General features: G+C 41.2%; 1 protein-coding gene across 2 annotated transcripts; it reads left to right on the forward strand.

Moving 5' to 3' along the window:
- The first annotated feature begins 13,211 nt into the window (after positions 1–13,211).
- On the forward strand, positions 13,212–51,645 carry PTGFR (prostaglandin F receptor). 2 transcript variants are annotated; one of them, XM_053242578.1, is made up of 4 exons: positions 13,544–13,578; positions 15,760–15,852; positions 19,162–20,006; positions 48,589–51,645. In XM_053242578.1, the coding sequence occupies exons 3-4, from the start codon at positions 19,221–19,223 to the stop codon at positions 48,889–48,891; spliced, it is 1,089 nt and encodes a 362-aa protein (XP_053098553.1). In that variant the 5' UTR covers positions 13,544–13,578; positions 15,760–15,852; positions 19,162–19,220; the 3' UTR covers positions 48,892–51,645. The 2 variants fall into 2 exon arrangements, with proteins under 2 accessions (XP_053098552.1, XP_053098553.1); XM_053242577.1 differs by lacking the exons at positions 13,544–13,578; positions 15,760–15,852 and adding an exon at positions 13,212–13,477.
- Positions 51,646–72,089: the final 20,444 nt, after the last annotated feature.

Here is a 72,089-nt window from a genome sequence, read left to right on the forward strand (position 1 = left end):
CCACTTTTCTTTTGCCCCTTTGAGCTGTGTCTCATTTAGTAGCCATAAATTTTCTTCCACTGAAGAATTATAATAACTGGCTAAAAGAGTATTCCTTTGCTTTTCTAGGGTGTGCTCTGCCTGATGCTGCCGCTTCTAGAGTTCGAATTGAACCAGCCCTTACAGGATTCCCCTTTACAAGTATGCTAAACTGGGTCAAACTGGGCTGAACTAGTTCGACTCAGTGTGAGTACACAAACTGAACTGGTTTGTGGACTGGCGGTTCGGTTTGGATTCAGTTTGAATTTGAACTAAACTGCCCAAAGCGGTTCCATGCACACCCCTAGCCACTGCCACTGTTCCAGCCCACTCGATCAACTGCTGCCAGAGCTGCTCAAATAGCAGCAACTAGTGTACCTGCTCTTGTTCCATTACTGCCATATGCATTTCATCTGTCTTGAGCAGCCAAGTGCATTGAGCCACTCCTGTTCACCATGGGACAAGCCAAGAGTTCTTCATGGTTCCTGCTGTTGCTGTAGGATAGTCCTACTTGGTGGCCACCAAAAATGTCCTTGTGGGCCAGATATGTCTTCTGGTGCTTATATTGTGCAGGCCTGCTTTAAGAGAAATATTTTAAGTAATTTTTCTTTTGGATGTAATCTCTAAATAAATAAATGTTCAGTAGTATCTGAATAAACAAAAAGTTCAGTAGTGACAGAGTAGGACTGTTTTGTTTTTTTAAAGAAGTAGAAACACCACACCTCACTTTATTGTATTAAAACAAAATTACTGTGCCATTAAACAAAAAACCAAGATGTTAAATTATGGACATAAAAGAAATAAATTGTACTGGTACTGGTAGATAACTTTTCACTAGCAATTCCTGGATTTTTTGTTAAAATGTAGGCCTCTCCTTTTTTGTTTCTTTAAAGGTACTGAGAAGTGTCCAATGATAAGGCCTACTTTTCATCACATAATAATTAAAAAAAAATTTTTTTTGCAGAAGAGAGTATGTTTCCAGTATGATATTAATTTATGTACTATTTGTTGTTTTTATCTAACAAATAAGTTTATTACTTTTTCAAACTATCACTGTAATATGGTATCTATCTATCTATCTATCTATCTATCTATCTATCTATCTATCTAGATTAGTCCTTACCAGCAATCTATTATTCAGGTTAGGCTACACATGCATAATACAATATGATTTAAATTTATAGTTTTAGTACTGTCAGGTTTTTTTCTTACTGACATGGGGAATTTTGCTTATAACTAACATGCGCGCCCACACATACACTACAAAATTACTTCTTTCTGTTGTTTCATGAAACACTGACAATTGCCAGATTATTTACTGAATCTGCTAACTAGATTTATTCACATAATGAGCTTATTTCAGCAATTATGTCATACATTGTAAATGTAATAAGTTATGGTGGCTTGAAGGAAATTAATTTTTTATTGAATTTGATAAGAGCAAGATGTTAGTGAAAAATAATTGATTAGATATTCTTGCTGGTTAAGTGCAAGCGAGTGAAGCTTAAATAGATAAAGATAAAGGACTACACACACAAACATACACTTAATTTACCAGGGTCTCCACATTTCTATTTCTGTGGCTCTTTACCAGCAAGATTCAACTGATCCAGCAACTCATAGAAACCAAAGTAAGGATCCCTCTAAATTCTACTTCTTCTCCTCAAAAGAACTCTTAACTATTGAATAAAATCATTTATTCAATAGTTGATGGATTTTAGGTGCCACAAAATAACACTGAAATTTGAGCGGGATAGAATTGCACCCATACCAGCAAGACCTCGCACCAGCAAGTCCTCTCTTGCTATGCAAAACCTTCAAACATGAGAAATGCCTCCATGTGTTGCAAGTTTCAGGGTGCCAATTCTCCTAAGACCATGAAGGGTGGGTTCCAAAGTACGGTCTTCATTGCAGGCCTTTTCCAATGATAAAGCACTACTTTCTCATGCTCCCTTTAGACCTGTTAGTGGTGGCAGGGCTAAAAAGAGCATAGGGGAGTTCCACACTGTTGCTGCTGGGCAGTCCTTCTACAAGGATATGGATTGTCCCAGAATCGACCATGGCAGAATAGAAAAAAACCCCATGATAGAGGTGGTCTATAATTTCCTAATGGAAATTATTTGGTGGGTTTACAGGTCATATCATCTACTTGGCAGTGCTAGTCATGATCTTTTTATAACATGCACAAGGAAGCATGGTGGAAATAGAACATTTTTCTTTATCAGCATAGTATGCATACTAAGAGCCTTTTTGCCTTAATCAGTACAGGCAGATAGTGTCAGAAACAGGGTCGTAACTAGGGGAAATGGCGCTTAGGGCAAGCACTGAAATTGCACAACCGCCCCCCGTCCAAAGTATACAAATTTGATAAATAAATAAATATTGACATTCTCTTATGCACCCCATGATAATTTCAGCCATCATGATAATGCTGGAACAAGAAAGCAATTCTGAATATACAGTAACAAAGAGAACTGCTACCTTTCCACTCCTCAAAACCCTAGAATTATACATGAACATCAAATAAGATGTCTCATCAATCACAATCAGTAGCCCATGATCTATTGAACACTTTAGATCATAGCTTGCACTTACTTTATCAAACTTTTAGTTCAGAATGTTTTTAAGGTTTATGAATAGTTATTTTAAGTTGTTTTACATGATATAATCTTTTAATTGTTGCTTGTATTTTCAGCCTATAGATTTTAGCCCAGAGATTTTAATATGGGGCAGTATATGTAAATGTGAAAAAAACAAAACACAAAGCAAGTCTCTTAAATAGAAAGGAAGTTGAATCAAACCAGTGATTGGAGTCTGATTAAGCCAGCTTGGGAGTGGAAAAACATCCCAAGTATTCGAGCTAATCTCCGAGATCTGACACATACTAGAGACTATGGGCAGTAGGGCAAAAAGAGTGCCATAACTACCTTTCTGAGATCACACTCCAGGGAAGTTTGTCCAATAAGTTTCACAGTGAGGAAAGTTGCTCTAGCTGGCTCTCTGTTGTGCGCAGCTGTAAAAGGTACAGGAGCCCTGCCAGAAAGCAGGCACCCACCCACGTGCTCTGGAGAGCTACCACGAATGCTTCTCCCCACAGCTGCCAGGCGGAGTGTCTTAACACAAACACACACCTCAATACAGGAGGGACTAAAGAGAATGGAGAGCACCGCCATCACCATTGGCAGCCTTTTTTGAGCGGCAAGCACAAGCCAAGAGCGCAGCCCCTCTCAGAGCAGAGGCGCTCTTCCCCCAAGGAGTTTGGCTGGGGACCCCGCAGGCAGCTCCTACCTTCACAGCGACCGTCAGTTGCAGAGTTGTTCTTTGTTGTTGTTAGAAAATAAATCCCCCCCGCCCTCAAAAAACAAAATAATAAAACCAAACCAAAATGCTGGCACACCTACTTGCAAAAGCAGGCAGGCAATTTCAAAGCAATGCATTGCATGCAAATCGGAGCAAAGGACTGTAAAACGGAACAGACCCTCTTCAACCTGCATTTTGACAATTTAAAGAAGTTTATAAGGGAGGTAGCTACCACCCCTTCCCATTCTTGGTCGGAAGAATGCTGCTCCATATATATATATATATATATATATATATATAGAGAGAGAGAGAGAGAGAGAGAGAGAGAGAGAGAGAGAGAGAGAGAGAGAGCGCCATGGCCCAGGGAACATAGGAAACATAGGAAACTTCCATATACTGAGTCAGACCATTGGTCTATCTAGCTCATTATTGTCTTCACAGACTGGCAGCAGCTTCTCCAAGGTTGCAGGCAGGAATCTCTCTCAGCCCTATCTTGGAGAAGCCAGGGAGGGAACTTGGAACCTTCTGCTCTTCCCAGAGCGGCTTCATCCCCTGAGGGGAATATCTTGCAGTGCTCACACATCAAGTCTCCCATTCATATGCAACCAGGGCAGATCCTGCTTAGCTATGGAGACAAGTCATGCTCAGCCAGAAGACCAGTTCTCCTCTCCATTGGGCAAAGGGCTGATCTTTGGTGAATTGTTGAAGTTTACGTGTCTTTTAAGATTTCTCCCATAGGGAATAATGGAGGTTTCAGCAGCCCCATAATTCCACTTGGGGGGCACTGGGGTTTCCCAGAGTGAGGGGTTGTGTAGTGCACATAGGGTGCCAACCACCTCCATACCCACAAGCCCTTGGGGTACTGGGTTTTGTGTTTCTGAGGTGTTCATTGTAGATTCTCTGGTAGCATATGAGATTTTCAGTGAAAAACAAGAATCCACTCTCATATGCTACCAGAGAATCTACACTCAGAACAACAGAACCCAGCACCCCAAGGGTTAGCAACCCTTCCCCTGGCCAATGTGGGGTCAGTAAAGAGTGGCAAGAAGCAAAAGAGCCAATAGGGAACAAGGAGGGAATTGTCATCAGGTCAGCCCATGATTTAGGTCACTGATCAGAAGGCTGGAAGGGTGGGAAATTCAGAGATGCCAAACACAAAATGGAGACTGACTCAGAGATCACCAAAAAATGCAGGTCCGAAACAACAAAATGTTTTGTAGCCGAAACAGGGACGTTTTGTTTTGTATACAAAACTTTTGGATCTGGAAAATGGGTGTTTTGTTTTGTCTACAAAACACCTGAAACAGGCTGTTTTGGGTACAAAACATTTTGTATCTGAAACGTTTCGCACATCCCTATGTTCAGCATTGGGATAGCAACCATAATCAATGCTGCTGAGCCAGTACTTAGCTCTTGTGCTGGTGGACATGACTATCTTTGCAGAGTTCTTATGATGGCTAGTGTTTTGTGATACAGCTGGTAAGGGACTGTAATAAAGTTATTTGTTTTGATTTGATTTGGTGGGCATGGCATTGAGAGATGAGGGGATCTGGCAATAGCCCTGGTATGGATTTCTAAGAACCAAGTTTACAATGGGTCTGTTGAAGTAGATCAATAGATTTCTGCACAGCTGTGTTAAATACTGTTTGAGGGGCAATAATGTCTTAATCTCAATAATTTATATAAATTTTAACTTTCATAAGATGGAATTATAAATACGAAACTTTGCTGAAAAAGGAAGTGATTTAGGAATTGCAATGTGCATGAATTATTGGGAATCGTCAGACCAGCTAGAGGTGTGAAGCCAATATTTGATTAAGATACAATATTTGCCAACCAACTGACAATAAAAAGTAGAAGTAAACATTCAGCAGGACAGCTGTCATTTCATTACACACCACCAACTTCCTGCATTAGGGCCAAACTAGTTATGACAGTGAGAGACCCATGTGCAGAATTGGATCTGCCACCAAATTCCACTAAAGTGGACTCAGGCCACAATTAATTACCACTGGGGGAAAATGATGTTCAAAACGGAGTTTGATGCAAGAAAAAATGATCAGAAGGTAGGTTCAGCTCTCATTTTCTATCTGTCCATGCTGCCCTTTAAAACTTATTCTGATTGAAATAGATTGGGTTATGTGACAGCCTCTCTAGCTTTTAATTACAACCAGTACATTTTTAGAACCAATCTCTATTTGTCCTATAGGCCAAAAAAGAGCAAGGTGTGCATAAATCGTCTGGGCGTATTTATGTGTGATCCTGGCTTTGCTCTGTCCCTGTCAAATACAGCAATAGCCTTGCATGTCACAGATATAGAGAGTAATTAACACAACACCCTGGAGTTGTTCATAGAATATTGATTTGTAACTGTCAAAATTATAGCCAATTGCCCAGTCTTTCCAGATACAACAGAGTCAATCCACTAGGCACTAATGAAAGCAGTAGGGATGTGCGAAACGTTTCGGATACAAAACGTTTTGTACCCAAAAAAGCCTGTTTCGGGTGTTTTGTAGACAAAACAAACCATTTTCCAGATCCAAAAGTTTTGTATACAAAACAAAACGTCCCTGTTTCGGCTACAAAACATTTTGTTGTTTCGGACCTCCATTTTGTGGTGATCTCTGAGTCAGTCTCCATTTTGTGTTTGACATCTCTTTGAATTTCCCACCCTTCCAGCCTTCTGATCAGTGACCTAAATCATGGGCTGACCTGCTGACAATTCCCTCCTTGTTCCCCATTGGCTCTTTTGCTTCTTGCCACTCTTTACTGACCCCACATTGGCCAGGGGAAGGGTTGCTAACCCATGGGGTGCTGGGTTCTGCTGTTTCTGTGGTGTTCTGAGTGTAGATTCTCTGGTAGCATATGAGAGTGGATTCTTGTTTTTCACTCAAAATCTCACATGCTACCAGAGAATCTACAATGAACACCTCAGAAACAACAAAACCCAGTATCCCACAGGCTTGTGGGTGTGGGGGTGGTTGGCACCTTATGTGCACTACACAACCCCTCACTCCAAGTGGAATTATGGGGCTGCTGAAACCTCCATTATTCCCCATGGGAGAAATCTTAAAGACGTAAACTTCAACAAATCACAAAAGATCAGCCCTTTGCCCAATTCCTTTGAAATAATTCTGGAAGTTTCCTTGCCCCCATTGGGCACTACCACCCACCACACTCTGCTCTGGGTCATCCCTTTCCCCTTGATTTGAAGTGATACATTTGCTGGAATCCCCATTACTCCCTATGGGAAAATTCTTAAAGATGTGTAAACTTTAAAAAAATTCACAAAAAAACCCAGCCCTTTGCCTAATTCCTTTGAAATTTGGGTGGTAGCTTCCACCCATTGGAGACTACCACCACCACCCACTCCTTTTGCCCTGGGACCCTTTCTAAAAATCCAAATCAATTCAGATTCAGATTCAGAAAATTTGGCTACAAAACAAAACAGGGCTGATTCGGATTAAAAAAATTTGGGTGCAAAACAAAACGGGGATGTTTCGATTCGGATACAAATCGAAACAAGAAAATTCCAAAATGCACACCCCTAGAAAGCAGTCAGCTTCAGGATGAAGCTATCAAAAAAACCTGAGGTTGCTCAGTAGTCACCCAACAATACCATAAATGGCTACCTACTTTACTGTATTAACTATACAATGTATGGTGAGTATTTACTAAACAATGTATGGTAAGTTCAAAACAATTTGCATGCTGAAAAAGGGTATTGTTTAGACAAACTTACGCACTTTTAAAGCTCCATTTATTCCAACGTGGGAGATTTAAGCATAAGCCTAACTCTTCCACTGAACTGAATGGGACTCAATATGCTTAACTTTGGCTGGATTGTGTCCTGTGTATTTTTAATCAAAGCTTTGAAAACACTCTCTCATGCTTTCTTCCATTTGTTTTCTTTGTAAGTTTGACAACATTTTTGTCTTAAGTGTGTGTGTTTGTGTGTGTATGTGTGTGTTGGTGCTTAATAGATTTGTTGAATTCAGTCCTAAATAAGTAAAGCAAGCTTTAGAAATAATCAATTTTTCAATCTAACCCAGATCTCCATGTTACATTTTTTTTAAAAAAGCATTTGTATTCCTTGTACTTGACAAATGGTGGATATCATTGCTGTGTACGGTGACTATCAGTAGTACAAAGCATAATAAAATCATGGAAGTGGAATGCAAAGAATCAATTTATCTGCTAGAAAATGGGTTCCCAAGCTTGGGTCCCCGGATGTTGTTGGATTATTACTCCTATAATTCCCAGCCGTAATGTTCCTATCCTACATCCTTGTGCTGGGGAATGGGTCCTTGTCCCATCCCCTCAGCACAGTCCCAGGGAGCGCCCCGATTGGCTGAGGCTTGTCGGAGGGCAGGGACCACATGCTGCTCAGGCGGCTCCCTCGCCTCCTCTTTCTTTCTATTTTGGCTGGTTTCCCTTCCTCCCTTCCCTAGGCACAGAATGGGTGTTGGTTGGTTGTCCTTTTGGAGGCCAAGTAGGGATTTTTGGCCCTCAGCTTATTGGTTGTGTTGGGATCTTTTTGCCTATTCCATCCTGCATTTCCTAGTTTTAGTTAGTTAGGTCACAGCTGGGCAGGTACAATGCAGGCTGGATGGAGGTGTGTAAGGATTTGAGATCGGTGAGCACCCTTGGTCAGTTAAAAGGGTGGATTGGTCAATTGGTCCTTAGAGGCTTTGCAGCTCAGGGACTTTGAGTTGCCAGGAAACCTGCTTCAGGGCTTCATGCACCTTAAAGGTTGAGTGGCTTGGGGTGTCTGTGTGATGCCCTAGAAGTTAACTTGACTCTTTGGGGTTGATAATGAAAGGGATGAAGCTTCTATCCTGAGTCAGTGTATGTCTCCCATTTTGGGCACAGGCAAGGAGAGCAATGTTCTAACCCGGCCTCAGTTAGGCCGGCACTGTGGGAGGGTGGTATCTGCTTTGCACAGTTCACTGATTGTATCACATTAATAAAGTGGTGGTCCTTTTTATCCAAGCCAATTGCAGCTGTGTCTTCCTTGAGACTGGGGTGTGGGGACAATGGGAATTAGGCGATTGTGTCTGGGGATTATGGGAGTTTGATACCTTTTAATGGATGCAGTGCCTGCATGCATTAAAAGAACTATGATTCCCACTATTCACTGAACTGGTTGGGGTCCTAACAACTTTAAGTTGAAAAAAAAAGTGCCTTTTAAAAAAGAAGCAAGGAGAAAGTGGCCTGGCGCCCGGCTCTGAGTTCTAGAAGAGGACATCATGCTGCTGTCCTCATGTGCAGTTAAGGGCTGGGAGAGAGGGAGTGTCAGGGGAAGGTAGAGGAAATATGGGGGAAGGCAGGATGGGGATGGGGAGAAGGCAGTAGGGGGGAGAGGGGAAGGGTAGAACAAAATGCCAGAAAAATGTTAGGTCTAATAAATCAGACTCATTGGTTGGGTGTAGGGGCATTTGGCCCTCCCAGCATTTTTTTAATCAGGTCAGATTGGATTTGACATTTTTCGCCTTGTACAGCCCTATTATAAAGCATAATGTGTATACTTTCCATATCAGTTTGTGGCAAAAGCAAGACACTTCTATGGCAATTTAAAAATTAACACATTGTACCATTAATATTTGTTATTCATTTTGTATATTCTTAAATAATTTTTTTTTAAAAAAAACCCTCATAAAATATGCTAAATTGCCATAATTTGTTCTGAACTCTTGGTGGTAGAGATTATTCATCTATGTAAATTGTGACTCAGCTTGTGGGATCTCTCTATCTGGCTCCCTAACCAGGCTGTACCAAGACAGCCAGAGGCAGTCATATGTGAGCTTCAGCTCATGAAGTAAAGGTATTGAACATAAGATTTTATAATTAGGTGTCCCAAAATGGGGTGAAGGACTTACAAAGGGAGAGGAAGGATTATGAGAGAGCTATTTGGATATATGTGATGAATTTAGGACTGATAATAAATATATGCCCAGCCATATTGGGCCAAGAATGTGCCACAAAAGTCACATGTAGCTTAGACTGTTGATATGATATGACTGTCCTAAGAAAAATAATAACATTAATGTGTGTGTATAAAAGGATGGGTAGTGTCTGTAAAGGTGGAGAACAAACAAAAAATGTGGAATGATTCTCGCAAAGCAGCACACCCAGCGTTATAACCCAAATTTCTCTTTAAACAGGAGAACTTTTCAAATAGTCTTTCCACATTGTTTTTTTGCTTGCAATACATAACAGGTTCAAACAAAAAAAAATTAGATAGTTGCATTGAATTAAAGGGTAATGCTAATTTACTGCTGAACTAAAATGCAGGCAGCTGTTCAAACACCTACCCTGTGTCTAATAGTATGTAAAAATAAATTTTCCTCTCCAAATAATTAATTACATAAAATTGCAGATGAAATTAAGCCATCTGTATCTTCATTCTCCTATTGCTTTAGCATTCTTAGTGTATAGTTTGAAGACTTCTACTCCCCCCCTTGCCTGCCTTGAGATTAGTTAATAGTAATGATTTATTTATTCTTCCCGGTGTTTCTGATTCTTTAGGGGTGGAAAGTGCACCTTATTTTTGCTGTTTTGTTTTTTATAAATCAGAACTGTTTTGCATTAGTTGCATTAATTCCAAGTTTCTTGAAACTGTGTGTGTCTGCGTATGTGTGTGTCTTCTGAGTACTGTTAGAAAGTCTGATGCAAAAGGTCTAATTGCATTATAACATAGTTGTATGAATTATTTAGAGGTTAAAGCCACACAGCATTTGGGCTGAAGCCCAACATTTTACAATAATCTGCAGAATAAACAAAATCTAGTAGACAGAAGCTTGATAGTGATTTTGTTTCATGAGGTTGTCTTTACATAGTATTTAGCCTCATTTTCAGTTACAGCCCTGTCCTTCATTTTAAAAATGGATTTTTAAATGAGCCAATGATGTGTTTAAGCATATAGCTCCTTCCTTATTAAGCAAATATTTTTCATTAGGTAGCATCAAAGCTTAATTCTCTATTATGCCAGTTAACCTACACTGAGAAGATCTGCAGTTCTGAACAAAAGTACATATATTGCTTGTACTAAACATATTAGACCACCTGCTTACCATAAATACTGAGCTGACAGGAAGAAGAAAAGTGGCCATCTCATGCAGAATTGTGTTGTCAGCTGAACAGGGGGAAAAAATAGTTCTACACCGGTCTTCTACCTTTTATAACAATCTAGTGCATGGTAATCAGCAGGTGAAGCTTTTTGCAGCACAGTGGTAAATGATGAACCAAATCAGATAATACCATCTGAGGAGCGTGGTGGGTGCATTCGGAGAGTTCCATGCTGCCGGGTGCTCCTTTCCCCCAGCTATATGGAAACCTGGGCTGCCAGTCCTCCTGCCTCACTTTTAGCCTGGGACCTGGGTACAAAACCTGGACTACTTGGTGGAGGAGTACTGGGATTGTGACCGAACCCAGTGGCTCTCACGACCAACCCTACCCTGGCTAGTGCTGCCCTACTCAGGAAGGGCTGGTCATGAGAATGACCTCATTGCTCCCCACCCCCCGGAAGTCTTTCACACTCGGCTTTTAGTTTGCATCTCCTCCGGAATAGAGTTGTGCATTCACATATCAGCCTAATTTACCCCAAAGTCCCTGTGAGCTATTGGGGAGCACTTAACACACAATTTGTTTTTTTCATCATGTGTTAGATCATAGCCTGATTTATATCCGGGGTAAAAAATTCCACTTTTTGCATTGGTTTTTTGTGGCAACTTCAAACTCTCAGTAAAGCCTCGCAGAAAACCTGCAGTAAAGTCTGCTGTCTAGGAATGTTCCTGCTCTCTCTCTCTCTCTCTCTCTCTCTCTCTCTCTCTCTCTCTCTCTCTCTCTCTCTCTTACACACACACACACCTGTTTAGCATGTGCAAAAGGCTTTGCTTTAAACTTTTTTAAAAAAGAAAATAGTATGGTCCATAGTCCACTGACTCCAATCACAATTGTCCTACTGAAACTAGTAGCCATAGTCAACTAAATCAATTGTGGGCGGTGCTATCTATAACATCTGAAGCCTGCTCCTGCTTTAGCTCAAATGGTTATTGCTGCTTTGTTTAAAGTGAAAAGTTAATGCATCGATTGCAATTTATCAATACTGAAACCACTTTGGGAGTTTTGGTCAAAAAGTGGGATAGGACGAAATCTTCTGAATACATATGAATAATAACCATAGCTAAAGCAAGATGATATATTTTACTGATTGATTGATTAAGTGCTGTCAAGTTGGCGTCAGCTCTTAGTGACCACATAGATAACTTCTCTCCAGGACGATCAGCTTGGCCTTTAAAGTCTCTCAGTGGTTCATTCATTGCTGTTGTAATTGAGTCCATTCACCTTGCTGCTGGTTGTCCTCTTCTTCTCTTTCCTTCAACTTTCCCCAGCATTATGAACTTCTCAAGGAAGCTGGATCTTCGCATAATGTGTCTGAAGTATGATAGTTTGAGCCTGTTCATTTGTGCCTCGAGTGAAAATTCTAGATTGATTTGTTCTATGATCCATTTGTTTGTTTTCCTTGTTGTCCATGGTATCCTCAAAAATCAAAAATCCTCCAGCACCAAAGTTCAAAAGGCTCAATGCTTTTTCTATCTTGCTTCTTCAAAATCCAGCTTTTGCATCCATAGAGTGTCAAGGGGAAAACCATTGTCTGAATGATTTGTAGGTATAGACACGTCACAGCATCTAAATATCCTTTATTTTACTGGATCCACTTAAATCAAATAGAAGCCAGGCATTTACAGAAGACCCAACTGAATGGAGAGGCGTTCTTACCCTTATTATTATTATTATTATTATTATTATTATTATTTCAATTTCTATACCGCTGTTCCAAAAATGGCTCAGGGCGGTTTACACAGAGAAATAACAAATAAATAAGATGGCTCCCTGTCCCCAAAGGGCTCACATTCTAAAAATAAACATAAGATAGACACCAGCAACAGTCATTGGAAGTACTGTGCTGGGGGTGGATAGGGCCAGTTACTCTCCCCCTGCTAAATAAAGAGAATCACCACATTAAGAGGTGCCTCTTTGCCCAGTTAGCAGGGGCTAACAAACTTTGGAGCCAAAGTTCAATACCTCCACAGCCCCCGGGGCCCCCCAAATCCTCTTTAGTCTGTCCTGGGTGGTGTGGGGAGGGGGGGCCCTTCAAAGGTCTTGAGGTCTGGGCTCCAAAATTGCCTAGGTCCACCTCTGACTGAATGCAACTCCCTGCCTTCTTAAAGGACTCCTACTGTTCTTGCTAACCACATCCTCTGGAATAGTTCGGCTGAGTTCAGTGAGACTCTTCTAGGATAACTGGGACTGGACAGAGATTCCCAGCCTGTGTCTCTTTCCTTCACTGGAACCACACTGAAGGGAAAAACAAATTTCTCATTAGTAAAAAAGAGTACTGTGGGTTCAGACCTGACGTAACACAGTCTTGTTTTGTACAGCGTTTTGAAGATGTCAGGGGCTAAGTATTTTTATATGGAAACCTCAGAGCTAATGCCAGGCCAAGAGAACAATGATTTTCTTAGCTGGGCTGTAGATTTTAAAACTGTTCCACCGGAAGCACATCTGTGCTATATAACCCAATTGAGACTGAAAACGCTCTCTTGTTAAATCTGTAGAGGAACAGAGTGGATTTGTTTGTTTTCACTTCAGTGGTGGAGAAATGTCTCCCTCTCCCCGCAGCAGGTGTGCTTTTTGGCCTCTGGCTGAGCCTGCGGAGGGAGGATGCTGCCTGGAAAAGCAACAGCAAAGACATCTCCTCCTCCTTCTCCTCCTCCTCACAGGAAGGTTCTTGTTGGGGCTGTCCGAAGGCTTAGGGTCCCCCCTAAGCCTTCGGACAGCCCCAACAAGAACCTTCCCGTGAGGAGGAGGAGGAGGAGGAGAAGGAGATGTCTTTGCTGTTGCTTTTCCAGGCAGCGCGGGCAGGCGACAAGCGTGACGTTCGCCCCTGCTGAAAGGGGCGGGGCTGTGGGCGAGCCTTGGGGTCGACAGCAGCAGCGACAATCTCCTCCTCCTCCTCCTCCTGACCAGTGCGATAGGCGGGAGCCGCCGCGCAAAGCAGCGAGCGGGATCGCCCGTCTGCACTGCACAGCTGGCGCCTGCCATGGACGGCGAGCGGGACAGGCGAGCCGCCGCTGCCTGGACTGGAGGAAAGGAGGTAAATGAGCTTCCCGCGCTTTGCAGCCGAGTTTGAGGCAAACTTCTCAGAAGCTTCTCTTCGGGAGGGAAGGGCAGGGAGGCAGCCGCCGCTGAGCCTCGGTGCGTGAGCCGCTGAGGGCTGCGTGTGAAAAGTCTCGCTTGCTTAGGCTCCACGCGTTAGTGACCGCGTCTTCTGGTGATCGCGGGATAACCTCGATCCCGGGCAATGATGCTTAACTTAGTGTGCTGGGGAGTAAGAACTGCCAGGTCAAATGCTCTAACTTGGGGCATCCTGAACATGTTTAGTCCCACGTTGGTGTTGTTTCCCCTGTCATCGATCTCCCTCCTCATCACCTCCCATTTCCACCCCGCCTCCCCAGTTATCTTCTTCCAATAATTCCAGCTTCCTTTTTCCAGATTTTACTGCCTTTGTTTTCTCTTCTTGAATTGTACCCTTTCCCTTATCACCTATTTTTCCATTGTACATCTTATCTGATATCTCTGTTCTGATGTTTCCCCTTTCACAATTTTGAAGTTTCAGCTTCTTTGCCATGACGAATCGTATTTTCCCATCACTTAGCCTTCTTCAGTCCTTCAGTCTCAGAAGACAATAACTTCTGAATATTGTCTCCCTTCTTCCCCAGCTATAACCACAGGACTGCAACACACTTCAACGCAGTCTCCAGTGGATCTCCATATTCTTTATTTGTTAACCTCATCCCTATATCTTTCCAAGTATCTTTCCTACTCTCCAAACCATGCCATACTACTTCCCTACGAACAATTGATTGCAATATCTGTCCACTCATCACCCCAACCCAATGTTTAGGTATCCTGACACATTCTATCTTAATTTCCCCTTGCCCTTGATTTTTCCTTTGTCCTCTCTGCAGTTAAATTATTCCTGCGATCACTGTCTCCATCTGCACCTGTTCAGTTCCTTGAGTTTCTAACAGAATCTGTTTCCTCATGGTGTATTGTAGTTTCTATTAGCTACTGACATAATTATTTTAAAGAGATCAGAAAAAAGGACTTGTCCTAGATCATAATATCAAAATACATCAGATTTCTGTTTCTGATCTCACAGCGTTGGCTAAGACGGAAACATATCTTCTAAAAACCTATTTGGCTGTTGAAATACCAGCTTGGTGCTGGATCTAACAACTTTCATAGTACATGCTGTTCTGTGCAATTCAGTGAATTTCACAGAACATAATTTCTGCCTTAGTTGCTGAAAATAAGGAAATCTGTTAGATAGGATAGTGTTGCCTCTAAAAATAATGGGTGCCTTGCAACACATTTGCGTATGTGCATGTGTGTATATACAGTAGGATGCAAAACAAAAATATTGTTTGCAAATTATACTAGGAACAGCTTTTGAATTCATACCTGCAAACTGAATGAAAAAGCAGTGCTGTTCACAATTTATGCTTTATTTACACTAATTTATGTTTAGTGATACTTTCCAGAAAAGAGCAACCTGGTTTTATTTGTGCTACTTACTTTTTTAATGTAGCTATTTTGCACAGAAAGTGACTAATTGCTTCCTTTCTCCTAAATTAGATGTTTTCTTTCCCACTCCACAATAATGTGTTAGCAGCAAAAAATTCTATCTTGTTAATCACGTGTAGATTGTCTTTTTCTAGGCTGAGAACTGCGTCATTCCTATTTTCAGTACATGCTTGATGCTAAACAACTGTTAACTATGCTTCTGTCAAAATTTTTCCTAGTATTGAATTGACAACTTGCATCTGAATCATTTAATCGTATTGAAGCAGTACTCTGAACTGGTTTAATTGTATGCCAGTTTACGAGACATGAATTGCAGCCATTATTGTCAGAAGTTCTTAATTTAGTTTTCATATATCCAAGCGTCCAGTTGTTGCCACATTGGCCGGCAGAACTTCTGCCAAGATTTTATCTTGAGCATCACTAGCTTAAAGAAAATTGGAAAATACAACTGTATTTTGCAAGAGTGCAGTGAGAAGTCAGGAAGGGATGAGTGTGCATATGATCAACCAGATCAACATCAGAGATTTTTCTTGGTCACTGAATCCCATTTGGAGCAATGATGAAAACTCATTCAGCAATGTTGTGCATCTTCTGCTGGTTCATTGTTTTCTCCTACTAAAGAAAAATGCATTGAACCTGGAAATGGGAAAAAAATGACTATTTATTTATTTAAATAACTTTATTCCATTCTATTAGTATAATATTACTATTATGTTACATGAGCATTATTTTATGTTGCTAGAAGTGTAAAGTATGATGTTGTCAATTTCTCCTATGTTCCTGCAAAAGGTATATGTTGTAGCATTTCTAAGGCCCCTGACGAAGGGAAGTGGAAGACTCTGCAATACTCTTGTCACCTGGAATTTATGTGATAGAACATAGGTGTGTAATATACTCCTATGTATAATTCATAATTATTATTTTTTTTTGGTGATGGGAAAGAGTTTTTATAAATGTTGAGGTGTCTGAACAATGAATTTCCAGCTATCTTCAGCAAAAATGTTGTTGGTCCCCATATTATGTGAATTGTAAGTCTCGTAAGGTTTTATCATTACTTTTGTGCCTTCTCAATAACCTCGGTCTGTATTAATAAAATCCCATTTGCCCTTAACAACAGTTACTTGATAGGCCTACAATAACACTAGAACTGCATAAAACTTTTCATAACAAACAAATATTGGTAAATAATACATTACAATACTAACTGTAAGTAAATATTTCACATCCCAGGGAATTAAACAAATAGCAAGAACTCCCAAGTAACAACAAAATAGATCTTCCAAGTATCAACAAATTAGATAATACACACAACTGAAGTAAATGATATCCTAAGTTATTCATGAACTGTTCTATGAATACAACATTCTGCTGATTTATCAGTTTTCCATTATTTCTCTATGAATGCCTTTCATTGTGATATCTATTTTCAGTATGTCCTAAATATCTGTCACCTCTGGAAAAGCAGTATGCACACATTTAGCAAAACCTTTGCTATGATTGTTTTTCTCCACCAGAAAGAGATTTTTAATAATTCTTATCCAGCTGATATCCATTCTTGTTGAACACATGAACTATAAATCCTACTCAATACAACCAGCACTGGATTTCATGGACATTACGGATCAAGTACAGATGCTTCCCAACTTACAAACACCCAACATACAATCCACATTTACAAACAAAGCTCCAACATATATTAAATTAATGAAGTCCCCATCCTACGAACGCAAACCTGCACATACAAACAAGTCATTCCTCATAGGAACTATATGTGTTCCAACTTATGAACATTCAATTTACAAATGAACTTTTAGAACACAACCTGTTTGTAAGTTGGGGACTACCTGTAATCCACTTTTTTGAGGGTGGGTTCATGTGGTGAAAAGCCTAAATCTAGAGACAGTCCTATAAATCTCAAAGACTCTTCTACTTGTGGATTACACCATGAGTAAACTACAAAATCGCCTCCTGGTGGACAAAAGTAGTTGTTTGTGAAAATCTGTTGCAAAATATTAACTTACTGTGCTGAATGCAGTATTGGGCTAATTACACAAAATGCATGATTTTAAATTTTCATTCATTTTTTGCTTAATATTTTCAAATCATTGTGATTTACTTCACTGAAAATATTTTTGTTTGCTCTTTGCCATAATGAATATCTAAGCACGGTAACAATGTTTGCAAATATGATATTATTATTAATCACTCTCCACTTTCCTGACTGATAATAAATGTAGGAGCAATATTATATTTATTTATTGAATTTATATACCGCCTAATATCAAAATCTCTAGGCAATGTACAGAATTAAAACATAATATAAAACAAAATTCACAAAAAGATAAAAATCATAATAGATAAAAACACATTAAAATTTAAAAGTTATAGACATTACTTTTCTTTGGATAATAGAGATCAAGCAAGCACTGAAGAGATATGGGTCCAATTTAGATGTAAAAAGGAAATCATGTTTTCCCACTATGACAATGAGCTTCTGTGAGCTGCAGGCTTGCACACTCGTTCTCTCCACGTTCATGTGTGAAAGGAGGAGAGGCTAAGCTATTACTTTTGCTTTGATGTAAGCTACCGTTCTATGTTACCTCTGAACTTTGAGAACTGTTTTTTACTTCTGACCAAAGCTAGGGAACAAGCCAGGATCTGGAACTATGATTTGATTCTGTCTTGTTTTTGCTAACTCTGGTTTGAAATAAACTACAGTTCTCTGAGTTTGGATATACTGCAGAATTGTGGCTTACTGAAGAAAGTAAAACCTTTCCCTCTTCTCTTGCCCACAAAAGCAAATAGAGGGTTATGTGAGTCCTGGTCCCATAGACTAATTCTTGTAGTGGAAAACCATGGTTACCTATTATAACTGAATGGAGTCACAGTGTCTTTGTATATTTATTTTATGTACTATATAAATAACTAATAGTGAAACTAAATAAAAGCGGGCAGTGAAACCAATGTCACAGATTCCCAAACCATGTGTGCCAATCACTTTGCAGTCCCCCTAATAGCTTGCTTTTCAGCTAAATTTGCAGCTTAAAAATTCATAGCTTGCTGCCTCTGACTGTGTCCAAATTCAAACTACCAAAACAAAACAAACAAACAAACAAAAAAACAAAAAACCACATTCTAGCTGCCTCTCTGTCATCCGCCCCACCCCCCAATTCTGAAGGGTATCACATTTCCAAGGCTGGGTAGCGATTAAACACTATGAAGAATTAGAACTCTTTTGATACACTCCCTTGATCACCCATCAAGTTTGTTACACAGAAAACCAAATGATAGGTCATTTTTTCTTGACGATTGATAGACCAAAATTTAACCACTCCATAGGATCCTGGTGTTTGATTTCTAGTTTTCTTATTGCTCATTCCAATGATACTTTGAAAAATTCACATATAAGGTTAGGGCTAGTTTTTTAAGTATTTTAAAATAAAATTCTTTATTTAAATTATCCAAACATTTGACAGAATACAGCAAAGGCAGAATGGGAACGTAATATCATTCAAAGCATACAAGTCGCTCTGTAGAAGAATAGTGCATGGAGATTTGTATTAATTAATTAGCTGAGAGCAATTTTAGAGGTATTGGAATATCATTTTTGGAAAAGAAGCCCTTTTAGTTGATTACACAAATAAGTCTTTGATTACTGACATATTTCTTAACTTAATTTAAAGGCTGTACATTTTGACCCATGCTTGTTTGTATGTGTTCTGCCTATTGAACCCTCTTCATCTTTTCCTGCCCTTGTTCATTGTGTCATTTCCTCAGCAGCATATACATGTGTCCAAGTACATTTATGCTCCCTATGTACAATACATACCTTCCATTTTGACAAGGTACAGATCATGTATAGGTACCTTAGTAACTGACACAAAGAATGTATGGAGGGCAGACTAGTGGGCTCATTTTTTCTCTCCTCGCAGTCTGTTTGAATAGGGTCTGATCAGGGCTTAACTACCACTGAGTTCAGTAGGATTTACATTCAGGTAAGTGTATTTAAGATTGTAGCATTACTTACTTCCATACACAGATGTTTGCTGCTCTGCCACATTATATCCCAAAATAATTCTGAAGATTCTGCCACAAAAATGTTGTAATTTTTGTTGTATATGCTAGATGATTGCAATCAATAATCATTTCTTCAATTTTTTTTAACTCCCTTTAAAAAAATATGTATTACAGATGCTGGAGGATTTCCTGACTACTGAAATACTTTGAATCCTGAGTTTGCCTTTCTAACAATGAACAATTCAGAATCACTGGCGTTGGCTGGAATTCTATTTTCCAACAAAACCTGTCAAACAGAAAAAAAGATCTCTGTGTTTTTTTCTGTCATCTTCATGACGGTGGGGATTTTATCCAACAGTCTTGCCATAGCCATTCTCATGAAGGCGTATCAGAGGTTTAGACAGAAATCAAAAGCTTCTTTTTTGCTTTTTGCTAGTGGTTTGGTTATCACAGACCTGCTGGGCCATCTCATCACTGGAACCATTGCAGTATTTGTATATGCAACTGACAAGGACTGGATTCGATTTAATCAGGCAAATGTTCTCTGCAGTGTTTTCGGCATTTGTATGGTGTTCTTTGGACTATGTCCCCTTTTTCTGGGCAGTGTGATGGCTGTTGAACGCTGCATTGGAGTCACTAAGCCAATATTTCATTCAACAAAAATGACTTCTAAACATGTAAAAATGATGTTGACTTTGGTATGTCTTTTTGCTATCTTCATAGCTTTGCTGCCTATATTTAGGTTAAGATCCTATCAAATTCAGGCATCAAGGACCTGGTGCTTCTATAAAACAGAGCATGTTGAAGACTGGGAAGACAGATTTTACCTCTTACTTTTTTCATGCTTGGGTTTACTGGCCCTTGGTATTTCATTCTTGTGCAACGCTGTGACAGGAATTACACTTTTAAGAGTCAAATTTAAAAGTCAACACAGACAAGGGAGATCTCACCATTTTGAAATGATCATCCAGCTCTTGGCTATAATGTGTGTCTCTTGCATTTGCTGGAGCCCTTTCCTGGTAAGAGCTTAATACATTTGCCAGTTCTTAATGCATATCTCTATATGAAGAGTTTAGCCATGTTTTTAAAAACGCTTGATGGACAACAATACTTGATAGTTGCTATATTAGAACTGACTTTATTGTTTCAGCTCTCATAATTCAAATGGTTCAAGACCTAACTGTCTTTAGATACTACATTGTTTTCATTATTCTGCCAAAGTTAAGCACTTTGGGGTCTCATTGAATTCAGTAGGAGACAATTAACAGTGGGCTGAATGGCCTCTGGGCTGAGAGGATTCTGGACTGAATCTTTCAAAATGATTAGTAATTTAAAATGGGTATTATAATGATATAACTCATGGGATTGTGAAGAATGCAATACACACAACGTGTCCTAAAAGTAAATTATTAATTAGCATAGCTGTAACCATGGGTTGGAAGTGATACCCCTGCTAACTTGGCAAAGAGGCATCTTTTACCGTGGTGATTCTCTTTATTTAGCAGGGGGAGAGTAACTGGCCCTCTCCACCCCCAGCACAGTACCTCCAGTGACTGTTGCTGGTGTCTGTCTTATGTTTCTTTTTAGATTGTGAGCCCTTTGGGGACAGGGATCCATCTTATTTGTTTGTTATTTGTCTGTGTAAACTGCCCTGAGCCATTTTTGGAAGGGCAGTATAGAAATCGAACGAATGAATGAATGAATGAATGAATGATACTTATTAAAGGATAAGCAAGATGTGCTCCCGGTAAGATAATGGAGAAATGAGGTATTTTCAGGCATCCAGTCACTGTTTTAAGTGATTGGATGCCTTTATCAAGTTACACAGACAGAAATGGAGTGGAAGTTATTAATCACTTAGCTTGTTAAAAGTTGACAATAATAGTCCCTAACCTTTTCCAGAACATAAAATATTTGAGTTTACAGAGTGCAGTTGACTAAATTGTAGAAGTAATTGAATGTCATTAGTAATTCTTTCTTTCTTTCTTTCTTTCTTTCTTTCTTTCTTTCTTTCTTTCTTTCTTTCTTTCTTTCTTTCATAGAGGACGTTTTACAAATTAGTGGGAAAAACCACTAATTTTTGTAATTACATTGCTTATTTTTCATGTTTACCTCATCCCTTAGTATGGCCTTTATGCTAAGTTCTTTTCTGGAAAAGAAAATGCCACACATTAGAGCATCATGCTTTTGTGGAAATAATTTAGATAAAGCTAGTGCTATTTTTAAAAAAGAAAATCATACATTTCCCAAAAAGATCCATTGTTTAGATAAATATCCACATCACGTAGATTTGCTCTGGTTATATTGATTTTTATTTATGTTCAGCATGCGACTTGTTGAATTACTGCATCTTTAATTTGTAATCTGTCAGGAGAAAAGGAGGCTCACATATTTAGTAACAGTAATGCCTTGTAGAAGAAAGTGCCATTTTCACAGCTGACCTACATGTTACATTTAGAGAGTAGTTTGGCCCTGTGTACATACATTTTAAAAGTATAGTATAAGTGAATTAGAGGTTAAAGTATAGCAGTAGTGGGAGTTGGCGTGTTTAACATTTCTCCACAACATACATCCAGTGAAAATCTCTGAAGCTATTAAACCTGAGAGTGGAACTTCCATTGGCACTAATAGAAGCTTTGCTTCCAAAGCAGTTTTGGAAAGCATTGTGGTCTGTTTCTACATGTCATGGTCTTGACTCTGATCAGGTGCTCATGTGGCTACTATAAACTAAAATAACAACAATACCATGCAGACATATAGGGCCAAATTATGTGTTTAATGTAATGTGCAGTTTGACTCTCATTTTGATAGCACATCTCCTCTTTATATTTGCAACTCTGTTCAGGGTTTCTGCTTAGAATGAATATCCAACAGGTGGAAATCGATAGAGGCCAAAATAATTGTGCTATGTGATTGGGTGAAATCTCTGTGTTGCCCACCTTCCTCCAATCCCCAGTCTACATGCTTTCTTAAAGGTAAAGTGTGCTGTCGAGTTGGTGTCGACTCCTGGTGACCACAGAGCCCTGTGGTTGTCTTTGGTAGAATACAGGAGGCGGTTACCATTGCCATCTCCCGTGCAGTATGAGATGATGCCTTTCAGCATCTTCCTATATCACTGCTGCCTGATTTAGGTGTTTCTCATAGTCTGGGAAACACCAGCGGGGATTTGAACTGGCAACTTCTGACTTGCTAGTCAAGTCATTTCCCCACTGCACCATTAGGTGGCTAGCATGCTCTGTTAATATACTGGAACTACAAATAGTCCTAAGTTTTCTTGGAAATGACACGGGATGATTTCATAAACATAGTTATATTTGTATCTAGGGTTTTAATTCAAATTAGGATAATTTTTGCTGGAAGGGCCCCTGTGTGTTTTAGAGTTGCATGAGAAACAGAAACTGAGCAGATTAAACTTTCCTCATACCTGATTGTTCAGGCTAAAAAAATGTTCACCTGCTAAGTTTCTGCTTCTTGTGCAGCTTTTAAAGACAGGAGTTTTGTCAGGAAAAATGTTGGCAATACTTATTCTAATCTCAATACCTTTGGAGCCCTTTCCCAGCCTAAGATTTACTGCACTAGTGTGACAGCACTGAATTGTTTATAGAAGGATGTACTGATTATCTCACAAGTGTAATATCACAATATGATATCAGCAGTATAAGAACTTTGCTATATGTAGGCAGATACATAAGTACATATTTCTGGAAATGCATGTTTTTCATTTTGCAACTTAGTGGTCTAATCACAATACTTTCAGTACTTTACAAGTACAATCTACCACTGAAGAATTTTAGACCATTATAACATCCTGTAACACCTAGCTTGTCTATATATTTTATACAAAAAGGATGTGTTAAACATTCTGGGGTTAGTTTTTTCTTTCTGCTCTGGGTAATTGGCACTCATTTTTAAGTAAATGAGTTTGACAACTGAAGATTCTGAAATCTGCTCTATATTAACCACTAGTGGTCATGTTTTCTTTTTCAGACCTCCTCTCCTCACAAAGTATGTAACTCAAGATAGATACTTGTTCCACAATAGATCAAGGCAACACCGTATTTTCTCACCAAGAACCTGCTGGTTATCAATGTTTTTGCAAATGGAAGAGGAGTTTGTGGGGACTTAAAGAGGTGTGGGCTTTCTAGCAATACATCCACAGAGAGTGTTTCTGGCTGTCAAGTGCTTTTCACTTGGGGAAAAAGCTGGAGAATATTTAGATGATCTTTGGATCACACAGGGACAAGAAGGCAGCTGAAATGCTCTATTGCCATTCCCTCTGTAGGAAGCAGCAGCCGCAGCCCTCTCATCAGTTTTCTTCTAGGCAAGCAGGAAGTGTGGGGACTAGAGTTTACAATCACTAGCAGAAGAATGTGCAGGTGAGCAGCTTGGTGCAGGCTGTTGAATTAACATATAACAGGAAAGCTGCTGAACTGTGGGCCCTTGGCAGGTGCGGGCTCCTGCCATGGGTGGAGACTATGTGCGAAAATACGGTAGTATTTATTAAATTCTTTTACTAATTTTATTTTCTGTAATAAAATATCAGACACTGTATGGAAACAAAATTTAAGTTAATTAGAGCTTGATAATAGACACTAGAAAGTATTGAATGCCATGCAGCTTAAAAAATTGCACAGTTTCTCTGTGTGTTGCAAAAGTCTTTCACCTGGATCCAAAAGTTCCCTCTCCAGAGGAAGGACTCTTTTCTCTGCAACAAGTGAACCTTTGGATCCAACTCATTATAGATAGAGAGGACTGGCAGATCTGATTTATCTTTGAATGACGGAATTAAAAATAGGCTGGATACTTCTTAAGGTGTGTTCCCATGTATTTTTGCACATATTCACACATTACATTTAGTGTGCTTGGAGCCATTGTGATGACTTAGTCTGAAAGTTGTATTGTGTGAACTGCTCCAAAATCCTATTAGTTTTGATAAATCTGGCGATATATTTAAGCAATGCATATACCTATGAGTTTAAGTATTTGATGACTGCAGAACATTCAGCTTTTGGATGAAGTGTTCATCTGAATATATTTACCTGTCCTTTATGGGTATGAGCTACAAATCACTGTAACTGGCTTCATCACATGGATTTCAAGGCGTCTTAATACTTTTAAGAGCAAATGAAGTTAATAGCCTATCCTTAGCTATACTAAACTTTTCTCAGGTGCATGAGCTAGACTCACTATGCATAGATTTTTTGCATATGCATTTTCAAAGAAAATAACTGGTGATACTTCTGAATGAAGTTGCACATATCTTTGGGGTGTTCGGATTCTTATTTGAGTTAATTCTTATGTTAATCTGTTATTCTGATGTATGTTGCTATTATATTTATTATGTAAGTTGTTTTCCTAAACAGCAAATTCCTTGTTCACTCATGTATTTTTTATTTTATTTAAAACACAAAAGGCCCTTACATATGTTATGTTCAACACTCATACAATGAGTGTACAGTGTACACAGGTAAGTCATTCACATGCTATATTGAACACAGGTACAGAAGTACACCTATACCATGCATTTGAAGGGCTTGTATCCAGGTTCACTTTTTAAATGAATACAGATACAGTCATTCACACAAACACCTTTGAGTGTACACACGTCTGTACACTCATAAAGCATAATGTCTGAATCAGGATAAAATCAACATACCATTTCCCAGCACTGTATGACCTTAGCTTTGAATATCGTAATTTGTTTATACACAAATGAAACACGTATAAATCATGAAAATCAAAACACAGGCTGACATCCACACTATCACTGCACTTGCATTCACGTGTAGTGCAAGAATGTTGCACCAGTTAGTTCTGAGCTGGTGCTGGCACAGCAGGCTGTGCACTGTATTGCACAACAGGCTGCAAAACCTTGCAGCACAATTTTGTCTTTTTTTATCCTGGAGAACCCATTTGCTGGTGCAATGTTGCGGAGCACTACAACTTTGCTCAACTCTTCAAACTTCTTGAATGTGCAAAACTTATTTCGTTGCACTAGTGCAATACTAGTCGAGATGTCCGTCCCTCCTTGTTGCAGTATTGCTCAAGCATACCGAGAGTGCAGGGATCGTGCAGCCATGCAGATACATAACTTTCTTATATGTGAACAAATTTGTTCAATGCAGTGTTAGTCTGGATGTCAGCCAGTGTCAGGTATGAATATTTAGAAATACAAGATGACTGAAATAAAGGACATCCGGGTATATAATGGACAGCAATAAAGGTTTTGAAGTCAGCAGTCAATGTTGTTTGTCAGTAGTGCTATATGAAGGAACATAATAAAGAGTGGATTCAGAGTATGTTGTATCAGGAAAAGAGAATCGGTTAAGATAAACAAGAAGTGAACATTTTGTCTGTGCCTAGGAAGAATGAACCAAATAGCACTAAATGGAAAGAATGTTCCATTAACTTTTTATAAGTCTCGCCACACAATGTTATTTGAATTATTTCTATGGAAAGAAGCTTTGCACATGAATATTTTCATATTATGAAAATTATTTGATTGTGTTCATTTTAGATACCACCACCTGTTCTACAAATGGTGTAGAACAGTATTCCATATTGTTACAACTTACTCCACCTAGATTGGTTATTATCGTGAATCTTCTTGACTGAAGACAAATATAGTTTAAGAGTTCAGGTGATTATAAGCTATATTTAAAAGACACAGTTAAAGGCATCACCAGGTATAAATAAAAATAACTCTACCTCTAATCTGTACATAAAAAACAATCAAATTTCTTGACTGAAACCCAGACCAGCACTCGGCCAGTGCAGAAGTGCTGCGTTGCAGACTGCCACTGCACTGTTGCATAAGTGAGGGAAGGGACAATTTTGCAAATTTCCCCTTAGGAACATGGGAACATAGGAAGCTGCCTTAGCCCAGCCCAGTTCAGAAATAACATGGACCCACAGTTCTATCCCCGCCCCCTTCATTTTCTGCTAGGAAGTTATTTCTACAAATCACTGAGGCTATTCTCACGCACAGTGGGAACTGGGTTAAGTGAGCCCAGCCTGGTTCCCTCTGTGTGTGAGAACTGCGGGAGCCATGGTGAAAAACCCTCTTGGGTAGCCCACCACTCAACCTGGGTTTCGGGTGTAGGAGCACCCGAAAAGCAAGTCAACTGCTTGAGTGTTGCCACGATGTGGCTCCGCGCTGCAGTGATTCATGAGCAGCCCCTGGCTGGGAGGCTAAAATGAGCCTCTTGGCATTGGGGGGCTCCCCAGAATGTCTTGTGGACTCACGCAGGCCATTCTGGGACTTCCGGGGCCTCTGGAAGTCCCAGAATGACCCGCATGATGGTGATGGCAGAATGACTCCGTGTGATGGAGTTGGTAATCATCTGGGTGGCCGATCCTGCCTGCCAGGGAGTACTTCCTGCTCGTGTGCGGGGGGGGGGGGAGTGGGTCAAGCCTGCTCTCCCCACAAACCCCAATTCAGGCTCTCCACACTGCTTGTGTAGAGAGTTTTTCTTTCTTACATACCTCACATATAATCACCCATCTACATACAAATGAGTGTGGACTCTGCTTAGCCAAGGGAACAATTCACAAGAACAGGTCTCCTCCCCTTCCATCTGAAACCCGCAAAAGTATGTCCTGATGGTTGTATGACTTTCCCGGACATATTTTCATGATGCACAGTTGGCTTCATAGGGAAGGGGAAGCTGTTGAAAATAGCTCCTTTTGCTGTTCATATGACATTGTGGCACTAATCTGAAACTCAGGACTGATGCACCCCCACAGTGATAGTCTGCGTGTCAGGCCTTGAAAACAAGCACAAATGTCCACTGATGACAGATCCTGACAGAGCAAAAAGTGGGGAAAACCAGCCTGGGTTTGACTACCCATGTGCACCACCAGAGCCTCCAGGGATCTGCTCTGCTTCATGCAGTGTGGATTGTGTGGTTGCATGGTGGTGCTTTGAAGAGGAGGCATCCCTGCCTCTCCCCCACCGCCTGTGTTCCTTAAGCTAGTGCTCCCTTAACCTCATTTTTTTGCTTGTGTGTCAGCCGTGGCTGGCACATTCAGGGAGGGGAGGGGGAACCCCCATAATGCACCAGGCACTTGCGTGGTGCATTATCGGAGCTCTAGGGGGACAAAGTTGTATATACATTGTTAGCTACTTTCCTATACTTAGGAGTAGGTGGGGATATAAGCTTTGTAACATAATAATCTAATCTTCAGCACATTACTTAAAGGTATTGTTACAAAGAAGGGCAATAGATCAAAGAAGCATCTAGTATAACAGGTGATTTACAATAAATATTAGAAGGTCAGGAAGAGTGATGCTTTGTTTATTTTGTTCTCTTAATGCTGATAGAACATGTAATTTTCGTGGGGATGTACAAACTGAATTATGAAAGTGTATAAGTGCTTACTGTGTGGATCTTCTGACAGAAGACAGTTCATTAGCACTGCGCACTAGAGTTGATGTACCTAGCAGTGGCTTCTGTTGCTACATGTTGTTTAGGATATACACTGTAGTGATATTTTATTTCTTAATCACATGGGTGCTAGACATTCACATTGGTTTTAAAATGAAAGGCTAGAATTCTAACCATAGCTGATATCCAAACAGATGTCTTCTGGGTAAGACAAAAACGTTTTGTTGGCCACAGGTGATCTGCCTTCAAGTTCTGTCTGGTCTTTGAAAGAATACAGGAATGAATTTCCAAAACCATGACCTTCTGCATCACTTGCCATGCATTACTTGCCAGCTGCCAGGATTCTTATTTACATATGTAATATATTCTAACATTATTTCCAGTGGCTGACATTCAGACTAATGCTGTGCTGGTGCTAATGCTGCATTAGAGCAAGGATGTTTCTGGGAATGGATGTTCCAGGTTGGGCTTGAACCTGTGCAACAGGATGTGCTTATGAAAAAGATGCACTTGTGCAACCAGGAATGCAGACTGTTGCTCACCTTCTGCTGTGGAAAGCTTAAATCAACCTGTCCTGCTATCCTTGTTGTGTGAGCAAGAGCACAAGAGATTGCAGGAGAGATTCAAGCATTTCCATAACTTTGTGCAGCTCAATCACTATCTTGCGAGTGTTCAACTTTGTTGTGCTAGCAATGTTGTTAAACTATGACATTCTGCTATTCTTCTTTGACTCAGAGGTCATTAGACAAAGAGGCTATTCACACGTGTGTGCAAAACCAAGCTAAGGGAGCCCAGCCCAGTTTTGCATGCGTGTATGTACCGCTGGGATCAGGCTGATCCCAGCGGCACCATGGTGGCAAACCCGCCTATAAAGCCTCCCTTTAAAACAAGGTTAAGGGAGCGAGTTTTTTAAGATCGTCTGTCAGCTAGCAGACTTGGGAAGGGGAGGGGGATCCCCACAATGCACCACACACTCAGAAAGGAGCTCCGTGTGTGTGTGTGGGGGGGGGGAGTGACACGTCCTGACCTTCAGAGCTGCTGGCAACAGCTGGTGCTCATCTGGGTGGGCGATCTTTAGGGCTTCCTCCCCGCAAACCCTGTAGCCCTTTCTCACTGCTTGTGAGAAAGGGCTCAAGATGTTTTTTCATGCATATTTGTAGAACTAGATTAAAATTTGTCTCCTGCTTTAGTTGAAACATGCATTTAAAGCTGTGATCTTACAGAGATTTATTTGGATGCAAGTTCTGTTGAAATCAGTGGGACATTTATTTGGGTTTCAAATTAAGGTTTAAGTGTTGATTAATGATACATTCATGACCAAGCCCCATTCCTGCCCCTATTCTCACCAAGTACAGTGTTTGTCTCTGCAGTGGCAAATACTGGGAGAGTTCTTCCTCTGATTAGTACTGGAGACATTCTAAAGTACAGCATTTACTACTTCATACCAACACTAAACTCAGAAAGAGTGGGGGAGAGCATGCATAAGGAATATGGGGGTGCAGGTGGGGGAGAGTGACGCTAGCCAGCATGTTTGGAATGCTTTATGAAAAAAATTGAACAATAAATAAAACAGTTTTCTGAGATCAAACTTAACAGGGACAATTAGACATGGTGACTTGCAGAATATCCTGTCCTCGTATATGTATGTAACCCCTGTGAATAATGGAAGTGCTAGCTAATTTCAAGTGTGATTGTTTCATGAAGAACAATATGTTGCAGAAATGGTAGTGCATTGTCATACCTGAAACAAAGTTCTGAGCGCCATCATTCCAGTAAATGGTTTGGTTAACACTTCAATACTCTAACTCAAACTCTCAAATATTGAGGCTCTACACATGATCTGTGTGTAGATCCTGCGAGGGTTCTGCTGGAAGTGCGAGCTTAGCCCACTCTCCCCACAGATGAGCAGCCGCTTGTTGCTGGGCAGCCTACTACTGGCTCCAATGTGGAGCTGATAGGGACTGCAGGGATCGGAGGCCACCCGGCCCCCAGAAGTCCCAGGATGCTCCGCGCAGGTGCATCCTCGTTTTAGCCTCCTAGCAGGGGTCTCCTTGTGAGTTGCCATGATGCAGAGCCACGCCGTGGTGACTCACGATCGGGGAAATTCCGATCATGCTCGCTCCACTAACCCCATTTAAGAAGAGGGCTTCTTCAGCAGGCTAGCTGCCAGAAAACCACCAAGCTTGCCCGTGAGCCCGCTGGTTCTCATGATGGGAGAAAACCAGGCTGGGCTCCTTTCACCCAGTTTTCTCTTATCGTGAGAATAGCCTCACTGTTCTGTAATGTTTCTGTAACTATGCATTAACATGACTTTCAATCCTGATTCACAGATCTGCTTATGATTATATTAATGTAAGTAAACTCAGATTTTAGCACATACATTGTACCTTAACAAGGCAATAAAAATATTTCTCCATAATTTACTGACTGGAACAGTAAATACATTTCTCATATTTTCAAAAGTGTAAAGTTTGTTTATGGATTAAATTCTGAATAGAGACAAATGCCTATGAAAATACACCTAAATCTTCTGTATATGGCACATGGTTCTCCCAATCTGTAAACAGGTGAATGTAGTTCATTTATTGTGAAGATATGGTTGGTCCTATCCACACTTTGTATCTATAATGTGTGAGTGAGTGAGTGAGTGAGTGAGTGAATAAGTGCCGTCAAGTCAATGTTGACTCTTAGTAACCACATAGATAGATTCTCTCCAGGATGATTGGTCTTCAACTTGGCCTTTCTGTGGTCTCTCTGTGGTGCATTCATTGCTGTCGTAATCGAGTCCATCCACCTTGCTGCTGGTCGTCCTCTTATTCTCTTTCCTTCTACTTTTCCTGGCATTATGGACTTCTCAGGGGAGCTGGATCTTTGCATAATATGTCCAAAGTATGATAGTTTGAGCCTGGTCATTTTTGCCTCGAGTGAAAATTCTGGATTGATTTGCTCTAGGATCCATTTGTTTGTTTTCCTGGCTGTCCATGGTATCCTCAAAAGTCTTCTCTAGCACCAAAGTTCAAAAGGCTCAATGCTTCTTCGAAGTCCAGCTTTCACATCCATAGAGGGTCATGGGAAAAACCATTGTCCAAACTATTCTAATCTCTGTAGGTATAGACACGTCACAGCATCTAAATATCCTTTCCAAGGCCTTCATTGCAACCCAACCAAGTGCTACTCTGTGGCGTATTTCTTCACTGCTGGATCCTTTACTATTGATGATCGATCCTAAAAGGCAGAAGCTATCCACCACTTCAGTGTCTTCATTATCAGTTATGAGGCTGGTTGTTGTACCCATTGTCATTAGTTTAGTCTTCTTTACATTTAGTCGTAGTCCCATTTTTTCACTGTGCTCCTTGACTTTCATTACTGGAGCTTGCAGATCATCTGCATTCTCAGCTGTCAGAGTGGTGTCATCAGCGTAGTGCAGGTTTAAAACCACGCTCATCTTCTTCCAATCCAGCTTCTCTCAGTATATGTTCGGCATATAAATTGAACAAAGAAGGAGAAGGTATACAGACTTGTCTTACTCCTTTGCTGACCTGGAACCAGTCTGTTTCACCATGTTCTGTCTGGACTGTGGCTTCCTGCCCTGTGTATAGGTTTCTCATGAGAACTTCATAAGGATTTGCCACAACTTGACATGGTCTATGCAATCGAAGGCTTTTCTGTAGTCAATAAAGCACATATTGACTTCTTTTTTGTATTCTTTGGCTTTCTCAATTATCCAGGGTGCATCAGCAATGACGTCTCTTGTTCCTCAGCCTTTTCTGAAACCAGCTTGAACATCCGGCATTTCTCTTTCCATGTAGGGCTCTAATCTGCACTGGATGATCCTGAGCATTATTTTGCTAGAGTGTGAAATTAAGGATATTGTGTGTTGGTTTGCACAAACTGTTAAGTCTCCTTTCTTTGGTATGGGTATGTAGACTGACCTCTTCCAATCTGTTGGCCACTGTGTCATTCCCCAAATTTGCTGGCATAGTTTGGTTAGAGCTTTAACTGATTCTTCTTCTATTGTCTGCCATATTTCTGTAGCTATTCCATCAATTCATGTAGCCTTCTGACTTGGTAATGACCGGAGTGCTGATCTAACTTCATCTTCCCCTACTAGAGGTTCCTAAAAGTAGGGCAAATCTTCTAGAGTATCTTGGATGTTGATGTCCCTGCTGTACAGATTTTCATCTTCTCTGAATAAGTTACTATCTGTCCTTTGGCATCCCTTAACATACCAATAGTGATGTGCACAGACCGGTCCGGAGGCCATTCTACAGGCCTCCGGACTGGTCTGTTCTTGGGGCAGTTTGAGGTCCACACACCGGGGTGGGGGTTCCTTTAAGGGCGGGGGGAGGGTGTACTTACCCCTCCCACTGCTTTTCCCCCACTGAGGTGCATTTGTTGTAAGCCTTTGGGGTGGCAGGATACCTCCCTGCTGCCCCTTCGCCCTCTCAGCTGCAAAAGGCTTCAGAAAGCCTTTTGCGTGTGCGCACGTCACAGAGACGTGACACACGTGCGATGTGCTCATGCACAAAAGACTTTCTGAAGCCTTTTGCAGCCGAGAGGGGGAAGGGGTGTCAGGGCGGTATCCTGCTGCCCCAAATGCTTACAACAAAATGTGCGCTGGTGGGGGGAAAGTGGTTGGAGGGGTAAGTACACCCTCCCCCCGCCCTTAAATGATCCCCCACCCCAGTGCTGGACTCCACAGCTCTGTGCACATCCATACATACCAATTTGAGGTTGGAACCTCCTTCTCAGTTCAGAGATCTTTTGTAAAACTTCCCTCCCCCCCCCGCCTCATGTCTATTTCCATCCTCACAGTCTTTACAGATGTTGTTGTAGTACTGCTCTTTGTCTCTTCTAACAGCTTTCTGAAATTCCCTATTAAGTTACTTTGTGAGGTCTTTATCTTTTTTGACTTTGGCTTCTCTCTTCTTCTTAGCATTTTCCACCGTCTGTTCTGATATCCATTTTGCTTTCTTCTGTTTCCTGGTCTTTGGCAGTCTCTCTTCACATTCATCCTTAACAACTTCTTTGATTTCATTCCATAGTTCCTCATCTTCCCTATCAATGAGGTTCAGAACTTCAAAGCAGTTCCTGATGTTTTCCTTGAAAATGGTGGGTACATTCTGAAGATCATATTGTGGAAACTGGATATCTCCCCCCGCCACACACACACTTTAGTTTGACTTGGAACTTGCACGTGAGCAGCTTGTGATCTGTTCCACAATCGGCCCCCAGCCACGTCTTTGCTGTTATAACTGAGCTCTTCCAGCTCCTTGCACCAATAATGTATTCAATTTGATTTCTGTGTACCCCACCTGGTGATGTCCATGTGTATAGGTTCCATTTTGGTTGTTTGAAGAATGTGTTAGCAATGAAGAGATCATTGACTTGGCAGAAACTAATAAGTTGTTTATTAGTACTCCCAGTGTACTTCGCTCAACCCTCCCAGGAACACTCACCCACCACTATGTGTGTACAACCTGCTCTTCCATTGAAGGAAATGGGGCAAGCTGAACATACAGATAACTCTATTTTTAGGAAACAGGAGAAAGCCATTTTGATGGTCTGAACCTGAGATGCTTTATTTTACATCTTGATGTCCTGTTGTTCTGCCAATATACCATTTCTGAATTTTTGTGGTCACTGACATTGATTATATTGCTCTTGTATTACTTTGCAATTCTACATATGCAGGCTCAACTCGTTTACATTTTGTCCTCCAAATAATACTGTCCTAATTTTATTACTCTTCCTGCGAAATCATTTTTACTTCATAATCCATCTCACTCCTGTGAAAGTATTTCTACTTCATAAAAGTAAAAGTCTTACCCCACCCATCTATTGAGATCTCTATATGGTAGGGAGATTAGAGAGCGCTGTAAGTAATACGTCAGTGTTTTGTTTCTTTTCTTCTCTTTTTAATGATGTCAGTCTGGTTGGCTAAATGGGAGAAATTCAAATAATAGCTGAGCAGAAGTAAAGTGCCTTCAGGACATGAATCATGGAGATATCTACTTCTTAAAAATAGAGTCAAAAATATAATCAGTAGAAAAAAAATATCTTGCTCTTTTATAGTCTTTCTTGCTTTGTTATTTTTGAAGTGGTCCAAAAGAGCTCTTGTCTACTAGCAGGTTTTTTTAGTTCAGAGTGGAGAGAGGGAGAGTGGAAGAGAGACTGCGGGGTGGGGGGGGGGGAGAAAGAGTGAGTGTACTGGGTGGAAGACTAAATTTGAGAAAAGTACTTATTCCAGCTGTTCTTCTGTGAGATGACCTTTTTTAAAAGGGAAAAAACCACATTAGCCTGAGATGGAAAAGCCAGAAGAATGAGTATTCACCATTATTATTTTTTTCTACTATATGGTTCAGATTAATATTTCTTGTGAGTAGCTTAATTAGTGCTAGCTAAGATATCCTGTTAAATTTCCTTAACAGTTTTGGCTAATGTTTGCATTAATATTATTTCTGTAATAATAGTGTTGTTTCTTTTGGTTCAGGCTTCTCAGTAGCTACCTATAACTGCCTATAATTGTGCCTTGAGGTGATCTGGCAGGTATGCGTTAAGAATGCTAGTTCTTCTGCTCTTTTTTTAGGCTGCATGTGACTAACTGGCCAGATGGATACTAAAGCTTTTTTCTAGTGATTGTTGTGGTCTTGTTTTTGTGGACTTATGATCTGTAAGTAATTTCATTGTAAGTAGGGGTGTGCATGAACCATGGTTCAAACCACGATTCGAGCAACTTCGGGGAGCAGGAAGCGGGAACTTTAAGAAAAGTCCATACCTGCTCTCCACCGTTCCATGCAGCTTCCTGCTGGGGTGGTGCATATTCTAATTACCCCTGTTTGGCACCAGCACGCACATGGCATCTGCGGGCAACATATGTATGGTCAGCAACACCATGCTGACTATGCAAATAGCACCTGTGCATGCATGTGCTGACCATGTGCGTGCTGGCACCATGCGGGGCTACTTGGGACATGTGCTGCCCCAGATGCATGGGTGGTGGGGAGCAGGTTTGGACTTTCTCTCTTCTTTCTTAAATTTCCCACTCCTTGCTTCCAAAAGATGCTTGAACCACAGTTTGAACTGTGGTTCATGCACAGCCCTAACTGTAAGTTCCTATTTTATGTTTAGATTTAAATTCTGAAATGATGATTTAAGCTACTTGTGAGAGGTGTACATGTAGTATAATATATCCCATTCAAACCTATGAGATAGTGCTTATATTTTTCTGGAATGTCCCTTATTTCTATAAAGAATGAGTATTCCAAGTACAGTAAGTGATTTTTGGTAGACAGGAGGACTGCAGTAGTATAGAGAATCGCCTCCCTCCACGAATGTGTGTGTGGCATATACACTACAATCTACACCCTTATATGGCCTTCTTCATTTGTTTAAATGGACTCGTGTCATAAATTGCAAGTGGGATTTGGCTCTCTTAGTTGGAATTAACTGGGAACGTTCAAACTGTTTTCAGTAGGGACGTGCCCAAAACTGCTTCGGTGCCGGGGAGGGTGCACTCACTCCTCCCACCACATTTCCCCCACTGGCGCTCCATTATTTTCAATCCCCTTGGGGTGGCAGCGTTCCTCCCTGCCGCCCCGTTGCCCTCATCAGCTGGAAGTGGCTGGAAGTACAAATCGTGCATGTGCCTGTCGCGTGCACACGCACGCACACAACGAACGCACGTGCGATCGGTACTTCCAGCCACTTCTGGCTGATGAGGGCAACGGGGTGGCAGGGAAGAACGCTGCTGCCCCAAGGGGATTGAAAATAATGGAGCACCAGCAGGGGATATGCCGCGGGAGGGATGAGTGCACCCTCCCCCCCTTAAAAAACCACCCCTGCTATCGCCGAAACGGCCCCCAGAGCTGAAACGTTTTGGAGGCCTTTATAATGGCCTCCGAAATGTTTCGAGCTCAAGCCTAGTTTTCAGTACTGGGAAACCCAGGTTTTTCTATGTTCACACATCCATCATCTTGAATTGGGGTGGATGGCATCATTACAAACTATGTCCTTGAGCCATCCCTATGTGTCCCTACAGCTGTAGCAAATTTAGTTCAGTTTGGTTAGGCAGTTCACAAGTTAGCCCACTTGTGCCTCAAATGTTTACACATGTGCCATCTTGAACTGGGGTGGATGACATCATCAGAAACTATACTGTTGAGGTGTCCCTATGTGTCCCTACAACTGTACCCAATTTGGTTCATATTGGTCCAGGCATTGCAAAGTTGATAAGGGAGAGGGGTACACAGATGGACACACATTCTCTCTCTCTCTCTCACTCTCTCTCTCTCTCTCTCTCTCTCTCTCTCTCACACACACACACACACACACACACACACACACACACACACACACACACAATATGCCGGGTGATATCATAAGCTTATAGGCTAAAAAGCTAGAAAAATGCAGTGGTTATGTGAATCCCCCTATCACAGTTTTGAAGTGTCTGCCTCTGCCACATAACAGTCTTTTTCGTCCATGTATCCAGTCCTAGACTGGGAAGCATCCCTTTTCAGGTTTATATTTAGTTTCATTTTCTGGGCTTCCTTCAAATATAGCAAAAGTTGTGATTATGTGACTTTGCTCAACATATCACTAAATGCTTAACTTGAAGCATGTACTTAAGTTCTACAAAAGTCTCGCAGCTACTTGATGCTGGGCACAAGTGACCAAGTATTGCTTATATGCAAGCCACAAATTAAAATGAATGCATGGAAGTACTGCTTGCTTTAGTAAGGAAGGAAATAAACACATCATAACTTTAAACAAAAGAATATATCTGATTATTCCAAGTGCAGTCCGGGTCACTTTTGCAACCAATTTAACATTTAACCAAATGTTAGCCCAGTATTGCTTCAAATGTTTATGCATCCACCATATGGAATGGGGTAATTACATTCATCACAAAGTATGCTGTTGAGGTGTCTCTATGTGTCACTCACTACAGTTGTACCAAATTTGGTTCATATCGGTTAGATGGTCCACAAGTTAGCCCACTTGCGCCTCAGATGTTCATGCATCCACCATCTTGAATCAGGGTGGATGACATCATCACAAACTATGCTATTGAGGCACCCCTATGAATCCTTACAGCTGTAGCAAATTTGCTTCAAATCTGATAGGCAGTTCAAAAGTTAGCCCACTAAGTGGGCTTGCACCTCAAACATTTACATGTCCACCATCTTGAAAGGGGGTGGATGACATCATCATAGACTACGCTGCTGAAGTGCTCTTATGTGTCACTCACTACAACTGTATGAAATTTGGTTTAAATCATTGAGATGGTCCACAAGTTATCCCACTTGCACTTCAAATGTTCATGTGTCTGCCATCATGAATTGGGGTGGATGACCTAATCACCAACTACCATGTTGAAGTGTCCCTATGTGTCCCTGCAACTGTACCCAATGTAGTTCATATTGGTCCAAGCATTGCAAAGTTGTGTGTGTGTGTGTGTGTGTGTGTGTGTGTGTGTGTGTGTGTGTATGCGCACCCAGAGAATGCTTGGTGGTCTTATAACCATAAGATGAAAAAGTAAAAGATGCAGGAATTTGGTATCCTAAATAACCAAAGCTACATATGCTTTACTGGTGTATATTGAAAGCATCAGCAATTTAATTAGGTCTGCCAGTTAGTTATCAAATGTTAAAAGGTGTGGAGGGAAAAAATATTTATATATTTATCATTTATATTTATACTCTGCCTTCCAAGGCAGCAAAGAAAATATTTAAAAATATTTAATTCCAAGGAGGCTAAGAAATATTAAAACACAACATACAAAATTAAGAGAACAAAAACACATACAAACTGCTACTACTGCTACTACTACTAATATTTATATTCCACTTTTCAACAAACATTTCCAAAGCTGTTATGTAGATAAATAATAAATAAATAAGATGGCTCCCAAATCTAAAAAGAAATATATGACAGACACCAGCAACAGCCACTGGAGGGATACTGTGCTGAGGGTGGAGAGGGCCAGTTGCTCTACCCTGCTAAATAAAGAGAATCACCACTAAAAAGGTGCCTCTAGGAACATAGGAAGCTGCCATTTACTGAGTCAGACCATTGGTCCATCTAGCTCAGTATTGTCTTCACAGTCTGGCAGCGGCTTCTCCAAGGTTGCAGGCAGGAATCTCTCTCAGCCCTATCTTGGAAAAGCCAGGGAGGGAACTTGAAACCTTCTGCTCTTCCCAGAGCGGCTCCATCCCCTGAGGGGAATATCTCACAGTGCTCACACTTCTAGTCTCCCTTTCATATGCAACCAGGGCAGACCCTGCTTAGCTAAGGGGACAAGTCATGCTTGCTACCACAAGACCAGCTCTCCTCTTTGCCCAGTTAGCAGGGGAGAACAACATATTACAACGGGAATGTCCCAAATAACTGTATCCCAAATAACCACAGCCGTAGACCAGCACAGCAGTCAAAGACTACAGGCAGGAGAGAACAAAATTGCTTTTTCCTGCCACCAAAAGGCAAACAGAGTTGGAAGGGTGGAAGAGCCATGTGGAGAGCATTCCACTGTCAGGGGGCAATAACAGAGAAGGCACTGTCATGCCTGCAGGATGTGGACTCCTGCATCTTTTATTCCTTTTTAATATTAAGGCAGATAGAAAAATAAATCCGAAGAAGTGACCAGCCTTCAAAAGTCTGAGGTTTTTACTAGCAGCCTGACTCTTCTCCTAACACACACACCCCTATATTACGTTTGTGGTATACTGTCAGTCTGAAAGGGAAATCCCCACCCCCACCCCGCATTTACAAATGCTTTCCCACCTAGGTGCTATTCCTTCCTTGATTTTTTCATGTGAAGCAGATCTTGTGTGATGGACAATCACCTGAGGAAAACAAAAGGCAGTCCAAGTACTTGGGGCCACTGAGGACTTTAAAGGTGATCACTCGTGCCTTGAATTGGACCCAGAAACAAACAGGCAGACAGTGCAGTTCTTTAAAGATGCGAGTAATATGCTCCCTCACCATGGTCTCAATGAGAATCTTTGTTTGTATTATCTGAAGTTTCAGGATACTCATCAAGAGCAGTCCCATGCAGAATACATTACAGTAGTCCAAATGCTAGCTAACTGTAGCCAGATCTGCCCATTACAGGAACTGGCACACCATCTGAAGCTGAGTAAAAGGACTGGCCCTATCCACCCCCAGCACAGTACCTCCAGTGACTGTTGCTGGTGTCTATCTTGTGTTTCTCTTTAGATTGTGAGCCCTTTGGGGACAGGGAGCCATCTTATTTGTTTGTTATTTCTCTTTGTGACCCTGAGCCATTTATGGAAAGGTGGTATAGAAATTGAATAAATAAATAAATGGCCATGGTCACAACCTGAAATAATGCCAGGGCCAGGAGAACCTCCAAACTGGAACCTTTTATTTCAGCGGGATTGCTGATAACCCAGTCTCATATCAGTTTCTCAGCTGAATAATAGCACCTTCCTCTTGTCATGATTAAGCCTCAGTTTGTTAGTCCACATACAGCTCATAATGACCTCCAAAACTTGGTTCAGAACTTCTACTGATGCCTGGAACCAGATAACAGACCTGTGTGTCATTAGCATACTGGTAGCACTTCATACTAAATTTCAGGACAAACTCTCCCAGTGGTTTCATGTAGATCTTAAACAGCATGGGCAAGAGATCTGGCACCCATAAGCCAATGGTCAAGGCCAGAACCAGTTCAAGACCATCCCTGCAACCCCATCTCTGTGTAGTGGTCTAGAAGGATACTGTGGTCAATGATACTGAAGGCTGATGTCCTGTCAGTGGTTAGTAATGTTCACACAAAGGTTGTAAACTTAAAGAAGGGGAAATTGAACCAGATGTAAATGAAAATGAAGTTTTCTTTCTTATTTTCAGAGAACAGGATGGAATCTTTCACAGTGAGGTTGTTCAGGTTTTATGGTCAGATTAATTTACTTTTCTTCAATTAAAAATAAAATCAATTTATATGCTTCAACTGAGTGCTGTAGTAGTGATTCACTAGCCCTGCAGCTTCATTTATTGCACAGCTCTTAACAAATATTCCTAATTATTTTTGTCTTTTAAAGTCAGTAATCGTTTATACATTGAAATAGTAAACTACAAAAGATTTCCTTTCTTCCCCCTTCTGTAAACTACAGAAGATTTCTGAGACTCAGAACTGCAGACAATACAGAGCAGAAGAAAAAGAGAAAAGGCAACTTCAGTTGGTGAAGAAAAATATTGAGTTTGGCAGGATTTTCTTTATTGTAAAACAAGGTGAAAGTTAAGCTTAAGAAGCTCTGCTAGTTCAATGAAAAAAAAGTCAAATCAGCTTACTTGCTTCAGGTGTCTTGCATATCAATGACAGACAGTGAGGCTATTCTCACGACTGCAGGAAAGCGGGCTAAGGGAGCACAGCCCGCTTTTCTGCAGTTGTGTGCTACAACAGGAGCTGCGCAGCTCCTGGCAGCAAACCTCGCTAAGTGCCCCACCCCCCGTTAAGCAAGGTTAGTGGCGCGAGCATTCCGCTAACCCCATTTCCCCAATTGTGAGACGTGGTGACTCACAAGGAATCCCCTGACTGGGAGGCTACAGCAAACATCTCGGTGTTGGGGGTATCCCCAGAACTCCCCACACACTCGCACAGGGCATCCTGGGACTTCTGGGGGACAGGTGGCCCTCCGCTCCCCACCACCACTACCAGCTCAGTGATGGAGCCAGTTGTCATGTGGGTGGCCGATTTGGCTAGAATTTAGTAGTTTAGAGTTTAGTAATGACTTTTTAACTAATAGAGTTAGGAATGACTTTTTTGAGGATATGCAAAGTTTGTTCATCATTATTTTATTCCTGGGATTTCCTCAGATATTTGTGTCCTTAATGCTTTACCTGTTGTGCACTCAAGCATTTCACTACACATATTTTTGGAACATATTGACTAGTCCTTTATGACGCTTTGGATTTTCTTTTTGTGTATAGCAACATCATCTGCTAGACATCCAAAAGGCTTTAATCTAACCACATCATAAACACCATTGGTACTCTGAGAGATCCTCAGCTCTTCCTCAGTAGCATGTTGAGTACCATCCAACCTGAGGGGCCCATCATCCAGCACTACGCACTACATTGACAATCATTCTTTTTTGTCTAGCCATGTGGGGTTTTTTTGTAAAATACAGGAGTGGTTTACCATTGCCTTCTCCCGTACAGTATAAAATGATGCCTTCATCGTCCTCACTGAAGTGATTGTCTGCTTCCAGCACCTTCCTATATCGCTGCTGCCCAATATAGGTGCCTGCTTGCTTTAGCTGGACAGTTGGCATGACCTTCGCACTTTGGGTGACCCTACTGGGAGTATACCACCTAGTGTACTTTGCTCATCCCTCCCAGGAACCGCCCCCCCCGCCATGATGAGGCAGCATAGCAGGACTTGGGGTGGACATAGTACATAAGTCTTAATAAAAATTTAATAAGTTTTCTGTTATGACATTAACACAGCATAGGATAGATCTGATGGACCTGTCAGTGGCACATACTGTAGAAAATCCATGACAGAAAATATGACAGATGACCTCAAAAATAACAAACATTTAAAAAAATTAATGATGCATTTTATTTTTTATTAATTGGCAACTCTTACATTAAATGACAGCTTGTTAATTATGAAAATATAGTGAATTCTTTCAAAGTTACATTTGAGATTTTGATCATTCGCACCTTGCTATTGAAATCATGAATTGCATCATCGATGTTAAGGGAATGGCTTTTGACTGTTCTGTGTAAGGAATCCAACCAATCCTGGGTCATTGTAAAACTTGTGTCAGTGTTGAGAAACTTCTACAAGTTGCTCTCTTATAGGAGAAGCTTGTTACTGGTGGTACTATATAATTGGTATAACAAGCCTTGCATCATGCATGCCAGCCAGTTTTGTAATATAAGCTAGACCAATTCCACTATAACACATGTGGTGTGGCGTGTGGACTAGCCTCGCATCAGGTATGGAAAATGTGTAATTGTGTGATGTTAAAGAGAACCTACTGCACTCAGAGGTGCTCTAACCCCCGGACCTTGGGGCCCCAACCCTTGGCCTCTAAGGCACGGAGGCCCCCCCCCAAGGCTGCCCGCCCTCCTGCCACTGTTATGAGCTCTCCTACCCCTGTGAAACCTCCCCCACTTCCACGAGCCTGCACCCCTGATATGCCAGTTGCTCGTGTGTGTGACCGGCAGGCCTCCTCCCCGCCTGTGGTGGGTGGAGTGGGAATGGCCGCTGAGCCTGACCAGCTGGCTAAGTGTCCTCTTAGAACTACAAAGTGCTCCAGTGTGCCAGCGCAGTTTGAATACAGTGTCACAAGCCCGTGATGTCACGGGGAAAAACAGAGCAAGACATTTTTTTAAAGATGTAATTGCTTCTGCTGCGGCAATAGCATTTATCTTCCTTTAACATATTGTGACACTTCTATAGCAACCAATAGGGATAGTGGTGCCAGCAGTGTTCAGGGACTATAAAACTATTGATAAAACGTATAGTCTCTTTCCCATCCTTTTAATAAAAAGACCTTATTAGTAAAACATTACAATATCTTCTGAGGAGATTGTACCTGTCTGTGGACAGTAAAAGAACTCTGATGAATAATAATAGAACATTTCAGAATTCTGGAAACAGAGCATGTTAGGCTTGTACAGGCTCAAAATCCTCAGATCCAATCTGACCCAACCCAACAGCGAAATTGTTGGGAGCAACCAGCATGACCTCCCCCAATGACATGAACCCCCACAAAAGCCTGTGGCTCCCAAATTCTGAGGGTCTCGTAACCCTCAGAAACATATTTGCTGGTGGCACAATGGGCTGACTGGCAAAAATTGCTCCTCCCCCATTGCATATATGGAATGTTAGCCTGAATGTCACTCAGTCTTAATGTGTTGATTGACTTTACTTTGCAACAGTGAGTTTATATACAGAATATACAGATATATACAGAATAAATCAATATATTTATTCTTACTAAATATACACTTATGCATATTTAATCAGAAGTAAGTCTCACTGGCTGACATCCTGACTAAATTTCCTTGAGGAAGTCCCACTGAAATTAAAAGCACAAGTTAGGCTTACCTAACTTGTGCTTTTAATGTCAATGGGACTTCCTCAAGGAAATTTAGTCAGGATGTCAGCCACTATGCTCAATGGAGCTAGCTCCCAGGAAAGTATGCATAGAATTATGGCCTTGGCCTATACAATGAGACATTTCCAAGTAAAAAGACAAAGGATTGAGCTGCAACTCTATGTTTCTCCTATGTATTTTAGAGTCCATTGGACCACTTTGAGCTCTCACTATGGAGCAGGTTGAAATTAAAGTTAAAAGAAGTATATAAAGCCCATAAATGAAAAATGTAAACTTTCATTAGCAAGAACTTCCTTCCACTGGTTTGTATTAAAACGAAGTGAGCATATTGCTTTTTGGATGTTTTATGATATCTCTCCTCAGGGGGTAGAAATGTTCAATTATGGCTGCTTAATGAAACAATTACAATTACAACTTCATTTTACTAAGCAATTTTAGATAGCCATTCGGAAAAATACAGTTATTTTTGTGTGTGAGTACTCTGCAAGAATTAAGAGCTACAATTACAACTCTTCTCCCTCTCTCACAACACTAAAACCAGGGGACATCCATGAAAATGAAGGCCAGGAAATTTTTAGTCAGAAGGACCGACAAAAATAAGTACTTTTTGTAGGGGAAGAATGACAGTTCAGTCCCCAAATAGAAGCGCAAAACCAGTTTGGTGAAAAAGCAGCAAAGCAAGAGGTCTTGATACAGTTCTTTAGTTTTGAAGAACTACACATTTTTTAAAAGAAAAGGTTACAAACAAATGTGAAAAAGCCTGCAGCTTAATTTCAGCTGTAGCTCATGGCTGAAGAGAGAAACCAAAACAAACAGTCATCTCTGGAGAGACAAAATGGAGACTAACACTGGAAGAACAAAGAGGGGAGGAGCAGTGTTCCCTCTAACAGAGATTCACAGAAGCTGCTGACTACAACTCCCATAATCCCCAGCCAAAGGCCACTGCAGTTGGAGTTGCTGGGACTTGTAGCGAACAACATCTGGGAATCCCTATTAGAGTGAACAGTGGGAGGAGTCTAGCACTTTTACCCATGGCGCTACCCCCCCCCCCACACCAGTGGTCACTATGAGACATTGCAGCTGAGAGCTGATGCTGCCAGGGTCCTAGCTCCACTACTTTTTTTTACACAGTGCATAATTAATCAATGGAATTTTTGGCCACGGGATATGGTGATGGCTACTAGCTTAGAAGGCTTTAAAAGGGGCTTAGACAAATTCATAGAGAACAGTTCTATCAATGGCTACTAGTCTGGTGTCTAGTAGACTGGTGCCATCAAATACCAGTTGCAAGGAAGCAACAGCAAGAGAGACAGAGTGCCCTCAACCCTTGCCTGTGGGTTTCTTGGAGGCATTTGGTGGGCCACTGTGTGAAACAGGACCCAAGCTAGGCTTAGAGCCTGATCCAGTTTGCACGTGCAGTACAAGGTGAGGAGTGATTTTCATAGATCTTGCCTTTCCCCTGAAGCTCACTGTGACTCCAAGAAATATGTCCTAGAAGCCCTCAGGGTCATATTTTCTGTAGGCACAGTAGATTCAAGAGCAAAGGGAAGGGAAGGGACTAGTGCAGTGTTAGCTTTCTTAATGAAGCGGATTAGTCTGGATGTCAGGTAGTCACTTGAAATGCTGCTCTTTGTTGAGTTATTTATTTATATTATCTTTAGACAAAATATGGATCATGTTGAGGGAATGATTGGGAATGACCTTGTTAACAGGATAGTCCTGGAGAAGTTTTATTTTTAGCAGTAGTGTAGGTAAATTGAAGTTTATGTTTATGCAATGAGTACAGCTTTAACTGTTGAATGAGCATGAGAAAAGATTCAGCTAGTGCTGATCACTGACAGGAATGGCAAGTAACAGAGGAGATAGGTAACTAATTTTTCTTAATGGGTTTGTGCATGCCATGAATTGACATATTCATCCTGTTTTAATAACCTATTATCTGGTGCAAACAATATATTGTGGACAAATCTGCCATCTTTTCTCCAGTGGGTTGTTATTGCCAGAAAATATGAACTGACATATGAGGATGTGCATACTGAAGAATGGCATGAGCTAATATGCAAACAGAAAAAATATCTGTCGAGGATATGATGTATATATTCTAAGCTACTCTAAGTATGGAATAACACTTTCTCTCAACAAAGGTCCCATTCATTCTGATCTGCATATAGTACTACTAAATAGGATAGAGACCATAGAAATGCAAATGCACATGCACACACACGCGCGCACACAGAGGGACTAGATTTATAATTTGCCTTGCCTTTGTTTTGGAACTCTCAAGTTTGTGTTCTTGCAAATTTGGCAGTAACATCAAATTTGGAGAGCATCACATCAAACACTACTGACTCACTGCATTAGCCTCTTAATGAAGCTGATATACAATCTTGCCAGTTGTTTTCCCTTGGTGTTAATCAGTTCCTCCTGCCTGAGACTAAAGATTTTCTTATTCTCTCAAATGCAATGTTAACAATTAAGCAGTCAAACCCTAAGCTAATTATAGACATTGCAAATGACAGACTTGCTCTTTTGCTGCATTTTTACTAACACATTTTATTGGTTTTTAAGAAGCCATTCTGATACTTCATGTGACATCTCCAATCACAAATTTCTAAAGCTTCCGCTAGAACCACCTTAAGATATAAAAGATTCTCATGTATTTAGAGGATGAGATATAGAATGGGATATTGAGCAATTCCTATATTATGTTGGTGTTATTGAAGTTCTGGTGCTGTTCGTGCTGCACCGGCCCTAGGGGAAGGGGCAATATTCATCCATCTCCCCTTCCCCTGAAGTCCACTGTGACTCCCAAAAATATTTCCCTGAAGGCTGTGTGACACTCAAGGATGTATTTCTAGGAGTCACAGTCAGCTTGAAAGGGAATCGGAAATCAATGCAAATTGTCCTTGTCACCATAGCACCAGTAGTCTGGTGGAAGGTCATTAACATGACTGTCAGCTGGGTTGGGGAGGGTGGGCAGGGGAAAGGCAGGCAAGAGCGTGGGTGGGGGATAAGACCTACCTTTCCCCCAGATGATCCAGCGGAGTTCATAGCTGTGAGACTCCCACTTGACCAGTGCTCACATGAGCCGCGTGGTGTTTTGGAGGCCAGGAAAATGTGTCATGGCCTCCAGATATCCCACATTGTGATATCTGAGGATCAGGTGAGGGGACATGGGCAGAGAAGCAGAGTAGCTGTGGTCTACAAGAATCATATCTCCCCTATCAGGATCCCTGTTGAGCTCTGGGAAGAACATATAGGTTCCAAGTTCCCTCCCTGGCATCTCCAAGATAGGGCTGAGAGGGATTCCCACCTGCAACCTTGGAGAAGCCACTGCCAGTCTGTGTAGACAATTTTGAGCTAGATAGACCAATGGTCTGACTCAGTATATGGCAGCTTCCTATGTTACTATGTTCCTAAGTGTCTGACCTTATCAGATGTGTGTACTTAAGTTTGGAGACCAGGGATAGACTGGCGCTTCTGTAGGTGTACCGATCACCCTGCTACCCAACAGAGTCCCTAACTGAGCTGATGGACTTGGTCTTAGGCTTGGTGTTGGAGTCTTCCAGGCTTGTGGTGGTGGGAGACTTCAGAGTTCACTTTGGGACCAATTTGTCTGGGCAGCTCAGGGGTTCATAGCAGCCATGACAACTATGGGCCTATCCCAGGTGGTCTTGGACCAACACACATTGCTGGTCACACACTTGATCTGATCTTTCACTCTGATCAGTGTGGTGTTCTGTGGGTGGGGACTCAAGTGATTTATCCATTGTCATGGATGGACCACCATCTGGTTAAGGTTGGACTCACAACCATGCCTAACCTCTGCAGGGGTAAGGGGCCTCTTAGGATTAGAATAACCACCCAAGAAGTTTATTGGATCGACTAGAATTCCAAGAAGACTTGGAAAGATTTAGTATTGGCTCTGCTGGTGGTTCTGTTGATGCCCTGGTGGAAAATTGGAACAGCAAACTCATCAGGACAGTAGACATAATTGCTCCTAAGCATCCTTTCCAAGCCACTTTAAAATTGTCCAAAATAACAAAAGTGGTATACAGAACTATGGAAGCTGAAGTGGCAAAGTAGATGACTGGAGCGCAAGTGGAGAAAGACTACTCAAATCTGACAGATTATAACATAGAGGTCATTTGAAGATCTATGTTCAGGCAATATGTGCAGCAAAGAAGCAATTCTTTGCTGCCAGTATTACATCCGTAAGCTCAAGTCCAGTGGAGTTGTTCAGGGTTGTGAGATGCCCCTCCTTCCTTGAATCAGAATTTGGAACCATCAATTACCCGCTGTGTTGTTTTTAATGAGGTTTTTTTGTTGTTGGCAAAATCTCTTGTATTCGGGCTGACTTAGACCCCACAATTACTGCAGTGTCTGATGCGGAAGTGTCCAGCAACTCATTTTATGTGATTATGTTGGATCAATATCAGTTTGTGATTCCTGAGGATGTGGACAAGCTGCTTGGAATGGTGCAGCCTACCACCTGTTCTCTTGACCCTTGTCTGACATGGCTTATACTGTCTAGCAGAGGGGTTTTTGTAGAAGGCCTGGTGGATAGTCTAAAGCTATCTGAGGTGCTAACAAAGAGGGGAGCATTTGGCTATTTCTTTAGAAGAATTGCACTTAATTAACTCGTGTTTACTTTAGCTTCCTCACCTGCACTGAAATCAGAGAGGAGAGCAGAGGAATAGTCCTCTTACAGTCACGAGTCACACTTTGACCTGGAGTTATCTTTTCCCATGCTTCCAGCCAAGTGACATACCCTTGTGAGTTAGCTTCATGTAAGCAAATGGTGAGCCCACAATCCCTTTCATTGTGAGTTTGGAGAGGCGAAATGGAATCTATAAGCCTGTAGCTCCAAATCAGGTGTAAGGATGCTACTGGGAGCCCCCAAACAGGCTATCTTGGTAACACTGTCTCAGGCCTTCCATGGCTGGTAAGGTTGAGGAGGTAGTGGCCTTCTAGCTCCAGGCTGTCTTGGAAGAAACTGATTATCTAGACCCATTTCAAACTAGCTTTCGGGCAGGCTATGGGATGGAAACTGCCTTGGTCAGTCTGATGGATGATCTCCAATTAGGAACTGACAGAGGGAGTGTGACTCTGTTGGTCCTTTTGGATCTCTCAGCAGCTTTCGATACTATCATCTATGGTATCTTTCTGGAGCATCTGAGGGGGTTGGGGGGTGGGAGGCACTGCTTTTCATTGGTTCCACTCCTACCTCTTGGGCAGATTCTAATGGTCTCCCTTGGAGACTGCTGCTCTTCAAAACCGGTGTCCCTCAGGGCTCTGTATTGTCTCCGATGTTGTTTAACATCTACCTGAAACCACTGGGAGAGATCATCAGGAGATTTGGTGCAGGGTGTTATCAGTATGCTGATGACACCCAAATCTATTTCTACATATCAACATCATCAGGTGAAGGCATAACCTCTCCAAATGCCTGTCTGGTGATGGGCTGGATGAGAGATAAGAAACTGAGGCTAAATCCAGAGAAGATGGAGGTCGTTATTGTGTGGGGTCAGAACTCAGGAGACAATCTTAACTTGCTCGTTCTGGATGGAGTCACTCTTGTCCAGAAGGAACAGATATGCAGTCTGGTAGTGATTCTGTATCCTAACCTCCTCCTGGTGTCCCAGGTTGGGTTATTGGCTAGAAGTGCATTTTATCAGTTTTGACTGATACACCAGCTACATTCATTTCTTGAGATGAATAACCTCAAAACAGTGGTATATATGCTGATAACCTCAAGACTTGACTATTGCAATGCACTCTATGTGGGGCTGCCTTTGTAAATAGTCCATAAACTGCAGGTAGTGCAGAATGTGGCAGCCGATAAGTTTCCAGGCAAAATACAAGGTGCTGGTTATAACCTATAAAGCTCTAAAAGGCCCAAGATATTTAAGAGAACGTCTTCTTCAGTATGAGCCCCATTGCCCATTGAGATCATCCTGTTGATGCAAATGTTGAAAGCTATATAAGATGAAGACATGATAAGAATAATTTTCAAAAGTATTAAACAATGTCATGATTGTTTCAGTGATTAAACAGTCATACTATCTGATTGATGATGTATTCTGATATGTAATAAAACATCTTTCATTTTTTAGGTAACCATGGCCAATATTGGAATAAATGAAGATCATTCCCAAGAATCCTGTGAAACAATACTTTTTGCTCTGCGAATGGCAACGTGGAATCAAATATTAGATCCATGGGTATACATTCTTCTAAGAAAAGCTGTTCTTAAGAAACTCTACAAGATTGCTAGGAGATTTTGTGGTGTGCACTTCATTAACTTGCATACATGGGAACTGAGTTCCATTAAGAATTCTTTAAAAGTTGCAGCAGTTTCGGATTCACCAGTTAGTTCCAAGCAAACAAATAAGCCACTTAATTTAACAGTGCAATAAAGTGAATGTGAGAATGATGAAATGATGAGGTAATGGTCCCTAATCACCTCAAAATGTAATAGTGTGAGTGGCCTGGTATTTTCATCTTCAGAATAGGTGGTCTGGTTTAATTTCTTGATGTTTATTAGTCTGGAGTTGCTATTTCAAGATATTTCAAATATAAACTTGAAAAATACTATTTGTGTTCAAAACCTGGTGCCAAATCTTGCAGGACTCTACATAGCAGAATATTTCAACTATCTGTTAAGAAATTACAAAGCCTAAACAAAACAGAACAAAAAAGCCTAAAAGTTGTGGTTTTTTTTAAAAGGAACAGAATGGTAAACATATAGGATGATATTAGGAACTCCAAAAACACTTTTGAATTAAATAAATGTCCTCAAGTGTTTTTTTTTTATTGGCACAGTCCAGACACATTAGGCACTTTGAAATCATATTTTATTTCAGTTGGACAAGCAAATGCTTAATGCTTTCCTTGAAATACATATGAGTTAGAATTATTTAACTTTGGCTAGATAGGCCACAGTGTGCTCATATACATCTGATGTTTACGGGTACTGAAGTAAAAAAAATGTAAACTCCTGAAGAAAATATCTGAGTTAGTACATGTGTTAGAATGTAGCAAGTGAATCTGTTTGACTAATGAAGGGAGAAATCTGATAACCATCAGCAGTACTCTAGTACCATTAGAGTAAAGAAGCAAATGCTGAAATATCATATTGTTAAAAGGTTAATGGTAATGACAGTGAATGTATTTAATATGTATTAATTTGAAAGTGCACCTTATTTTTCAGGTATAACTTTTTTTCCACTTTCTCTTGCAAATATAGCACCTAAACCTGAAAACTGTGAGCTTTCAAAATTGTGGAAGCTCTATTTCAGGCTGAAGAAGTTGAGCCCTTTCCAAGTTAGACTTCTCAGCATTCCATTTTTAAAACTTTTTTTAAAATTTATATGCACACGAAAGAGATCGTTGGAAATATGGACGTCAGTTCAATGTTCAGTACAATTAATTGTTGTGACTTGGAAAGTGTTGCTCATCGTTAATTGGATGTTACAGTACATTGAAAATCATTTTATTATCTGATTGTTTTACTTATAATAAGACAATGATGAAATAATTTGTTAAGTATTGTGAAGCTTTAAAAGTAAGTTCACATTATGCATAATGTAAATAATGCTAGTCATTGTGAAGTATCATGTGCCAACATTAATTTTGACAGTTTAAATTTCATTATGTAACTTTTCATTTTTTGTTTTTTTGAGGCTTCAACTAATTACCATCAACTTAAAAGGCAAAGCACTAGATCAGAATCACCTAGGATATAGCAAGCAATAGAAAATATGTTTTAAAACAATGGATAGGTTGACATTGCTCCTGTGTGGGCTGGAGGTGGAGAAAATGTCAGTAAAAACGTTGGGTGGTGAGCATGCATGCTCCAGGTGGGTGTGACATCTGAACCTGGTTCTTGACCCACTTCTCTCAATATTCTTCCGACTTCTGTCACCAAGATTTGAAGTTGACAGAAAAAGTTGGTAGAATCTCAGTAATGCAGTGCAGGAACTGGACTTGGGCGGGTTCAGACAGCATGTCTGCCAGGATTGCATACGCTCACTTCTTGACATCTTACCGGCATTTCCCCCACTTCCAGACCAGATGGTAGTCATGTGAGCCTGCCCAATAAATGGTAATAATGGTAATATAGTAAAACAGGTTTACTATACTACAGAGTGACTGCCTGAGACAGTAACTGTGATGTTTCATATGGCATTTTTGAAAAATGTATAGGCAAAATGAAGTTTTGGATTCTATTGATCCTTCCATGTTTCAGCAAAAGGGAGGAACAGGAACTGGCTAGGAAGAAGAGAACATTGTTTCTATTCAATGGTAAATGTATGTCATAGAACAGAGCTGGGAAAGATTTTTTCTTGTAATAAGTTTGTGTTAATATGTCATCTTAATATTTTCACCAGCCTTAAATTTTAGGTACTAGCCTTTACAGTACTGCATACAATCCCATAACATTTATAGGATCTCAGGCAACTTAAGTGCCTAGGATTTTTTCATGCCCTGCATATGCTTGCTGAATTTGTTTGAAAAGAAGTGGTAACTGATATGTCAATTCTGTCCCACAGTTTGCTTACAACAAAATGTAAAGCAGTAGAAAGTTGTGAATGTTCTCAACTAGTCACAAGCCTGACTCTGAATCTTTCTTTCATGACAATGAAATCAGTATGTGAAATAGTGACACTTTTGCCACTGCTCCTACTATTACTCTTATCACTACTACTATTATCAAAGTTTTTTGGCACCAACAATGTGCAAATGGCATAAATCTGGCCCTGAGATATGCAGTGCTAAATTTATGATGGGTGAGTGTTCTCATGCCAAATCAATGCTGTCATCCTGTACAGCACACTGTAATGACTTGGAAAGTCCATGCTAAAATTGGTCTCTATTGTACAGAACATGACATCAGTGTATCTTATAACTTGCTTCAGTTTCTCGTTCTATCTGGGTGAGAATTTGCTTCAGTGACTGCAGATTGATGTTCAGCCACACAGTTGTGGAATTGCTTGAGCAGTGAAAAGAGCTTTCCCCCTACTTTGTCATGTGAATAAATGTTAGTATGTATATTTTGCATTCTGGCTGAATTCCCCCCCCCCCCAAGTATGTATATTTGTTTTCTTATTTCTGTGTATTGATACAGATTGAATGTAACATGCAGTGCCCCATTAAACTTGTTACCTGATGCCTCTAGAGTAATAATTCTTAGAGTGGTAAGTGGGAACCTCAAATGCTGAGAAATGATTGCCATTCTGCTAAAGGCACCATAAATATAATAAACATTGTTGATAGCAGTGTGATTTGAACATATAAGCGTGACACCTTACTCACTTTATGCTTGCAAAATAACCTATTTGAGGTCTATTGCAGTATCATCAAAAAAGAAGACCCAAAGAGGATGAGACAATCACACTCCTCATGCATATTTCAGTGTTCCTAAGTAGATATCCTGTTAATCTCCTACTGAATTCTTTTACATCTTCCAGATTCCGCTGTCACGTTTCTTTTAATAAAACGATAATTTGGTCTGAAGGGATCTGGACATTCCTGGACATGAATGCAGTTTACAGCAGACCTTTGTCCTAGATTATACTTCTTCAGACAGCAGTTTGGGGACTCGCATAATTAAATGTTCTTTTATTAAAAGAATTCAATCCATATAGAAAACTAGCATATCAGAGGAAAGAATTATAGCCTAACATTTTCCTTGACATTCCAGTTTTTGTACTCCGAGATATTTTTGCATGGAGAACAATTTAATAGCTAGCATGAAAATCCAATTTGCCACCTCATTTGTGAGAAGTAGGTAGGTTCCTACATAGTCCCTCAGTTTATTATTATTTATATTCACTGACATCCTAATGAACCAAGAGCCAGTACTAACAGGGTGTGCCCCCTGGCTAATATCTCTGCTTGCTGCAGAAAGCTCCATGCATAGTTGAGTCAAGTCAGAAGTTCCTGTGTGGATTCAGCCTTAGGGGACTAGTAAAATTGGCATGGCTACTAAGAATACCTTATCTGTTAAGGAAGATGGACGATGCTATTCAAGGTCTTTAAACACAGCTGCTCAGATTCTACTGGAAACTTAAAGTTCTGGCACATTAAGGTTTTGTTTGCTACTGTCATTGTTGTCCTTGCTGGAACATGATAGAAAAAAACCTGATTATTGTAGCTCTGTGATGCTGTCAGCCACACTATTGTAACTCTCATCATAAAACAAAGAGATAACAAGAACCTAATTCTTGCTATAGTAAATGAAAACTTTCAGTGCACTCTTATGCTGGGAAGAGCATTCTATTGGTTTGGAACAGAATAACGTTACATCATGAATATGAAATAGCTTGATGCTTGGTAAATAAGATGTAAGTGCCAAATACTATCTGAGCTAATATGTTATTTGAAAATTTTAAAAAGCAAATACAACTACATTCTAGACAGTTTTTGTAAATATTCTTCAAGAACTCAACCCAGCAGCAGCTCTGGTGCACCCCACATGCCACTCATGCTTTATTAGCTTATATTGGATGCAAAGTTTAAAATGCATATTTGGCAGTCAAAACCTACAGATTAGTTTTGACAGCTCAACAAAATGATAATGTAAAGCAAACTTCACCCAAATAAATGCTTAGAATGTCATAACTATCATTGCTAAATCACAAGTGGGATGTACTTGGCTGCTGGTATGCATTTATCTCTCTAGGTATAAAGTGAAATAAAGACTTTATATATACTATAAAGTAAGTTATACAGGTACATAAAATAAGAGAATATGCATATTCAGTAGTGGCTGCCTTTTTAATATATCAAAAGCTATTTATGCAGTACATAGGCTGAAGCAATTTTGGGATATTTTCATGATGTCTGAAACACTTGTAGTGATCCTTTATTTCATAAGAGTACAATCTCCCCACACACAAAGGCATCTGAGAGATAAAAGAGTTCTGCTTCTCATCTACTACCCAGCTTTTTGTCATACACAGACAGTGCAATGGGCTGTTACAAGAAATGAGATATCTGACGTGGGTTTCCCATTCCCTCCCACTTTTTACATTTTTATTATTTCAGCAACACAGCATACCAAACAATAAATATATGTTTATGTGTTTACTCTTAAAAATATATTTTGAACGGCAAGTGGCTTCCCATGTTCTCATCCACCTTTCTACTCCGCTCACTGAAGTTGAAATATGGAAGTCAAGTAATGCAAGTGGCCTTCCTAGTCTAAAGGAAGTGGAGAGCTGGTCTTGTGGACATGCATACCCGGTTTTTAAAGGAAACAATCCCCAACCCATACATGGCTACTTGAGCCAGTTTGGGCACACCCCTAGTTCCAAGTTCCCTCTCTGGCATCTCTAAGATTTAGCTGAGAGGGACTCCTGCCTGCAACTTGGAGAAGCTGCTGCCAGTCTGTGCAGACAATACTGAGCTAGATGGACCAATGTTCTGACTCAGTATAAGGCAGCTTTCTGTGTTCCTAAAGATCCTGCTACACGTAGTTTTCCAAGGTGCCTGATTACTTAGTAGAGATATAACACATGCTGGAAACTATGTATCCCAGGACTTCTTGTACCTGGAGCACAGCTGGGCAAGCTCACAGGAGCTTCTCAGGCACAAGAATTCCTGAGCTATGTGGTTTCCTGGTCACTTGAAAGCTTGCTCATGAAATCTTATTTAGTACTTATGTATCCTGTAAAACTACATATCCCAGGCTCCTTGCTGAGAAGCTCAATATACACGAATGGCCAGTCTGAAGGCAACGCGGTTCTCATTAACACCAGGATTGGGTGGGATGGGAGACAGAGGCTCAATCAGGGCTGCTGGGAACCAGGGGCAATTTTGCCTTCTTTGACAATCCCTGCCTTCTTAGGATCAGGTGCTGCTGCTACTACCAGCACACATGGCACCTCTGCCAATGTTGAGATCCCCACAAAGATCCTAAATTTTCCTTAGGTCCAGAAAGCACTCACTAGCTGACATTCAGAGCAAGGATATCCTGGTGCAGGAAGGGAGCAGCATAACATAACTTTCTAATTCACTGTAGCCAGGAAAGGACAATTTTTAATGCCCTTGTCTTCCCCATGAAGGCCTCTGTGCCACCCCAAATATGTCACCGAGGGTTCTGTTGCCCTTGGGGACATATTTTCAGATGACACAGAGGGCTTCCTGAGGAAAGTAAAAGTGTCAACAATTGCTAGGGGTGAATCCGAACCGGTCCGGCGGCCATTCTAAGGAATGGCCGAACTGCCGGACCGGTTCGGCCCTTGCTGGTCCGGGTCCGGGTGGGGGGGTATAACTTTAAGGGCGGGAGGGCTTTCTTACCCCTCCCGTCTCTTCACCCCCTTCAGCGCCCATATTTAACCAAATAACAGGGCGCTGGAAACCAGCCGCCCCCGCCGCCCCCCCCAGCAGATGCACATAGAAAGGTGCCGCCATACCCCTGCCGCCGTTACCCTCCCTCCTTCCCTCCCTCCCAGCTGCCCGCCTGCCCGCCCGCCCAAGTCCTTACCCAAAGCTGGAGTAGTAAACGAGAGGAGCTCCCGGACAGAGCTCCTCTCGTTAGAAAGGCCTGATACAGAATGAAGGTGCTTTGCGCGCGCGCGCACATGCGCGCACTGCAAAGGACGCCGGAGGCCCGGTCTACCAGCCGGGAAAAGGCCGGGTAGACCGGGCCTCCGGCGATCGGAGGCCCGGTCTACCCGGCCCTTTCCCGGCGGGTAGACCGGGCCTCCAGCGATCGGAGGCCTGGTCTACCCGGCCTTTTCCCGGCGGGTAGACCGGGCCTCCGGCGTCCTTTGTGGTGCGCGTATGCACGCACGCGCGCAAAGCACCTTCATTCTGTATCAGGCCTTTCTAACGAGAGGAGCGCTGTCCGGGAGCTCCTCTCGTTTACTACTCCAGCTTTGGGTAAGGACTTGGGCGGGCGGGCAGGCGGGCAGCTGGGAGGGAGGGAAGGAGGGAGGGCGACGGCGGCAGGGGTATGGCGGCACCTTTCTATGTGCATCTGCTGGGGGGGCGGCGGCGGGGGCGGCTGGTTTCCAGCGCCCCGTTATTTGGTTAAATATGGGCGCTGAAGGGGGTGAAGAGGCGGGAGGGGTAAGAAAGCCCTCCCGCCCTAAAAGAAAGGGCCCCCCTTCGGTGCCGGTCCGGACTGGTCCGGACCGTGCACATCTCTAACAATTGCTGCTTCCCCACAGCACTGGTGCAGTTATTTGAGAAGCTCTGTTAGGCTGTTCTCTTGCTGCTCTGGTTTATTCTTGCTCTGTATGTCAGCCACCATTTAAATTCTCACATTGTCCAGTCCTTTTTTAGCAAAGGTCCAGAACAGTGTTATAGCAGGGTGGGCACTGGGAAAATTACAATGGCATTGCTCTCCATTTTCACTGCTGATGTGCCTTTTTCTCTTGCTGCTGCTGCTTTTGCTGCCTTTATTAACAGCAGTTTAAGGAAGAAAAGGGGTGGCAGAAGTGGAGAAAGAAGGTGGAATGGAAAGTGTCACTTCTGTTTAAATCCCCACAATACCCAGCCCCAGGCATCACTCTGGAGTTAGCCATTGCTTCAGAGCCAGGCATTGGGAGATTTTCAATGGTGCCATCCTGCTTTCACTACTAGCCTTTTTCATGTTCTCTCCTCCTCCTCCTCCTCCTCCTCCTCTAGTGCCAGTTCAGTACGCCCAGGGATCCATTGATATGGGGAGGACAGGGGACTGGGGCTGCATAGGAGGAGACCAGCAAAACACTGGGCCCAGAACCCCAAACATGAAGCTGCGTTGATGTGGAAGGCAAAAACATTTAATAATTATAGTCAGTAAAGTCACATGCTTTGGGGTGGGAGAGAAAGCCATAAACACACAGAAGTGCAATTATTTTGTTGTACATTCCTGTTGAATACCAGCAAGGAATGACATTTTTTGAGCAAGATATTGGTCAAAAGCCAAAGGTTCCATCCTTTGAGGGAGGAAAAAGAAGCAGCTTGTGCTGATGCTTAGTAATATTTTCTCTAGAATATTGTTTCATGGAATTATTTCTGAAGTGATTTCAGAAAAAATTCCATGGACCAATATTCTAGAGAAAATATTACTAAGCATCACTTGATTATGCAACACTTGATGACTTGCAGCTGGATGTATGAACCAGCTCTACTGAAGAGAATAGTTTAGAAGTGATATAATAGTTTTTGTATGGTTACTTATTTAGACGTGCAAGTAAGCATGCATGTGGGGATCAGCCCTAGGTATCTGAATCTGGTGCAAATGGAATCTGTTAGATCCACCAAAGTTTCCCCAAAGGTTTGCAGTTTAAAAAGAGTCCACAGAATTCGATGAAATCACCGCATTTTAAACTTGGCGTTTCACAAGTGGTCCATAGATTACAAGTTGTGTACAACTTTTCCAGGAGGAGGCCACATGTCTCTATAGCCAGCTACAAGGTTTATTAACATAAAGGTCAATGGAAAATAACAAAAAAAAAATTGTAATTTGGGAAGGGCTGGCCATGGAGCACTTAAACCAGGCATCATTGTAGTACAGTAGACATTTCTCCTGTGGTTTATCTCAACAAGGTTGTCAAAAACCGCATACAAAATCATATTGATGGTTACTTGAAGGGGCCTAGCAAAATGTATTTTAGCCCTTAGATTACCTGTTTTAATCAGGGAATAGTAGCCCCTACATTCTTGTTCTGGAGTCAGATCAAATTCAAACGGGCAGATTACGCCCTTTGCTGCTCATAGGTGGCCAAGGATTTGCTGCTCCCACCACTGCAGAGAGGGTAGGGGTGGAGTGAGAAAGCCCCCCCTTTCTGCTTAAAACTGATGGACGGCAAAAACTGCTGCTGTGTGCAGAGGGATAAGGCCAGCAGAGGCCATACAGTGGTGGCTACGGGGAGGGGGCAAAGGGAAAGTCCCTCTCTTTACCTTTAAAATGCCGTGTTTTAAACCTTCCTCTCCATGTGCAGAGAAAGGCCCATAATGGATTGCAGAAGGGCCATACAGTCATTTGGGAGGGAGGAGGGGAGATGGAAGGAGCTCTCCCTTGCTGCCTTCGCAGGCCTCGCAGCAGCATTGCTAAAAGGGGGAACTTTCCCTTTGGCCCACTACCACCTTCCCTGCTGCAGCTGCTGCCGCCCCATTGCCTGTGCCATTGCACAGGCAATGGGGCTACAAATGGGGCTACAAATGGGGCTACAAATGGGGCTACAAATGGGGCTACAGTGTTTTAAAGGTAAAGGGGGAAGCTTTCCTCTCACCCCCTCCCTGCCGCTGCTGCTGTGCAGCCTTCGCTAAAAGGGGAGCTTTCCCCTCTCCCCAGAGAGGGACAGCAAAATCTGAGGAGTGGCAAAATTTGCTGCTTCTCAAATTTTGCCGCGGTAGGCAAGTGCCTACTCTGCCTCTGCTTAAATCTGCCACTGAATGAACAGTGTGTAGCCTATCCCATACTCTTCTCTGTTAATGAGCAGTGGTCTGCTTCTTGGTGTTTGCCTGTGGTCTGCACCAGGGCCATATACTCATGGACAAAATTACGAGCTTGAAAGTCTGACTGGCAAGGTTTCATGGGCACCAGGATACTATCCATATAGAGGCAGGCAAAGTTAATGTCATAATGAAATTAAAGGGTTGTTTTGTTTTTTAGTAAATGTTCCACTAATTATCCACAAAACCGATTATGAAGTTTTTGGTAATTGTCCTAAATATAAATTTTCATGATTGCTGACATGAGTTCCAGCTGGAATACTAAACACTTGCATACTCACATGATCCACTGGGTATTATGCATTGGCTGTGAGAGAAGCCTTGGCATGTGCTAACCACACTGCAGGGTTCAGGGAACATTTCTTGATAAAGAGGGATGCTGATAAGATTGGCAGCCTGTAGTGGGGGTTAACTCTACCAGCCATCAGACAGAATGTTTTCATGTTGCGTGTTAGTTTATTTTTCACATTTACACAGTTTAAAAGCATTTTTTCTTGAAATATAAGGTCTCTGTGTAGATGCCCCTATAGGTCCACCTTCCTTCTTTCAGATGCAAAGGCAGCTCTGTTAATAAAACCAAGTTTATCCCCATCTAGTTACTTCATGATACTCTGCAGTATCTTTATTAAATAAGGCCACTGAGAATTGTGTAGATAGAGTGGTCTCACTATAATTCATAATTGTTTCAATGAATGAAATGTAGGGGTAGGTGCTACTGCTCTGACTGACAAAGTGATCTCCCAGGATCATATCCACCTGGCTAAACAAAGCGGCAATTTATTTTATTTTATTTATTTATTTGTTTGTTTGTTTGTTTGTTTATTTTTACATTTCTATACCGCCTTTTGTTAAAAGAAAACCCCAAGGCGGTTTACAAAAATTAAAACATACAATAAAAGCAGTAAAAACATCAAGCAATAAAAACATCAAGCTAAAAACATTACAAAAAATTACAATTGGGTAATTCACGGCTGAATCCTGTGCTAGGTTGGTTCCATCCTCCTTGACAAATTTGCAGTACACGTATAAAAGCGTATCAAATCCAGGTAAAAATCTCCAGTCCCTGCAATGAAGAGGTCATTGGGAAAGCAGATTGAGGGGAGCAGATTCTGTTAGGGCTGTCAGTGGTAGCACCTCAACATATACACTTCTCTCAGTACTGGTTTGTGTAGGGGTGATTTGGAAAAGGTCCAGTTAAGATTTAATGCACTCTTCAGAACTACAGTGAATAAAAGCCTTCGTGGCTTAAAAGATGTCACCCTCAGCGTGCTTCCTCTTCCCCTTAGGATGCCTTTTACACTTCCACGGCCTTTTGAGGGGCTCACACCTTTTCTTTTAAGAGGGCAGAGAGGTTCTGATAGCTGCACACGTGATGCTTTTCATTTTATTTTGATATCCATCAGGTCTGATCCCCCTTGTGAGGAAGAGGCAGATCCATCTTATTCAGAACAGCTTGGGAGGCGTGGCCCACCACATCTTTAGCAATGTCCCGTGCTGATGTTTTAATGTGTGGCTTAATGATGTCCAATTTCAAAAGAGGAACAGGTTTCCGGAAAAGGCTCCGGAATATACCACTGATTCCAGCCCCATATGTGACGGGGCACCCATGTAGCAAGGAAAGGCACTTCTGGCTTGGGCCCTGTAACAGTTCTTGTAAAGCGTGGGGTCATCATAATTTTTAATGAATCTTTGCAGGTTTGTGTAGAATGTAAGCATCCTGCTCTGAATGCCAGGCCTCAACCTGCCTTTTACTTGGTGCTTTACTGTGCTGCCTGGCCTCTTGAAATAGTGTATTTACACTACCAAAATTAGTTAGTTGCTTCTCTCTTTCTTGTAACCATGATCCATGGTTTTGCACTTTCTTAAATGCAGTGATGATAAATCTCAACAATTCTGAACAGTAGGCTGATTTGTTTGGGCTACGGCTCACTCCACTTCAGTTAAATGAACATTTGAAGCTGTTCCATAGTACCAAGGCAGTTTTATTTTATTTTATTACATTTTATATCCCGCTCTTTCTCCAAGGAGCTCAGAGAGAGCAGTGTACTACATACTTAGGTTTTTCCTCACAACAACCCTGTGAAGTAGATTAGGCTGTAGAAAAACATACAAAACGCACAACCCTACTCCAAAGTCCTTTAGGTCTAGTCTCCAAAATTAACTAGGTATACCTCTGGATACAACTAGGAGAAAAGAAAAAGTAGAATGAAAGTAACAGTAAATAATAATGAAGCTGTAAAGAAAATTTTCCTTCAAAATGAAGGTTTAAAAAACACACACACACAAAACCCCCAAAGACCCCAGGCAATGTTTAGTCTTCAGCAGTTGGCATAAAACTGAGGAAAGTTGGGCAGGAGAGCTTCTAAATGGCTAGATAGGGGTGGGGTTTCCACCAAAAAGCTCTCTCCTCACTCCTCACTTATTATGGCAGAATGTTGAAAACACGCTCCATCTTAACTATACTAGCATGATTGTGCCAGATATGTGTGCTTATTATGCCTATGAACTAAGATGCTAGAGAAGCAGATAATTAATCTAAAGATCTGTTGCAACACTAAAGTCAGACCATGCCCTTTTCCCCATCAAAGACAGCCATGGAGAGAAAAATGGATAAATCCCAACTGTCAAAGTGAAGTCCTTCTGTCTCCCAATTGTAAAAGTCTTCTCTAAAGGGTGGAGTTTGACAATTATAAGTCAACATGTCTGGTTTCAGTGTTAAACTAGGATCCGAGTTGAAACCAACATCACAAAACATCTGGTGGAAAAAAAGGGATTTATGAAAACTGTCTGATAGGATAAACTTGTTTCTTCTTTACAACATATCCAGTAAACATATTTTCTTTGAAGAACTAATGCAGAGAAAAATGGGAGCTGGGGGAAGCCAATTGCTGTATTTTTTTATGGATTTAAAAAGGCACTTTGACTGATTCCATAATGGAGAATGGTTAGACCAGATCGTCTTAGGAAACATCAAAAATTAGTTAGATAATTGTAACCACAACTATTCTCTGAAATAGATTAAAAGCATGTTAACGACTTGGATAAATTGAAACCGACAAAAATTAGTTCCAGGTCCAATTATTTGATATAAACTGACAATACCAGGAATTATATAAAAATACCAAAGATTTAGGTTTATCAGAATACTAACTTCTTCTGCAATTACTAATAAAAATTTTGTTCACTTCTGGCTTCTACATTTTGTCATATTTCCAATCAAGAGAGAATAATCAAGGACATCATCATCATCATCATCATCATCACTACTATTATGTTGCATTATTTATTTATTTATTTATTTGATTTGATTTGATTTGTATACCGCCCTTCCAAAATGGCTCAGGGCGGTTTACAATTTATATCCCGCTCTTTCTCCAAGGAGCCCAGAGCAGTGTACTACATACTTAAGTTTCTCCTCACAACAACCCTGTGAAGTAGGTTAGGCTGAGAGAGAAGTGACTGGCCCAGAGTCACCCAGCAAGTATCATGGCTGAATGGGGATTTGAACTCAGGTCTCCCCAGTCCTAGTCCAGCACTCTAACCACTACACCACGCTGGCTCCCATGACTGCACAATCGTTAAGACACTGCCTCACCAATTTAAAATTTGTGCAATCACACTTCCATAGGAACATAGGAAGGAACATAGGAAGTTGCCATATACTGAGTCAGACCATTGGTCCAGCTAGCTCAGTATTATCTACACAGACTGGCAGCAGCTTCTCCAAGGTTACACGCAGGAATCTCTCTCAGCCCTATCTTGGAGATGACAGGGAATGAACTTGGAACCTAGATGCTCTTCCCAGAGTGGATCCATCCCCTTAGGGGAATATCTTACAGTGCTCACACATCTAGTCTCCCATTCATATGCAAACAGGGTAGACCCTGCTTAGCTAAGGGGATAAGTCATGCTTGCTACTACAAGACCAGCTCTCTCTTCCATAATGCTACATTGAAATAATTGCTGTAGCAGTGCAGTGTGATTGCACAATTTAAAGTAATATCAGACAAGTCCTGTTCCATAACACAAGGGCCACTGCTTTAGCTGCTCACAGTAGCACGGGTGATTCAAAACTGCCTGTGTTTCCCACACAACCTGTGAGCCAATGTGCTTAAATTCAGTTGATTCTAGTGGGGCTTAAATGAGACTATATTATTTGGATTAGGGCCAGTGACTAGTCCTTTTCAGTCATTATTCTCCTCCATGTACATTGAACATATGGTGGGGGGGGGGATGGAAAAGCACCAGCTAGCCATATCCTCGTGCCAATGCATTTGGTTGCCATGCCCTTGGACCTCCATACACTTGGTATTTGTCTGGTCAACGATGACACAAGAAAGGTTCTTCCACATGACATGGAATGCTGAACCAAGTGCATATCAGAGAATCACTTTTGTGACATTTTAAATAAATAAGAGGGCAATTCAGATCCAAGCAGAGAAAATTAGTTGTGACATATTTTAGCTGAAGCCATCATCTCTGGTTACTACTAAGGAAGTGGAGAACTTGATCCTGCAGCGCTGTGATGAGTCCCAACAAGTAAGGTTTTCAAAAGTCATTTGAGTTGATGAATAGCCATCACTAACATACAGTAGTTTGTATTTTATAAACTTGACAAATTGTATACTATCTGACTGGAACACTAGGTAACATGGTGCAATTTTCTTTTTAAAAAAGGTTCTCCCATCCAATTATTGATCTATAAGCCTGACTGACATTTTGGTCAAACAAGATGGCAATTTTTGTTTAGGTAATTTGGAGGATTGAGCTCAACAGCATATTTGTTGCTGAGCAAGCAGGTTTCAGGATGGTTCAGTTCACCAATAATTGCTTTGTTCTTGTCTATCTGACCTACAAATACTGTAATATCACAAAAATCTGCATTTCATACAGCTTTCATAAATTTGCAGACTACATTGGATTTGAGGTTTCATATTCAATCATGGCTCACCATTTGAAGTTAATCGTAAAGACTCTTGCTAATGTAACAGACAGAAGAACACCTTTTGGATTATTAATTAACTGTATTCTAGAAAATACAGAAATGAAATGTGTACATTTTTGCTCCTGTTAAATAAATGATGTTGTCAAGCTTAGATATAAGGTGATAGAGCCTTCCCCTGTCATCTACAACATTGATCTCCACTAATTTTGAGGTGAAGACCACTTTGGAAGAAAACCTTCAGTGTGACCAGCATTTCCCACTGTACTGAACTTAGTACTGTGCTTTTCTTAGTGCTGGGGGGGACTGTGTAGAGTATTCAGCTTTGACTGAAGGTTCACACAGGCCCAATAAACAATTACTCAGAGAGCCACACTTAGGGTTGATGGGGGCCACCACTGGCCTTCGGGCCTTACAATGAAGAACACAGTATAGATGAGTGGACATGCTGCATAAACAATCTGTGTTATTATATGCAGATGACACAATGCTTCCACATCATACATAGTCCTATGAGCCACAAATATCAGATAGCTTGTGACTTCATGGGATTGTAAGTGAACAAGATGTGTAAAGTGCTTATTCTGAGTATATGGGTTTCATGTGTATTTATATATGGGAATCACTCCATGAGTCATCCCTTGGATGAAAGACAGAAAAGAACTGGCCCTAAGACAAATGGAAGACAGATGGCTTAGTTGGCAGCACTTCTTCCAACCCTCCGCTGAAGACAGTAACATCAAAACAGGAGGATTGCACAGATGCTTAATAATGAAGTTTGAGCCCTGTAGCCAAGATCACAATAAGTAACACAACTTATTGGTAGAGAAATATTGTGTCAGGAAGGATCAGTCAGGAGGACTCAGTTTGCTTATTGGTGTCCCTTGTGGTGAACTATTCAAGGCTGCAGAATGGAAAACGAAAGAAAAAACCTTTTAAAGCTTTTACCCAGATAGGCCAGTCATTGATTCTCCCTGGTCTGGCCTAGCTTCTGTATAAATTCTTCAAAGTTAGATCTGGCCTTCAGCAAGGCATGGTCTTGTTTAGATTTTCTTTCTTTTGCTCATTATTTCTTGCATCTTCCTCCATTCCACTTCCTTCCCCTGCTGCATCTGCTCATTTCAGTCCTTGACTGACTTTACCCAATGGATGGTTTGGGTTTAGACCGCCCTTTCTTCATGATGCCTTTCAACCAACAGCTTCCAGAGCTCCTTGAGAGCTCTGGTGTGTGGAGTATTCCCAGATGGCGATATTACATTGAAGGGCAAGTGTGCGTTCACATATCATCCAGCTTTAAGTGGAAGTCCCTGTGAGCTATCAGGGAGCACTCCTTACACAATTTGGATTTTTAATTGCTCATTCAAGCTAAGCCCGATTCATGTCCGGGGTAAAATCCAATTTTTGTGTCATTTCCCCCCGGCAAATTTGAAACATCCGTAACTTACAGTACTCACCCCTCTTAATCCAATGGAAAAGCCTGATGTCTGGGAAAGCTCCTGGTTCTTCACTTTCTTAAGTTCAAGGGTGCAGATCTCCCCCTAAACATTTGAGGAGTTCCCCCCTCATTTTACTGAACTCCTCCTGCCAAACCTATTAATCAACATTCCCCAAACCCCCCCCCCCCAAATGTAGGGGGAGAATGGCAGTTCAGTCCCCAAATAGCAAAGCAAAACCAGTTTGGTGAGAAAGCAGCAAAGGAAGAGGTCTTGAGACAATTCTTTAGTATGGAAAAAATTCAAGGATTTATTGAAAGAAAAGGTCACAAGGAAATGTGAAAGAGCCTGCAGTTTAATTTCAGCTGTAGCTCATGGCTGAAGAGAGAGACCAAAATAAACAGCCATTTCTGGAGAGACAAAATGGAGACTAACACTGAAAGAACAAAGAGGGGAGGAGTACAGCACTTTTATCCATGACCCTAACCCCTCCTCCCAGTGAGAGAGCTGAGGCCACTATGAGAGCTGAGGTCACTATGGTCACTATTGCAGCTGAGAGCTGATGCTGCCAGGGTCCTAGCTCCAACAAAAAGTGCCTTTCCTGCCCTCCAAATGTAAGCGAAAAGTTGCTCCTCAAGCATTCACTCTGTCTGCACCCCTGCTTAAGTTTGTCTCTTTTCATGGTCCTGTGCCAATCTGTGGCATTATAGACCTGGAAGAAAAAATGAGTACAAACTGCAGGATCACAGGCCCACTTCAATATTACCCTTGTGATTAACATAGTAGGGAAGCAAGCAGGCTTTCTGACTTGCTTCAGTTCTTGTTCTTATTTATCCTGGCAGGCAAATTAGTTTTGTTTTCTTTTTAACTAAATCCATGCCTTCGGTTTTTTGATTTTTTTTAGAACCCCAAACAAAAACAAGTTCAAGAGTGGTTTGCCTGGCGCCAGCACTGTTCAGTTTGAGGCACTAGGTCAAATGGTTTTATTTGCTCCTGCTTTTAATGAACAGCAATGCCGATTTTTACTGCTGCTCTTCAGTTTTACTGTCATGTGGTTTTATTTTTAATGTATTTTTTGTTTTGTGTGGTTTTTCTGTTTTATTCTTTTTCTATTTTATAATGATAATGATTTTATAATTTAATGATTTTTTATATTGTAATTTGGAAGTTAATTACTTCCAAACGGAAGTAAAAGGTTGAATTTACACAGCTTAAATACATAAAAGCATAAAATAATGGGGTGTGTGTGTGTGTCAGGTTGGCTTGTTTTTCCAAACAAATGTGTGTTAAAAGAACATTACAACAATTTTCATTGGTGTTCCACCTCATCATGTTTTAGCTGTAATCTATAGAATCTGGATGTACATATTTTAATAGCAATCAACACAAAAAGAACCTTCCTTGAAGTGAATGGCTTAGATCCTACCCTGGCATGTTGTGAACAGAAGCTCTTTCTTTTTACAGAAGGGCTCCTATGGCAGGACTCCTTTCTGTCATGGAGTCCAAGATTAGGGTCTAGTAGCAGCCATGCAACTATGACAAAAGCAGAAACCATTTCAAGCTGATTTAGATTCAGTAAAAATGAATAGATCCAATTAGTACTATTCATCCCAATGGAAATATGTAAATAAAATGGCATTAGTGACTAGAGTGAAGTGGTTAAAATTTATAGGTACAGGTGAATAACATACATAGCAAGCTGCCTTATACAAAGTCAGACCACTGGTCCATCTAGCTCAGTATTGTCTAAACTGACTGGCAGTTATAGCTCCAAGGTTGCAGGCAGGAGGCTCTCTCAGCCCTACTGGAAGATGCCTTGGATGAACCGGAGAACTTCTGCATGCAAAGATGATGCTCTACCAAGGAGCTATGGCCCCATCAACAAATGATAATTGGAGGTTAGGAAACTGCTTCTATACTGACTAAGACCATAACTGGTCAATTTGAATCAGTATTGTCTACTCTGATGGACAGTGGCTCTCTAGGGTTTCAGACAACCCTACCTGAAGATCCTGTAGGGATCAAATCTGAGACCTTCTGCAAGCAAAGCAAATGCCCTACTACTGAGCTACAGCTCCATCCCAGCCCATAAATTGCCTGAACAGTTGTATCCAAGAAGAAAATGAAAGCTAATGGGTGAAACTATGAGAGCAATCCATAAATCTGTAATGTGGTGACCATTTATCAAAGCTGCAAAGTGGTTATCACATATAACAGATTCAAATAATGGAATTCTCGCGCTGAAAGTTACCAGAAGGTTATTAGATCTACTCAATCTCTACAGAAAGTGTTTGTGGGGGCAGGGGAGGGGTTTCCTGTCTCACACAAGCTCCTTATCATGAAGCAAAGTGAGGCTGGCTGTTTCAAATGGCAGATTTATTATTTTATTTTATTTATTCAATTTTTATAGTTTATGGGCCAATTCTCAGGAGGAGCACCAAGCCAGCACCCTTGCTGTGGCTAGTCTAACATTTATTTACTTATCAAAATATATCTATCCCACCTTTCTCCAAGGATTCAAGGCAGTAAACAGTAATCATTAAAACAATAAAATACAGCAAAACCTAGAGTTAAACGAGTAGACTCTGCAGAAGCATAGAAGCCTGCAATAAAACCTGCATTAAAAGGCATCAGGCAGGGCCAAATAACTTATTAAACAAAGCATTTGGGATACTGAGTTTCAGAATGACATGATGAGGACATGTAGGGCATTCTGCGTGCTTAGTGGTGCATTGAGAACTTGCCCAGCAGATTATTTATTCCTCCATACTTTCCCTAACATAGATGGGCCTTCTTGAAGGTGTGGATGCATGCCCTCTAGGGATGTGCACAGAACTGGTCTGGCGCTCCTTTTCTGGAGCGCCAAACTGGTTCTGTCAACTGCCATCTGGTTAGAACACGACGGTGGGGGAGGGGTAACTTTAAGAGGCAGGAAAGGCACTGCCTACCTGCCAGCCCCCACCCCACTGCTCTTCCCTCGCAAGCGCTCTCCAAAAGTGGGCGCGCATGACTGCAGTGTTCCTCCCTACGCTCCGTTCTGCACTGCCATGCAAATAGCTGATATGCGTGTGCATGGCCTCTTAAAGTTACCCCTCCGCCCTCATGTGGAAGGCAGGGAGTCCACACTGAAGCAAGCAAATGGATCTGATAACCTTCTGATAACTTTCAGCACAGGAATTCCATTATATATGATAAACGCATTACAGCTTTGATAAATGACCACCACATTACAGCTTTATGGATTGCTCTCATATTTATATGGCCAACTGAGAGGCTACATTCACACTAAATTTACTAAACCCATTTAAAAAAAAAAAAAACACCTCAGTGGAGCCAGTCTGCATGTATGCTACAGTAACTCTAACCAAATTATTTCAAAAGCTGTCAGAATTTTAATGCCCTGTTTCGTTTCAGTTACCTTTTCACCGCTAATTTTCATCATTTAGCTTTCATTTTGTGACAGGATTTCACTGGAAAATATTTTGTCCCTGAAGAAGGCTTTGGCCAACACGCGTTGGGCTTCAATAAACAAATGTTACAGCGTTGTGGATCTTAGTCAGGATGTCAGCCACAATTTACAAATTTTATATGAATATATTAAAGAGAGATTAAAGAACTACTCTGGCTGCCAAAAAGTTTCTGGGTTAAATGCAAAGTGCTGGTTATTACCAGCAGAAGGTAAGTGGGCCATCCCCCATCCTGGGGCAGTGTGCTGTATGGTATGTAAGCCCATGTCCTTTGCAAGAAGAAATAACGTACATTAACTTTATTAAGATGTACCTAAATAAATAATAAATTTATTGCTAACTTTAAGCATGAATAATCACAATAAGAATGAATGACCTTTTCATTCATTCATTCATTCATTCATTCATTCATTTTTCACACCCTTAAATAGAAACATACAATTAACTGAAATCTACATTATAAGGTCTATATAAATACTGCCCATATAATATATAGCAATTAGTCAGTCGGTTATGTATTGGTTGTTCAAAAAAGAAAAAGAAAAGAGCAGCATTTCCTCTAAGTTTTATCTCCTGCTAATGGTTCCTTGTGCCTTAATTATGGCAATCATTTTACTTATGTGCTTTTATGCCTAAAGCACACCATAGTGGTGGCATCTGAAATCCATTTGTGAACATTTTTGGGGAGCACAGAAAGATGTTCTTCTTTGATATGGCTTTTAATGGCAGAAGTTCAATGATTTCTTATTCTTGATTTTATTGGGTTGTTTAAGTGTTATGACTGCCCAAACCCTAGTATGAACAAGTCTAAAATTTATAATATATAGTATATTTCTGAATGCTACTTTGTTAAAATATGCAAAATAGAAACTCCCATACTCTTCATTCTGCCACATTTTGTGTGTTTGCTTTTCCAGACTTCTATTTCTGGGAATCACTGTTGATTCTAGTGTACAATACACTGAAAAGTGAGTTGAATCCTTTGTAGTCTGCAGTTCATGGAGTAGATTCGTTTTCCTATTTGGTGATATGAAGCCTTCCCTCAATAACCCTTGACATGTAATGTATATTATGTGAAACTTGAAACAAGAAGTCTATCTTAGCATATCTACTAGCAGCCTAATGGTCCTGCCCACCACACTGATGACAACATGAGCAAGCATGTCCTACTCCCGCTTCTGGCACACTGTTCCAGCTTGTCATAATGACATGGGATTCTTCAATGTAGGAAGCATTTTGACTAAACAGTCTCAAGACGCAAGTCTTGGAATCTGTATGCTTCTGCGTAGGTGGCCAGGCTTGTTCTCAGCTTCTGGTATCAGATAGACTTATCACACGTTTTATGCACACAGATGTTAGATACTGGTTTTCAAAAATTTCTAGTAAGTGGGGCTCCTGGGATACCTCTGCACCAAATTCCAGCTTTCTGTCTCTGAAGCAATATTAACAATATTTTTTACATCTCTGTTCGCTGAGTCCACAACGTTTAAGTATTTTAAAATATACAAAATTAGTTAATATAGTGCGGACTGTGCAACCATGCATATATTTTAGCCTCTAACTTCCAATCTGAAGACTGGTACCAAGTGAGTGAAAGAGGGTCATCCACATTCCTCCATTATGCTGAGTGTATGCCTTCAGATAGTCTGACTGCTGTTGCAAATCCCACTCCGTCAAACTGGTTGATTCATTGTGAATCAGTTAGATCAAGGATGGTTCGACTGTGAAAACTAAACTATCACACAATTCTCTTGTAAGAAGGTTCATTTTCTGTCTTCCAGAGTGATGATATCTACTATGATAAGGCATCATATCCAGGTATCAACTGAAATATAAAGAGTCCAACTTCCAGACAGTGATGTCCTTTCCATGAGGTGGAATGATACGGTCACGGTGCAAGCATGAAAAAGGTGCAGGGGTGGCAAGCACTAGTCCCCTGCCACAGATGGCACCACAAAAGTTCCATACGGAACTTCCATACGGAACTTTTCCACCACAAAGGTTCCATTCCCCTTTCTGCCTCAAGCTGCCACAACCATTCTTCACCCTACTGTGGCATGGTGTTGTTTATTTTCTCCTTCTTGTCATTGCAGGGCACACCTCTTCTTTCCCCCCCACCAGACGTGAACTAGGTATGTTCCTGCTGCCACTGCCTGGCTTGATGACATAGTCTGAGCATATTTGTTTGCTGCCACTAGTGCCTCAGCAACACGGCTTAAGAATGCTAAGCCCTCACCTGGACGTTGGAAGGTGCTGTAGGTGCTCCTTTGCTTCAGGCAGCAAAACATCTTCAGCCACCACTGTTCAAGACTTTTAAAGCCTTGACCTATGCTTGTTCCAGATGTAAGCTTTATCTCTTGCAAAAGTCAATTGTGCTACCCAAAATTGAATCAATAGGTCAGTAAGGCCCATGCAGTTTCACAGAGAGCTGGCAACAACTGAGGAAAATAGCTTCCTAGCAGGAAGGGATTACTAGTATAAGTACTGTTCATGATAAGTACTTTTATAAATATAGTACTGTTAGGAGATAGCGGGTTACGTCCTCTACATCTGAGAGCTAATTTGTCATTCTATATGGTGTTATGAAACTTGCAACAAGAAGTCTGCCTCATTATATCTACCAGCACCACAGCAGAAAACAAGTTAGACCAGATACCAGCATGCAGGCTTAAGAGAATTCCATTTTCATATGCCTGAATGTGATATTTCCAGCTCAGTTTGACAAAATATTATTCACTGGAAAGCCCATATATGTTGCAAGCTCATAAAGGGCAAATTCCACAGGCAAATACTAATTCCTTTAATTATGTGGTTTTGTATATAAGCTCGTTCATCCAGCCCGGCAAAGCAAAGGAGATGGATAAGAACTACTGACTGACATAATCATCAGAGTAATTTTTCTGGATCAGACCAGATGTTCATCTAATCCAGCATCCTGCATCCCTGGAAAAAACAGTCCAGTTTTGGGAATCTGTTTAATATCTGGAAGTACAGGCATATGAGCAGTCAGGCAGGAATTTTAAGAAACCTTTTCTTAAATTTTACTATTTAAGAAATGGTATGAGAAATTGTGACATCAACATCTGTGCTAACTTTCCCCATTGAGATTAACGTGTAAATGTATACATTGGAACTGAGCCCGCTTAAGATAAAAGTCTTGATATTTCTCCCCACCATGGGCATATGCAATCATTAGGGCTGAGGGCATATGCAATCATATAGAGTCTGATATGCATACTTCTTTTGGTAAGTTCTGCTGAAGCCAATGGAACTTGCTTCCAAATCCTGTAAGTAATTTTTATGTGGAGTTCCTTTTTCTGTTTTGAATTTTACAGATGTATTTATAAAGTGAAGCATGCCTAGCTGGTGCATAGCTAGGGGAGAGGGGGCCTGTGTTCATCCCTCTCTCTGGCGGCCCCCCAGAGTGAGGGAGATAATGAAGAAAATAAGAAGGGATGGAGCCGGAGGGCCCTCAGGAGCTGGGGGCCCGTGTTCTTTGAACCCTTTTGCTCAATTATAGCTACGGCCCTAGGGCAGATTACATTGGTTCCTCATTTTTAAGTAACTGTTGCATTTCTTGGGACTAAAATATTTCCAAGGAAAATGGCACTGAAAATTACTCATAGTGACATAATTTGAGCAATTACTACTGACCCATTCCAGTTGTTCTCTTTCCAGAAGGTCATCACATACCATTTTGTGCAAACGGTTCCTTTTACAACTGCTTGAAGACTGTGCGAAGAAAAAGAAATGTAGCAAATACTTGCCTATAAAAATCTTTTACAGCTTCTACCTTAAATAATATTTTCAGTTCCTGTATTTGAAGCCCTGTTGGTTTCTTCAGACAAGTGGGTAAAGGGCAGACAGGACTGTGCCAGTTGTCTTTGCTTCCAACTGCTGCACACCATCTGAAAGACTGACAGAGCCTACAAGTTGTAAGCAAACAGACCTCTGTATGTAACTGGGTCTCAAATGATGTGTTAAAAGCCTATCCACATACAGTAGTATGTTTGTAGATTTCATTCCAACCTTTGACTAAATACTATCCTGCTTAAGGGATAAGACCAAGGGTAGGAAGGGATAGAGGGTACTCTCTGCTCAAATTTCCCCCACTTCTCTTTTCACTCCCCCACGCTCCCAGATGATCTGTGTGGGAGCCAGCAAAGGGGGTGGGACTGACTGCATGGGCTTCCTTCGACCCTGGAAGGACAGCCCGTGCCAGCCAATGGAAGAGAAGCCTGTGGGAGGAGCTTCCTTTATTACCTCTGGTTTGGAGTTCAATCCCATCTGAATTACATGGAGGAGGCAATGGACCCTTGGTT

This window comes from Hemicordylus capensis, chromosome 4, assembly GCF_027244095.1.
Source record: "Hemicordylus capensis ecotype Gifberg chromosome 4, rHemCap1.1.pri, whole genome shotgun sequence".
In the NCBI taxonomy this organism is placed as follows: Eukaryota; Metazoa; Chordata; class Lepidosauria; order Squamata; family Cordylidae; genus Hemicordylus; species Hemicordylus capensis.

What these genes read in the sequence shown, in the direction of transcription:
- PTGFR (XM_053242577.1), top strand. Translation starts at nt 19,221, where the DNA reads ATGAACAATTCAGAATCACTGGCGTTGGCTGGAATTCTATTTTCCAAC. An exon ending in TTTGCTGGAGCCCTTTCCTG is followed by an intron (nt 20,007 to 48,588) that starts GTAAGAGCTTAA and finishes TTCATTTTTTAG; the next exon opens with GTAACCATGGCCAATATTGG.